General features: G+C 40.5%; 2 protein-coding genes across 4 annotated transcripts in view; one reads left to right on the top strand and one right to left on the bottom strand.

Annotated features, from left to right (window-relative positions):
* The first annotated feature begins 27,996 nt into the window (after window positions 1–27,996).
* Window positions 27,997–58,685, top strand: ZC3H12B (zinc finger CCCH-type containing 12B). Its single transcript, XM_068532620.1, has 5 exons — window positions 27,997–28,604; window positions 53,047–53,186; window positions 54,623–54,857; window positions 55,520–55,626; window positions 56,812–58,685. The coding sequence occupies exons 1-5, from the start codon at window positions 27,997–27,999 to the stop codon at window positions 58,230–58,232; spliced, it is 2,511 nt and encodes an 836-aa protein (XP_068388721.1). The 3' UTR covers window positions 58,233–58,685.
* An 8,775-nt stretch (window positions 58,686–67,460) lies between these two features.
* Window positions 67,461–72,089, bottom strand: part of LAS1L (LAS1 like ribosome biogenesis factor) — a 19,552-nt gene continuing 14,923 nt past the window's right edge. For all 3 annotated transcript variants that reach the window (XM_068533288.1, XM_068533290.1, XM_068533289.1), the window contains 2 exons: window positions 69,745–69,895; window positions 67,461–67,834 (listed from right to left, as the gene is read on the bottom strand). In XM_068533288.1, the coding sequence (XP_068389389.1) occupies window positions 67,702–67,834; window positions 69,745–69,895 (284 nt within the window). In that variant the 3' untranslated portion in view covers window positions 67,461–67,701. The remainder of the gene's footprint in view (window positions 67,835–69,744; window positions 69,896–72,089) is intronic.

Genomic DNA, 72,089 nt, shown 5'->3' on the forward strand with positions numbered 1-72,089 from the left:
TCGCCACTTTCTCCCCTTGGTGTCCATATGTTTCTTCTCTATATCTGTGTCTCTATTTCTGCCCTGCAAACTGGTTCATCTGTACCATTTTTCTAAGTTCCACATGTATGCGTTAATATGCAATATTTCTTTATCTCTTTCTGACTTGCTTCACTCTGTATGACAGTCTCTAGATCCATCCACGTCTCTACAAATGACCCCATTTCATTCCTTTTCATAGCTGAGTAATATTCCATTGTATATATGGACTACATCTTCTTTATCCATTCATCTGTCGATGAGCATTTAGGTTGCTTCCATGACCTGGCTATTGTAAATAGTGCTGCAATGAACATTGGGGTGCATGTGTCTTTTTTTTTTTAAGATTTATAAAGTGGCTTTTATTAAAAGTAAGAACATCTGTTTACCATATGGCACCAGTTAGTACATGAAAAATCAAGCCAAAGACTGGGAGAAGGTAGTATAAATGCAAATATCTGACAAAGGACTAAAACTGATAATACACAAAGAATTATTAAATATCAATTAAAAAGACAAACAACTTAATAAAAATATTGGCCACAATAGATGAAAGAAGTCCTTCTTTTTCTTTTTTCAATAATGCTGATGTTTATATAATCCATGTATTCACCTTTATTTTTCTATTTTTTTAACATCTTTATTGGGGTATAATTGCTTTACAATGGTGTGTAAGTTTCCGCCTTATAACAAAGTGAATCAGTTATACATATACATATGTTCCCATATCTCTTCCCTCTTGCATCTCCTTCCCTCCCACTCTCCCTATCACACCCCTCTAGGTGATCACAAACTACCGAGCTGATCTCCCTGTGCTATGCGGCTGCTTCCCCCTAGCTATCTATTTTACGTTTGGTAGTATATATAAGTCCATGCCACTCTCTCACTTTGTCACAGCTTACCCTTCCCCCTCCCCATATCCTCAAGTCCATTCTCTAGTAGGACTGTGTCTTGATTCCCATTTTACCACTAGGTTCTTCATGACTTTTTTTTTTCGCTTAAATTCCATATATATGTGTTAGCATACTGTATTTATTTTTCTCTTTGTGACTTACTTCACTCTGTATGACAGACTCTAACTCCATCCACCTCACTACAAATACCTCAATTTCGTTTCTTATTATGGCTGAGTAATATTCCATTGTATACATGAGCCACATCTTCTTTATCCATTCATCCAATGATGGACACTTACATTGCTTCCATGTCCCGGCTATTGTAAATAGAGCTGCAATGAATATTTTGGTACATGACTCTTTTTGAATTATAGTTTTCTCAGGGTATATGCCCAGTAGTGGGATTGCTGGGTCATATGGTAGTTCTATTTTTAGTTTTTAAGGACATCCATACTGTTCTCCATAGTGGATGTATCAATTTACATTCCCACCAACAGTGCAAGAGGGTTCCCTTTTCTCCACACCCTCTCCAGCATTTATTTTTTCTAGATTTTTTGATGATAGCCATTCGGACTGGTGTGAGATGATATCTCATTGTAGTTTTGATTTGCCTTTCTCTAATGATTAATGATGTTGAGCATTCTTTCATGTGTTTGTTGGCACTCTGTATATCTTCTTTGGAGAAAGGTCTATTTAGGTCTTCTGCCCATGTTTGGATTGGGTTGTTTGTTTTTTGTTATTGAGCTGCATGAGCTGCTTGTAAATTTTGGAGATTAATCCTTTGTCAGTTGCTTCATTTGAAAATATTTTCTCCCATTCTGAGGGTTGTCTTTTGGTCATGTTTATGCTTTCCTTTGCTGTGCAAAAGCTTTCAAGTTTCATTAGGTCTCATTTGTTTATTTTTTTTTTTTTATTTCCATTTCTCTAGGAGATGGGTCAAAAAGGATCTTGTGGTGATGTATTTCATAGAGTGTCCTGCCTATATTTTCCTGTAAGAGTTTGATAGTGTCTGGCCTTACATTTAGGTCTTTAATCCATTTTGAGTTTATTTTTGTGTATGGTGTTAGGGAGTGTTCTAATTTCATACTTTTACGTATACCTGTCCAGTTTTCCCAGCACCACTTATTAAAGAGGCTGTATTTTCTCCACTATATATGCTTGCCTCCTTTATCAAAGATAAGTTGACCATATGTGCGTGGGTTTATCTCTGGGCTTTCTACCCTGTTCCATTGATCTATATTTCTATTTTTGTGTCAGTACCATACTGTCTTGATTACTGTAGCTTTGTAGTATAGTCTGAAATCAGGGAACCTGATACCTCCAGCTCCATTTTTCGTTCTCAAGATTGCTTTGGCTATTCGGGGTCTTTTGTGTTTCCATACAAATTGTGAAATTTTTTGTTCTAGTTCTGTGAAAAATGCCATTTTTAGTTTGATAGGGATTGCATTGAATCAGTAGATTGCTTTGGGTAGTAGAGTCATTTTCACAATGTTGATTCTTCCAATCCAAGAACATGGTATATCTCTCCATCTATTTGTATCATCTTTAATTTCTTTCATCAGTGTCTTATAATTTCCTGCATACAGGTCTTTTGTCTCCTTAGGTAGTTTTATTCCTAGATATTTTATTCTTTTTGTTGCAATGGTAAATAGGAGTGTTTCCTTAATTTCATTTTCAGATTTTTCTTCATTAGTGTATAGGAATGCAAGAGATTTCTGTGCATTAATTTTGTATGCTGCATCTTTACCAAATTCATTGATTAGCTCTAGTAGTTTTCTGATAGCATCTTTAGGATTCTCTATGTAGAGTATCATGTCATCTGCAAACTGTGACAGCTTTATATCTTCTTTTCTGATTTGGATTCCATTTATTTCTTTTTCTTCTCTGATTGCTGTGGCTAAAACTTCCAAAACTATGTTGAGTAATAGTGGTGAGAGTGGGCAACCTTGTCTTGTTTCTGATCTTAGTGGAAATGGTTTCAGTTTTTCACCATTGAGGACAATGTTGGCTGTGGGTTTGTCATATATGGCCTTTATTATGTTGAGGAAAGTTCCCTCTATGCCTACTTTCTGCAGGGCTTTTATCATAAATGGGTGTTGAATTTTGTCAAAAGCTTTCTCTGAATCTATTGAGTTGATCATATGGTTTTTCTCCTTCAATTTGTTAATATGGTGTATCACGTTGATTGATTTGCATATATTGAAGAATCCTTGCATTCCTGGAATAAACCCCACTTGATCATGGTGTATAATCCTTTTAATGTGCTGTTGGATTCTGTTTGCTAGTATTTTGTTGAGGATTTTTGCATCTATGTTCATCAGTGATATTGGCCTGTAGTTTTCTTTCTTTGTGACATCTTTGTGTGGTTTTGGTATCAGGGTGATGGTGACTTCATAGAATGAGTGTCGGAGTGTTCCTCCCTCTGTTATACTTTGGAAGAGTTTGAGAAGGATAGGTGTTAGCTCTTCTCTAAATGTTTGATAGAGTTCGCCTGTGAAGCCATGTGGTCCTGGGCTTTTGTTTGTTGGAAGTTTTTTAATCAATTTCAATTTCAGTGCCTGTGATTGGTTTGGTCATATTTTCTATTTCTTCCTGGTTCAGTCTCGGTAGGTTGTGCCTTTCTAAGAATCTGTCCATTTCTTCCAGGTTGTCCATTTTATTGGCATAGAGTTGCTTGTAGTAATCTCTCATGATCGTTTGTATTTCTGCAGTGTCAGTGGTTACTTCTCCTTTTTCATTTCTAATTCAAGTGATTTGAGCCTTCTCCCGTTTTCTCTTGATGAGTCTGGCTAATGGTTTATCAATTTTGTTTATCTTCTCGAAGAACCAGCTTTTAGTTTCATTGACTTTTGCTATTGTTTCCTTCATTTCTTTTTCATTTATTTCTGATCTGATCTTTATGATTTCTTTCCTTCTGCTAGCTTTGGGGGTTTTTTGCTCTTCTTTCTCTAATTGGTTTAGGTGCAAGGTTAGGTTGTTTATTCGAGATGTTTCCTGTTTCTTGATGTAGGCTTGTATTGCTATAAACTTCCCTCTTAGCACTGCTTTTGCTGCGTCCCATAGGTTTTGGGTCGTCGTATCTCCATTGTCATTTGTTTCTAGGTATTTTTTGATTTCCCCTTTGATTTCTTCAGTGACCACTTCGTTATTAAGTAGTGTATTGTGTAGCCTCCATGTGTTTGTATTTTTTACAGATCTTTTCCTGTAATTGATATCTAGTCTCATAGCATTGTGGTCGGAAAAGATACTTGATACGATTTCAATTTTCTTAAATTTACCAAGGCTTGATTTGTGACCCAAGATATGATCTATCCTGGAGAACGTTCCATGAGGACTTGAGAAAAATGTGTATTCTGTTGTTTTTGGGTGGAATGTCCTATAAATATCAATTAAGTCCATCTTGTTTAATGTATCATTTAAAGCTTGTGTTTCCTTATTTATTTTCATTTTGGATGATCTGTCCATTGGTGAAAGTGGGGTGTTAAAGTCCCCTACTATGATTGTGTTGCTGTCGATTTCCCCTTTTATGGCTGTTAGTATTTGCCTTATGTATTGAGGTGCTCCTATGTTGGGTGCATAAATATTTACAATTGTTATATCTTCCTCTTGGATCGATCCCTTGATCATTATATAGTGTCCTTTTTTTTCTCTTGTAATAGTCTTTATTTTAAAGTCTATTTTGTCTGATATGAGAATTGCTACCCCAGCTTTCTTTTGATTTCCATTTGCATGGAATATCTTTTTCCATCCCCTCACTTTCAGTCTGTATGTGTCTCTAGGTCTGAAGTGGGTCTCTTGTAGACAGCATACATATGGGTCTTGTTTTTGTATCCATTCAGCCAATCTGTGTCTTTTGGTGGGAGCATTTAATCCATTTTCATTTAAGGTAATTATTGATATGTATGTTCCTATTCCCATTTTCTTAAATGTTTTGGGTTTGTTGTTGTAGGTGTTTTCCTTCTCTTGTGTTTCTTGCCTAGAGAAGTTCCTTTAGCATTTGTTGTAAAGCTGGTTTAGTGGTGCTGAACTCTCTCAGCTTTTTCTTGTCTGTAAAGGTTTTAATTTCTCCATCAAATCTGAATGAGATCCTTGATGGGTAGAGTAATCTTGGTTGTAGGCTTTTCTCCTTCATCACTTTAAATATGTCCTGACACTCCCTTCTGGCTAACAGAGTTTCTGCTGAAAGATCAGCTGTTAACCTTATGGGGATTCCCTTGTGTGTTATTTGTTGTTTTTCCCTTCCTGCTTTTAATGTTTTCCTATTATTTAATTTTTGATAGTTTGATTAATTTGTGTCTTGGCGTGTTTCTCCTTGGATTTATCCTGTATGGGACTCCCTGTGCTTCCTCGACTTGATTAACTATTTCCTTTCCCATATTAGGGAAGTTTTCAACTAGTATCTCTTCAAATATTGTCTCAGTCCCTTTCTTTTTCTCTTCTTCTTCTGGGACACCTATAATTCAAATGTTGGTGCGTTTAACGTTGTCCCAGAGGTCTCTGAGACTGTCCTCAGTTCTTTTCATTCTTTTTTCTTTATTCTGCTCTGCAGTAATTTCTACTACTTTGTCTTCCAGGTCACTTATCCGTTCTTCTGCCTCAGTTATTCTGCTATTGATCCCTTCTAGAGTATTTTTTATTTCATTTATTGTGTTGTTCTTCATTGTTTGTTTTCTCTTTAGTTCTTCTAGGTCCTTGTTAAATTTTTCTTGCATTTTGTCTATTCTATTTCCAAGATTTTGGATCATCTTTACTATCATTATTCTGAATTCTTTTTCAGGTAGACTGCCTATTTCCTCTTCATTTGTTATGTCTAGTGGGTTTTTACCTTGCTCCTTCATCTGCTGTGTGATTTTCTGCCTTCTCATTTTAATTATCTTACTGTGTTTGTGGTCTGCTTTACGCAGGCTGCAGGTTTGTAGTTCCCGTTGTTTTTTTTGTCTGTCCCCAGTTGCTAATTTTGGCTCAGTGGGTTGTGTAGGCTTCCTGGTGGAGGGGACTAGTGCCTGTGTTCTGGTGGATGAGGCTAGATCTTGTTTTTCTGGTGGACAGGTCTACATCTGGTGGTGTGTTTTGAGGTGTCTGTGGCCTTATGATTTTAGGCAGCCTCTCTGCTAATGGATGGGGCTGTGTTCCTGTCTTTCTAGTTGTTTGGCATAGGGTGTCCAGCACTATAGCTTGCTGGTCGTTGAGAGAAGCTGGGTCTTGGTGTTGAGATGGAGCTCTCCTGGAGATTTTCGCCATTTGACATTACATGGAGCTGGGAGGTCTCTTGTGGACCAGTGTCCTGAAGTTAGCTCTTCCACCTCAGAGGCACAGCCCTGATGCCTGGCTAGAGCACCAAGAGCCTTTCATCCACCTGGCTCAGAATAAAGGGGAGAAAAAATGAAAGAAAGAAAGAAAGAAAGAAAGAAAGAAAGAAAGAAAGAAAGAAAGAAAGAGAGAGAAAGAAAGAAAGAAAGAAGATAAAATAAAATAAGGGAAGATAAAATAAAATAAAGTTATTAAAATAAAAAATAAAAAATAATTATTAAGGAAAAAATATTTTTTCAAAAAGTAATAAAAACACAAAACAAAACAAAACAAAAAAAAACGGACAGAGAGAACCCTAGGATACATGGTGAAAGCAAAGCTATACATACAAAATCTCACACAGAAGCATACACATGCACACTCACAAAAAGAGGAAAAGGGGAAAAAATAATATATCTTGCTCCCCACGTCCACCTCCTCAATTTGGGATGATTTGTTGTCTGTTCAGGTATTCCACAGATGCAGGGTACATCAAGTTGATTGTGGAGCTTTAATCCGCTGCTTCTGAGGCTGCTGGGAGAAATTTCCCTTACTCTTCTCTGTTCACACAGCTCCCGGGGTTCAGCTTTGGATTTGGACCCGCCTCTGTGTGTAAGTCGCCTGAGGGCGTCTGTTTTTCGCTCAGACAGGACGGGGTTAAAGGAGCAGCTGATTTGGGGGCTCTGGCTCACTCAGGCCGGGGGGAGGGAGGGGTATGGAGTGCGGGGCAAGCTTGGGGCAGCAGAGGCCGGCGTGACGTTGCACCAGCCTGAGGCGTGCCTTGTGTTCTCCCGGGGAAATTGTCCCTGGATCACGGGACCCTGACAGTGGCGGGCTGCACAGGATCCCGGGAGGTGGGGTGTGGATAGTGACTGTGCTCGCACACAGGCTATTTGGTGGCTGCAGCAGCAGACTTAGGGTCTCATGCCCGTCTCTGGGGTCCACACTGATAGTCGTGGCTTCCGCCCGTCTCTGGAGCTCCTTTAAGCCGCGCTCTTAATCCCCTGTCCTTGCGCACCAGGAAACAAAGAGGGAAGAAAAAGTCTCTTTCCTCTTTGGCAGGTCCAGACTTTTTCCCGGACTCCTTCCCGGCTAGCCGTGGTGCACTAACCCCTTCAGGCTCTGTTCACACCACCAACCCCAGCTCTCTCCCTGCGATCCTACTGAAGCCCGACCCTCAGCTCCCAGCCCCCACCCTCCCCGGCTGGTCAGCAGACAAGCCTCTCGGGCTGGTAAGTGCTGGCCAGCACCAATCCTCTGTGCGGGAACCTCTCCACTTTGCCCTCTGCACCCCTGTTGCTGCGTTCTCCTCCATGACTCCAAAGCTTCCACCCTCTACCACCCACAGTCTCCGCCCACAAAGGGGCTTCCTAGTGTGTGGAAAACTTTCCTCCTTCTCAGCTCCCTCCCACTGGTGCAGGTCCCATCCCTATTCTTTTGTCCTCTTATTTCTTTTTTTTTTTGCCCTACCCAGGTACGTGGGGAGTTTCCTGCCTTTTGGGAGGTCTGAGGTCTTCTGCCAGCATTCAGTGGGTGTTCTCTTGGAGCATTTCCACATGTAGATGTATTTCTGATGTATCTGTGGGGAGGAAGGTGATCTCCACGTCTTACTCTTCTGCCATCTTCTCCTCTCTCTCCATGTGTCTTTTTGAATTATGGTTTCCTCTGCCAATATGCCCAGTAGCGGAATTGCTGGGTCATATGGTAGTTCTATGTTTAGATTTTTAAGGAACCTCCATATTGTTCTCCATAGTGGCTGTATCAATTTGCATTCCCACCAACAGTGCAAGAGGGTTCCCTTTTCTCCACACTCTCTCCAGCATTTGTTGTTTGCAGATTTTCTGATAATGTCCATTCTAACTGGTGTGAGGTGATACCTCATTGTAATTTTGATTTACATTTCTCTAATAATTAGTGATGTTGAGCAGCTTTTCATGTGCTTCTTTGTCACCTGTATGTCTTCTTTGGAGAAATGTCTAGTTAGGTCTTCTGCTCATTTTTTTTTATTGGGTTTATTGTTTTTTAATATTGAGCTGCATGAGCTTTTATATATTTTGGAGATTAATCCTTTGTCCGTTGATTCATATGCAAATATTTTCTCCCATTTTGAGAGTTGTTTATCGTCTTGTTTGTAGTTTGCTTTACAAAAGCTTTTAAGTTTCATTAGGTCCCATTTGTTTATTTTTGTTTTTATTTCCATTACTCTAGGAGGTGGATCAAAAAAGATCTTCCTGTTATTTATTTCAAAAGTTGTTCTTCCTATGTTTTCCTCTTAGAGTTCTATAGTGTCTGGTCTTACATTTAGATCTCTAATCCATTTTGAGTTTATTTTTGTGTATGGTGTTAGGGAGTGTTCTAATTTCATTCTTTTACATGTACCTGTCCAGTTCTCCCAGCACCACTTTTTGAAGTGGCTGTCTTTTCTCCATTGTATATTTTGCCTCCATTGTCATAGATTGCTTTACCATAGGTGCGTAGGTTTATCTCTGGGCTTTCTATCCTGTTCCATTGATCTATATTTCTGTTTTTGTGCTGATACCATATTGTTTTGATTACTGTATCTTCGTAGTATAATCTGAAGTCAGGGAGTCTGATTCCTCTAGCTTCGTTTTTTCCCTCAAGACTGCTTTGGCTATTTGGCATCTTTTGTGTATCCATACAAATTTTAACATTGTTTGTTCTAGTTCTATAAAAAATGCCATTTGTAATTTCATAGGGATTGCATTGAATCTGTAGATTGCTTTGGGTAGTATAGTCATTTACACAATATTGATTCTTCCAGTCCAAGAACATGGTATATCTCTCCATCTGTAATTTCTTCCATCAGTGTGTTATAATTTTCTGCATACAGGTCTTTTGTCTCCCTAGGTCGGTTTGTTCCTAGGTATTTTATTCTTTTCCTTGAAAGGGTAAATGGGAGTGTTTCCTTAATTTCTCTCAGATTTTTCATCATTACTGTATGAGAATGCAAGAGATTTCTGTGTGTTAATTTTGTATCCTTCAACTTTACCAATTTCATTGATTAGCTCTAATAGTTTTCTGGATGCATCCTTAGGATTCTCTAAATATAGTATCATGTCATCTTCAAACAGTGACAGTTTTACTTCTTCTTTTCCAATTTGTATTCCTTTTATTTCTTTTTCTTCTCTCATTGTGGTGGCTAAGACTTCCAAAACTATGTTGAATAATAGTGGCGAGAGTGCACATCCTTGTCTTGTTCCTGATCTTAGAGAAAATGCTTTCAGTTTTTCACCATTGAGAATGATGTTTGCTGTGGGTTTGTCATATATGGCCTTTATTATGTTGAGGTAAGTTCCCTCTATGCTTATTCTTTGGAGAGTTTTTATCATAAATGGGTGTTGTATTCTGTCAAAAGTTCTTTCTGCATCTATTGAGATGATCATATGGTTTTTATTTTTCAATTTGTTAATATGGTGTATCACATTGATTGATTTGCATGTATTGAAGAATCCTTACATCCCTGGGATAAATCCCAATTGATCATGGTGTATGACCCTTTTAATGCATTGTTGGTTTCTGTTTGCTAGTATTTTGTTGAGGATATTTGCATCTATATTCATCAGTGATACTGGTCTGTAATTTTCTTTTTTTTGTTGTATGTTTGTCTGGTTTTGGTATCGGGTGATAGTGGCCTCATAGAATGAGTTTGCGAGTGTTCCTTCCTCTGCAGTTTTTTGGAAGAGTTTGAGAAGGATGGGTGTTAGCTCTTCTCTAAATATTTATTAGAATTCTCCTGTGAAGCCATCTGGTTCTGGACTTTTGTTTATTGGAAGATTTGTAATCAACGTTTCGATTTCAGTACTTGTGTTTGGTCTCTTCATATTTTCTATTTCTTCCTGTTTCAGTCTTGGAAGGTTATACCTTTTTAAGAATTTGTCCATTTCTTCCATGTTGTCCATTTTATTGGCATATAGTTGCTTGTGGTAATCTCTTAGGATGCTTTGTATTTCTGTGGTGTCTGTTGTAACTTCTCCTTTTTTATTTCTAATTTTATTGATTTGAGTCATCTCCCTTTTCTTCTTGATGAATCTGGCTAATGATTTATCCATTTTTTTAATCTTCTCAAAGAACCAGCTGTTAGTTTTATTGATCTGTGTTATCATTTCCTTCATTACTTTTTCATTTATGTTTGATCTTATCTTTATGATTTCTTTCCTTCTGCTAACTTTGGGGGTGGGGTTTGTTCTTTCTCTAATTTCTTTAGGCGTAAGTTTAGGTTGTTTACTTTAGATTTTTCTTGTTTCTTGATGTAGGATTGTATTGATATAAACTTCCCTCTTAGAACTGCTTTTGCTGCATCCCATAGGTTTTCGGTTGTCTTGTTTTCATTGTCATTTGCTTCTAGGTATTTTTTTAATTTCCTCTTTGATTTCTTCAGTGATCTCTATGTTATTTAGTAGTGTATTTTTCAGCCTCCTTGTGTTTTTATTTTTTACAGGTTTTTTCCTGTAATTGATATCTAGTCTCTTATTGTTGTGGACGGAAAAGATTCTTGATGTGACTTCAATTTTCTTAAATTTACCAAGGCTTGATTTGTGACCCAAGATATTATCTATCCTGGAGAACATTCCATGAGCACTTGAGAAGAAAGTGTATTTTGTTTTTGGGCCGAATGTCCTATAAATATCAGTTAAATCCATCTTGTTTAATGTGTCATTTAACGCTTGTGTTTCCTTATTTATCTTCATTTTGGGTGATGTGTCCATTGATGAAAGTGGGGTGTTAAAGTCCCCTAATATGTTTGTGTTACTGTCGATATCTCCTTTTATGGCTGTTAGCATTTGCCTTACGTATTGAGGTGCTCCTGTGTTAGGTGCATAAATATTTACAATTGCTATATCTTCTTCTTGGATTGATCTCCTGATCATTATGTAGTGTCCTTCTTTGTCTCTTGTAATAGTCTTTATTTTAAAGTCTATTTTGTCTGATATGAGAATTTCTACTCCAGCTTTCTTTTGATTTCCATTTGCATGGAATATCTTTTTCTATCCCCTCACTTTCAGTTTGTATGTGTCCCTGGGTCTGTAGTGGGTCTCTTGTAGACAGTATATATATGGGTCTTGTTTTTGTATCCATTCAGCCAGTCAATGTCTTTTGGTTGGAGCGTTTAATCCATTTACATTTAATGTAATTATCGATATGTATGTTCCTATTACCATTTTCTTAATTGTTTTGGTTTTGTTATTGTAAGTCTTTTCCTTCTCTTGTGTTTCCTGCTTAGAGAAGTTCCTTTAGCATTTGTTGTAAAGCTGGTTTGGTTGTGCTGAAATCTCTTTACTTTTGCTTGTCTGTAAAGGTTTTATTTTCTCTGTCGAATCTCAGTGAGATCCTTGCTGGGTAGAGTAATCTTGGTTGTAGGATTTTCCCTTTCGTCACTTAAATATGTCCTGCCCCTCCCTTCTGGCTTGCAGTTTCTGCTGAAAGATCAACTGTTAACCTTATGGGGATTCCCTTGTATGTTATTTGTTGCTTTTCCCTTGCTGCTTTTAATATTTTTTCTTTGTATTTAATTTTTGATAGTTTGATTAATATGTGTCTTGGCATGTTTCTCCTGGGATTTATCCTGTATGGGACTTTCTGCGCTTCTTGGACTTGATTGGCTCTTTCCTTTCCCATATTAAGGAAGTTTTCAACTATAATCTCTTCAAATATTTTCTCAGTCCCTTTTTTTTCTCTTCTTCTTTGGGACCCCTACAATTCGAATTTTGGTGTGTTTAATGTTGTCCCAGATGTCTCTGAGAATGTCTTCAATCCTTTTCATTCTTTTTTCTTTATTGTTCTCTGTGGTAGTTATTTCCACTATTTTGTCTTCCAGGTCACTTATCTGTTCTTCTCCCTCAGTTATTCTGCTATTGATTCCTTCTAGAGAATTTTTAATTTCACTTATTGTGTTTTGTCGTCATTGTTTGTTCGCTCTTTAGTTCTTCTAGGTCCTTGTTAAAAGTTTCTTGTATTTTCTCCATTCTATTTCCAAGGTTTGGATCATCTTTACTATCATTACTCTGAATTCTTTTTCTGGTAAACTGCCTATTTCCTCTTCATTTGTTTCGTCTGGTGGTTTTTTACCTTGCTCCGTCATCTGCTGTGTATTTCTTTGTCTTCTCACTTTTCTTAACTACTGTGTTTGGGGACTCCTTTTTGCAGGCTGCAGGTTCGTAGTTCCTGTTGTTTTTAGTGTCTGCCCCCAGTGGGTAAGGTTTGTTCATTCGGTTGTGTAGGCTTCCTTGTGGAACGGACTGGTCCTGTGTTCTGGTGGATGAAGCTGGATCTTGTCTTTCTGGTGGGCAGTGCTCCATCCAGTGGTGTGTTTTGGTGTGTCTGTGAACTTACCATGATTTTAGGCAGCCTCTCTGCTAATGGGTGAGGTTGTGTTCCTATCTTGCTGGTTGTTTGGCATGGGGTGTCCAGCACTGAAGCTTGCTGGTCGTTGGGTGAAGCTGGGTCTTAGCATTGAGACGAAGATCTCTGGGAGAGCTCTCGCTGATTGATATTACGAGGGGCCAGGAAGTCTCTGTTTGTCCAATGTCCTGAACTCGGCTCTCCCACCAAAGATGCTCAGGCCTGACACCCAGCCAGAGCACCAATACCCTGTCAGCCACACCTCTCCAGGTACATGGAGAGTTTCTTGCTTTTTGGGAAGTCTGAAGTCTTCTGCCAACATTCAGTAGGTGTTCTATAGGAGTTGTTCCACATTTAGATGTATTTTTTGTGTATTTGTGGGGAGGAAGATGATCTCCACGTCTTACTCCTCCACCGTCTTGAAGGTTCTCCATCCACTGAATTTTCACTGTCTTGTGTCTGGACCAGAAAGCTCCCACAAAGGCACTTTTGTTCAGGGATGGCTGTCAAATTATTGTCACTGAGGAGGGATCCAAGCAGGGGACTTCCTATTCCATCATCTTGCTGATATCACTTGGGCCACACTTTCTTATTTCTTTGCATGTCTCATATTTTTTTTTTTGTTGAAAACTGGACATTTTAAATAATATAATGTGGTAACTTTGGAAATCAGATTTCATCCTCTTCCCAGGGTTTGTTATTGTAGTTGTTATTTAGTGACTTCTGGAGTAATTCTTTAAATTCTTCAACAGAATTCTTTGTTGTGTGTGATCATTGTGGTCTCTGCCTGAAATAGCTTAGTTGTCAGCTAATGGTTCAACAGAGCTCTTCTTAAATACCTTGAACCAATAAATGTCCCTCTCTTTGCAGAGGGACTTTGTGTGCATGTTGGCACACACTTTCAGCACTCTAGGAGGCATTTGATAACCTTGCCTTAGCCTACACTTCCTACTGCACAGAGCCTTAATGTCAGCCAGAGGTGAGAGCTAAGGGATTTTTCAAGTCTTTCCTGTGGACATGCACAGCCCTGCACACACATGTGTCCTTCCAGATCCCCAGGAATATGTGGGAGCTTTTCATTGTCCCCTATGGACATCTAGTTTCCAGTTTTTATATTTAAGAGTTTTAGTCAGCTTCTTGTTTGTCCCAAATGTTATTACAACTGAAGACAGCTGCAATGCTAAACAATAGCCTCTAATTATTTTTGATAAACCTCCCTGGGGAAAAATCTTTTCACCATGCCCAAGCACTAAGTCAGGCCAAATAAAGAAAAGCTCTATGAGTCAAGCATTCTAAGGAACTGCTAGACGTATCAGATAATGATGATTCTAAGAGGATGGTACTTTGGAGGAGCTCTAAATGCATTCTGATCCCTATATTGGCTTCTAAGTTGTTGTCTTTCATGACTAGTGTGATTGTGAGGCTGTTGGCTTTCAAGGCCACTATGGATCTGGGGAGAGGAGATGGGAACAGGGTAAATTAAAATGCCACAATTTCTGTTCTTACCATGGTTCAGCCAGTTGTTTTTTGTTGTTGTGTTTTGGTTTAGAACAAACACTCCCTAGATTACTGCAAGCCTTGGTTTAATTTCCAGAATTCTGGAAATGTTGACTTTAACAATTTTTGTTTGTGTTCTCATTGCTTTTATAGACAAGCAGTTTTTGGAGTTCCTGTCTCTACCATTCCTGTTGACATCACCCATAACTAAGCTAACACAATATTTTAAAGCAACTATACTCCAATAAAAAAAAATCTCATGACATAAAGGTAATTACATGGACTTTTATACATTTGGAGAGTTATGCTGTACATTGTTTTCACTATTTTAATCTCTATTCTGAAAAAATGTGCTTTCCAAACAATTAGTATTAATGTTTACTGCAATACAAAGTCAATTACAGGCAGCTTTTTAAGCAAATTGCCACTAGATAATAAGTGACTCACAAGAAATCATTTTAACCCAACTCACCATTATTAAGGTAAAAGTCAGGGCTGTATATAACTGATATAAAGTCAAATATTTTTTATAATTTTGATCAACTGAACTTGGCTGCAGGATGCTATGAGTATGTCAGAGGCTGCAACGTACAAAAATGAAGCATTTAATAAAGTATTTATTGAAAAATTACCATGTACATAGCAATATGCAATGTTGGGACTGGGAAAAGAGGAACTACAAACATGAATGTGAATCGTTCTTGCCTTTAGTGGAACTCATAGTCTAGTGGGGGAGAGAGACAGACTCCTAACAAAAGAAGGAGGGAGTGAAGTGGAAGAAGTAGAGAGGAGAGAATCCTGACTGTGAAGAGCATTACTCATTAGTCTTAACTCCACTGTGGTCTTTCATACCTCCATGCCCTTTCAATGTTACTCCATCTGCCCAGCATGTCTTCCACAATTCCCTTACCTTTTCCCTGATGAACCCTCAAAGCCAGCTCAAATTTCACTTCCCTTGCCTCAGGTAGCAGAATTACTTATTCCCTCCTTCGTATTCTCTTAGCACTTATAAACGACCTTATGAGAGTATATTATTCTGTGACAGTTTATATGTTTGTCTTACTTACTAGGATGTGAACATCTTATAGGGACTGTGTCATATTTGTTTTAGAACCCTCAGTACCTAGAGTAGTGCTGGGCACATAGTATGCAGAAAGAGTGAGAGAAAGGGAGAGAAAGAGATAAATTAGAACTTCCTATCTTCAAAGATCCAAATTGGAACAGTGATTTTATGATGTGGAAGGGCAGCTTTTGGACATCCTCCTACTGGCAATGTATGGATAAGAGAGGAATGTAAGCCCAAGATAAATACTACTTTGACATTATGTTTCAACAGTATAGTTGACGGTGAAGCAACCTACCAAGTCTGGAGATATGAAAATATGTTATATGGACAACTGGTATAGAAATTTACAGTTTATAAACAGCTTTCATATCTGTTTTTCATTTAATCTTTACAAAATCCTATGAAATAGGTGCTATCACCATTCTCACTTCACAGGTGAGAAAACTATGGCTCAGAGAGGTAATATAATTTGTCCAAGATCGCACAATTAGTCATGGCAGAGTTAGGACTAGCGTGTAAGTCTCCTGACTCTCATTCTACTACAGTTGTTGCTGCTTATTATTAAGTGGTTCACACCTCTCTCTTATAACCAACAGTAACAATATCTTACATTTATATTATTTTTTAATATACTTTCCCCATTTTCTTCTTTGATCCTCACACTGGTCCTCTCAGCAGAAAGATAAAAATATCCCCATTTTCCAGGTGAGAAAACAGACTAATAAGCGAGATGACTGCCTAAAGTCACACAGCTCTAGTAAATGGTAGAAGGCTGTTCCTGCTTCAGACGTTCAAGTACCGACAGCACCCTATGCTCATGGAGCAGCCAGGAAAGTGCCTATGTCATAACATGGTTGACACATTATTCACTATAGCATATATTGCATTATTAAGTATCCCCTATTCTGAAAGCCTCTAAAATATTTTTAAAACTCTTTCTTACGAACCTGAATGGCCACAGAAGTGCATCTTAGGCTGAGATAGAACAGAGTAGCTGTTGAAAAGAAAACAATATATAACTGTCTGAGAAAGGAAGTGAAAACAAATAGTGTGTTGGTTAAAATAAGGATAGTTAAGACTTATGAGAGTCTAGTAACCTCTACAAGCATTCCACTCCCCCTTTCCCTCCTACTCCCATTTTCCTCCAAATACATTTTGAATTTCCTCTTGGAGATCACTGGGGCTAACCAGAATTAAGCTGATGACCTCATGGCTGCAACACTGCAAGCTACCCCTCAGAATTGTCCTGATCATTGAGTGATTTCTTATGTTAGTCTAATGATTTGATTATGAAGAAAGAAAATAGGATATACTCTATTCTACTTATTTTTCAAAGCAATTGAATTGGAGAGAATCAAGAAAGATCAAGCTTGGTATTATTAACTGAATGGGATGCTCAAGATATGTTTATTGCTATTAAAGTCATAAAAGAGGCACTATTTTTTTTTCAATTTACTGTGAGCATAGGATGGCACAGGCACATTTCCCTACAGCTTTGACCAAAATAATTTTTGGGGTGGGAGTGTATGGCACAGAGAGAAAAAAGAGAATGGTGAAGGACAGAGAAGGGGAGAGGGGAGAAGAAAGCAAAAAAAAAAAAAAAGAGAGAGAAATAAGAAACTTCACCAATGAGTCTTGGAAGTGAGCATGTTCTCTGGAACATGTGGAACACACTAGTGACAGCTCTCACTAGTGGCCAGAGAACATACATGCACTGCACAGTTACTCTAACAGAGACCATCTCTTGTAGTGTGTGATGCAGCATCCCCACATGAATTTCAACCAATCTTTATCTAGACCTTCTTTATACAGAAAGAAGAAAATAGTAGGTATGTAACCTACAGCTTCCTTGTTTTTCTGGAAGGTTGAGCACTAGAAATGCTTTTTGTATGGGAGATTGAATCCAGTATAAATTAAGGTTACATTTACCAATGTGGTTTTAATTAGTTTGGACAGCAGAGTGTGTGTAGTACTTTGTTTTAGTTGTTCTGTTGACATAAAACTTTCCTAATGGGATGAGTGCAGTGAAAGGGAGCAGGAAAATGAGCCCCAGTTTAAAACCTAGAGATAATGGGTCTTGAAATTAAATCATTGTATGTCTATTATGTTTGAAATCCTAGAAGAATGAATGGATAATAAAAGTTAATGGAGTGTTACTTTCCTATAAACACTTTGTCTAAAATTTCAACATTTGATATGGGTACAGGGGACAAGAATTGAGGCCATTTAATCATGCAAAGATTTGAAATGAAATCCTTAATTTTGAATAACTTAGTTGTGTTTAGCTCCAGCCATGACAATTTTTGCTGTGACATGCATCTTATTGAGAATGCATTGAAGATTAAAAGTAAAAAAGGAAAGAAAGAAAAAGCCTATTTTGTTTTAGAGGGTAGTGTAAGGACAGGCTGACAAACACACTCTCTTTGCCTGAGGGAAATCCCATTTTTACAAACCACAGAAAATAAGCTATTTCTTATACTTATTTCTTTGCTAAGTGTTACCATCATTCAAGAGCACATGGACAAGTGGATACAGTTGGAGGCTGAGGAAGCAATAAAGCAAGTCTATCTCCTTTATGATATAATTGCTGTATGTAATTGATTTAATATAAACGAAAATGATAAGATTCAGATTTTGGGTTTTTTCAGATCACTCTCATGTGAACTTTTTCATTTTGAGAATCAATAAGTATTTCAAACTCCTTTGCCTCCCAAGCATTGAGAAAGCTTACACTTCATGTTTTTCCCTGGGATTTTTGTAACTTCTTTAGCTGATGTGCTGGACACAGGGAATTAAAGATGGACTATGTAAGTTATAACAACCCAAATCTGGGCTGTATAGGTAATGGCATGGCCTTGTTGATTGAGAGCGTGTATGTGAAAGCACTTAGGCAAGCTCTAATATGAAACGCAAATGTAAATGATTGTTCATATTTTATTACTATTACTAAAGTTTCATAATAGCTTTTATTTTCTTTGCCACTTTTAGAGTAAAATATGATGGGTTGATACAATACGGATTTGGATTTGTTCTCTTTAAAGTTAATTCTAAAAGCGGTGGTACAGTTCAAACAGTAGAAACCAAGAAAAGAGCTTAGTATTCTTATTATGACTGAACTGTAATCACTTCTCAGTTATCTGGGCCTCACAAAAACTATTACACAGTAGATAATTATTTTATTGAAGTATAGTTGATGTACAGTATTACATAAGTTACAGGTGTACAATATAGTGATTCACAATTTTTAAAGGTTATATTCCATTTATAGTTATTATAAAATATTTGCTATATCCCCCATATTGTACAATATATCCTTGTAGTTCATTTTATACATAATAGTTTTTACCTCTTTATCCCCTACACTTATATTGCCCCCATCCCCTTTCCTCTCCTAGTGGTAACCACTAGTTTGTTTTCTAAATATATCTGTGTGTCTGCTTCTTTTTTGTTATATTCACTAGTTTGTTGTATTTTTTAGATTGCACATATAAGTGATATCATACAGTGCTTGTCTTTCTCTATCTGACTTATTTCACTTAGCATAATAATCTCCAAGTCCATCCATGTTGCTGCAAATGGCAAAATTGCATTCTTTTTTATGGCTGAGCAGTATTCCATCATATATACATATATTTAAACCAGGTTTCTCTTTTTTTGTTTTTTTAATCTTGAGTTACATGAGCTGTTTATATATGTTGGATATCAACCCTTATCAGTCATATCATTTGCAAATATTTTCTCCCATTCAGTAAGTTGTCTTTTTGTTTGGTCAAGGTTTCCTTTGTTGTACAAAAGCTTTTAACTTTAATTAGGTCTCATTTATTTATTTTTGCTTTTTATTTCCTTTGCTTTAGGAGACAAATCCAAAAACATATTGCCATGATTTATGTCAAAGAGTGTTCTGCCTATGTTTTCCTCTAGAAGTTTTATGGTTTCTGGTCCCACATTTAGGTCTTTAATTCATTTTGAGCTTATGTTTGTATGTGGTGCTAGAAAATGTTGTAATTTCATTCATTTACATGTAGCTGTCCAGTTTTCTCAGCACCACTTATTGAAGGGACTGTCTTTTCTCTATTGTATACTCTTGCTTTGTTGTAGATTAATTGATCATAAGTGTGTGGGCTTTTTTTTTTTTTCTGGGCCATTTTGTTCCATTGAGTTATGTGTCTGTTTCTGAGCCAGTACTATACTGTTTTGATTATTGTAGCTTTGTAGTATAGTCTGAAGTCAGGGAGCATGATTCTTCCAGCTCTGTTATCTAGTTGTTTGGGCCATTCAGGATCTTCGGTGTTTCCATACAAATTTTTAAATTATTTGTTCTAGTTCTGTGAAAAATGCCCTTAGTATTTTGATAGGGATTGCATTGGGGATTGTATTGAATCTATAGATTGCCTTGGGTAGTATAGTCATTTTAACAATATTAATTCTTCCAATTCAAAAACAAGGTATATCTTTCCATCTGTGTCCTCTTCAGTTTCTTTCATTAGTGTCTTATAGTTTTCTGAGTACAAGACATTAACCTCTTTAGGTAGATTTATTCCTAGGTATTTTATTCTTTTTAATGTGATGGTAAATGGGATTGTTTCCTTAATTTCTCTTTCTGATAGTTTGTTGTTAGTGTAGAAATGCAACAGATTTCTTTATATTAATTTTGTATCCTGCAACCTTACTAAATTCGTTTATGAGCTCTAGTAGTTTTCTGGTGGCAGTTTTAGGGTTTTCTCTGTATAATGTCAGGTCATCTCCAAATAGTGACAGTTTTACTTCTTCTTTTCCAATTTGGATTCCTTTTATTTATTTTTCTTGTCTGATTGCTGTGGCTAGGACTTCCAATAATATGTTGAATAAAAGTGGTGAGAAGCAGGTAGGCACCCTTTTCTTGTTCCTGATCTTAAAGGAAATGCTTTCAGCTTTTCACTGTTGAGTATGATATTAGCTGTGGGTTTTTCATATATGGCTTTTATTATGTTGAGGTAGGTTCCATCTATTCCCACTTTCTGAAGAGTTTTTATCATAAATGGATATCAAATTTTAACAAAAGTATTTTCTGCATTTATTGAGATGATCATATGATTTTTATTCTTCAGTTTGTTAATGAGGTGTATCACATTGATTGCTTTTTGGATATTGAAAAATCTTTGCATCCCTGGTATAAATCCCACTTGATCATGGTGTATGATACTTTTAATGTATTGTTGGATTTGGTTTGCTAATATTTTGTTGAGGATTTTTGCATCTATGTTCATCAGTGATATTGATCTGTAATTTTATTTTTTTGTGATATCTTTGTCTGGTTTTGGTATCAGAGTGATGCTGACCTCTTAGAATGAGGTCAGACGTGTTCTTTCTTCTGTAAATTTTTGAATACTTTGAGAAAGATAGGAGTTAACTCTTCTCTAAATGTTTGATAGAATTCACCTGTGAAGCCATCTGGTCATGGACTTTTATTGGTTGGGAGTTTTTTAAATTATTGATTCAATTTCATTACTGGCAATTGGTCTGTTCATATTTTCTATTTCTTCCTGGTTCAGTCTTGGGAGATTGTACCTTTCTAAGAATTTGTCCATTTCTTCCAGATTGTCCATTTTATTGGCATATAGTTATTCATAGTAATCTCTTATGATCCTTTGTATTCCTGTGGGTATTTCTGTATTTGATATAGGTATTTTCTTTGAGGATACCTATTATGAAAAACCTGCTAGAAGGGAAAGGAATGGGCAGCTGTCTAATTAGGTATCCCTAAGTCTCTCTCGAAACATGCCTTCCCAGATCACAGCTTGAGATTTAACTGCTCCACAAATAAGAAAGTGGCTTAGTCACATGTAGATAATTGAGAATTAACTATTCTGTTCTTGATTTGGCTACTACTTGATGGCTCTGTTCTACATGGTTATTGGACTTTTTTGAACATTTCCTATGATTTTGGCTCAGTAGACATGGTCATATGTTTCTGTCTCCATACAGGGTGTTGTTTAGCAGATTTTGGAGAAGATGAAGTGGGGTTTGTAGTAGAACCTGAGTGATATTGGAAAATTACTCTGTGCAAATTCAAAATGAACGAATCATATTTTGTAATAAAAGGATGGGGGAGGGGTGGAGGAAGAACGTGGACTGAGCAGACTAAATGGTAAGGTGAAGACTCTTTTTCCCCTGGTGGAAATTCCTTGTCACTCTTGACAGCTTTTGCCTGCATTTGTTTCTCTGGGTTTTTTTAGATCCAAAGGCAAGTTTTCAATCATTTGTTTATTATATTCTTAAGCAAATTATAGGCAAGCTCTGTACCTATAACACATGGCCATCTGATGACAAAGCTCTCAACTTCTTAAAACAAATTACATCCAATCCTATAATTTCTTCTGACAATTGTGATTTTCCAAAATATGTCAGTATTTGTGATTTTTTAAATCAATAACAATGAAAGATAAAAACTCTTTACAACACCTGTCATAAGTAACAGCTAGAACATCGTCTTTGAAATTTTCCCCCCAGTCACCTTCCTTTTTCAGTAAAAGTAACTATTTTCCTTTAGCCATCTTCACCAGTAATATTAAGCATGAGGCATTAATTAAGGCACAATATCATATTAATCTTCATATATCTTTAACTTTAAAAATTCTTCCCTACCCAGTAAATTGTTACTCTTTCCTTTAAGACTCAACTCATATGTCCCTATACTTTTTAACAGTTAATCACTTGTCACAGATTATAATTATGAATTATATAAGTATTTCATTATTGTCTATCTCCACTCCCACCACCACCACTATAAGCACTATGAGATCAGAATCCTTGTCTGTTTTTACACCCTACCAGCTAACATGTCTCTTGGTACATAGCACTAAATAGATGTTAATTAATTAGTCAGAAAATTACTCCAAATATTATATCTTTCTTGAATTCTTCATAATCCCTTCAACCACCACCCTCATCTCCCACCCTGTGGATAGAATCGAACATTCCCTCTTCTGTATGTCAACGGAAATTTTCAAGTAACTTGAAGGACCAACCATACATCCATATTTGCCTGGGACTTCCCCACTTCATGCCTATTGTTCTGACGTAATTATTAGTAATGATCCTTCATTCTCAAAATTGTCCCAACTTGAACTAAAAATGATATGATCACCTTCTATAGAATTGTGTTTCAGCATTCCCTAGGGCCATTTCTAGCCATTTTTAAAATTAGTTTGAGAGTTCTTTGAGGACAGGATCAGTTCTGATCTCTCCTTCTAGACCCAGGGCTTATCACAGTCTCTGGCACTCAGTGATTGTTCTTTTGAATGAAAAGACTTTCCTGCTATTTTTGCCTCAAGAAGTTTGCATTGTAAAACAGCACAAAACAAACACAAAAAAACCCACATGATACTTACACACCTACGTAGGTTTTAGGACAGACAACCAGCATTTCTCTTAAAAACTTGCTTAAGGCTTTAAAGAGTAAATCAAAGTTTATGTCTGCCAAGTCATTTATTTCTCTTCTACCTTAGGTTATTGAGTAAGAAACGTTCACAGTAATAACTAGACATTTGGTCTGCTAGCTACGAGCAGTCAAACTTGTCTTTTACAGGTACCTGTCATTTGTCAGGAAAATATACATTTAGTCTTATAAACAGTTGTTGTTAAGTGACTTTGGAGCTTTGAATAAATGCAAGAGGAAAATTTTCAATTTCCTGTGTGCACTAGAAATTATTTTCAAGAGAATAAAATGTAGGTCAGTAGTAAATATGGAACTTATAAAGGAAAAAGGATTTAAAGTTTATATAACAAAGATTAATAGAGAAGTGACAGTGAAATGGGTGTCTATGTGTCTATTCATTAAGGGAAAAATTTGAAGTAACAAGTGGTGATATAATCATTAGAGAAGTCACTATATGCTGCCTGAATGTCAGGTCTGAGATGTCAATTCTGTGTGCATATGTTGTTTCCAAACATGACTCTCCTAAGATAAGTATGCAGTTATCTATATTATTCTTAGATAAAACTATTGATGAATTTTCTTCTTGTCTAAATGAATAGAATTAAAGTGTAACTGGAAAACCCTAGTACACTAGTTACATAGATAGTCTGGTTTTAGATTAGTGAGCACAGCTGCTATCTGAAGAGCTTATCAACGCTCACAGGTCTATAGTCTTGCCTCACTGTCAGTCTTCTCTTTTTTTGAACCAAACTCCTGGTGGTATCTGTTGTACCCTTTACATATATTGAGAACCTACTATGTTCTGTTCACTTTTCTAAGCACTTTCCTTACTCATTTTATGTAATCCTTGTTCTGTGAGGTAACTATCCATATCCTCATTTCATATATGAGGGAACCGAGGCTCAAAGTAAAGGAAACACCTTGGACAGGTTAGAACTCAAACCTGAGGGGACAGATGATGTAGGTGAAAAGAGTTTAGAAATAAAATCGCTCCTATTTCTCTTCTGTAATTAATGTTCTTTTAAAATATTCTAGTTTCTCATGCAAATTGAGTTGATTTTCTCCTTTTTACAATATAATAAGTACAATTACAATAGATAAAAGAGGCTGCAGATACAATTCATGAGTGTGCATACACCTTTTTTTCTTATCTGGAGCACACGTCTCTATTTGTGACCCTTATAGCCAGCTTCAATTGTTTTAAAGCAATTTTAATGGTTTACCAGTCTCCCCAGTAGATGGGGACCCTGATATTTTGCAAAAAGTAATGCTGGAGAAGTTGTCCTCTTCAGGAGTGGAGTTCAGCTTTAGCTAGAAGAATATGGTGTGGTATTCGGAGAATTTACCTGGCAGAAAGTAAAAAAGAGTTCTTAAAAGGTGTATATGTTTCTGCACCCTGTTGAAATGCCATGTTTCCCTTCCTTCGTTTTTGTGATAAGCAGTTAACTTTAGATATGATGTTTGTGTGTGTGTGGGGGGGGGGATTAAAGCACTATGGCCACCACTGAAAATTTTGTGTCTAGATTTAGTAGAGAATTCGAGACCCTTAGGTGGCTCTGTAGTGCAATGGATAGCACATTGGACTTCTCGAGACTCTATTTTTTTTAACGTAATGTGAGTCCAATCATTTTTTATTGAATTAGAGTTGATGTGCAATATTATGTTAGTTTCAGGTTTACAACGTAATGATTTGACATTTAAATACATTACAAAATTATCACCCCAAAAGTCTAATAACCATCTGTCACCATACAAAATTATTATGATATTATTGACTATATATTCCTTATGCTGTGTATTGGATCCCCGTGACATTTATTTTATTATTGGAAGTTTGTACTTCTTAATCCTCTTCACCTCTTTCACCCAACCCCTCACCCTCACCACCCAGCCCCAACAGGCAACCACGAGCTGGTTCTCTTTATCTATAAGCCTGTTTCTGTTTTGTTATGTTTATTCATTTGATTTGTTTTTTAGATCCCACATATAAGTGAAATTTACAGTATTTGTCTTTCTCTGTCTGACTTATTTCACTTAACATAATACCTTCTAGGGAATTCCCTGGAGGTCCAGTGGTTAGGACTCCATGTTTTCACTGCCAAGGACCCAGGTTTGATCCCTGGTCAGGGAACTAAAAACAAACAAATAAAAAACAACAACAACAAAAATAATACCTTCTAGGTCCATTCATGTTGTCTCAAAAGGCAAGATTTCATTCTTTTTTATAGCTGAATAATATTCTGTGTGTGTGTGTGTACACAAATATATCTCACAGCTTTTTTATCCATTCATCTATTGATAGACACTTAAGTTGCTTCCATAGCTTGGTTACTGTAAATAATGTTGCAATGAACATAGGGGTGCATATATCTTTTTGAATTGGTGTTTTTGCTTACTTTGTGTAAATATCCAGAAGTGGAAATGCTGGTAGTTCTATTTTTAATTTTTTGGGGAACCTCCATGCTATTTTCCATATTGGCTGTGACAATTTACATTCTCACCAACAGTGCAGGAGTATTCCCTTTTCTTCACATCCTCACCAGCACTAGTTATTTGTTGTTTTTTTGATGATAGCCATCCTGATAGGTGTGAGGTGATAGGTGTGAGATGATATTGTGGTTTTGATGCATTTTGTTGATGATTAATGAAGTTAGGAATCTTTTCATACCTCTGACATGTTTTTAATCAGAAAGTTTGGGGCTTTTGTTACTGAGTTGTATGAGTTCTTTATATATTTTGAATATTAAGCCCTTATCTAACATGTCATTTGCAAATATCTTCTTCTATCCAGTAGGTTGTTTTTCTTTTGTTGGTAGTGTGCAAGCACTTTTTAGTTTGATGTAGTCTCATTTGTTTATTTTTTCTTTTGTTGCCCTTGTCTGAGGACACAGATCCAAAAAAATGTTGCTAAGACTGATGTCAAAAAGCATACTGCTTGTGTTTTCTTCTAGGTGTTCTATGGTTTCAAGTCTTACACTTAAATCTTTAATCCATTTTGAATTTATTTTTGTATATGGTGTAAGAAATTAGTCCAGTTTGATTCTTTTACATGCAGCTGTTCAGTTTTCCCAACACCATTTATTGAAGACGCTGTCTTTTCCCTATTGTATATTCTTGTCTCCTTTGTCATAAATTAATTGACCCAATAGACTTCGGTTTATTCTTGGGCTCTCTATTCTCTCCCATTGATCTATGTGTCTGTTTTTGTACCAATACCATACTATTTTAATTACTATAGCTTTGTAGTAAAGTTTTAAGTCAAGGAGCATAATACATCCAGCTTTGTTCTTTTTTCTCAAAATTGCTTTGGCTATTCAGTGCCTTTTTTGGTTCCATATAAATTTTAGAATTATTTGTTGTAGTTCTGTGAAAACTGCCATTGATGTTTTGATAGGGATTGCATTGAATCTGTAGATTGCTTTGTGTAGTATGGACATTTTAACAATATTAATTCTTCCAATCCATGAGAAAGGTATATCTTTCATTTGTTTGTGTTGTTTTCAATTTCTTTCATCAGTATCTTATCCTGTTCAGAATGCAGGTCTTTCACTGCCCTGGTTAAATTTATTTCTAGGTATTTGATTCTTTTTGATGCAATTGTAAATGGGATTGTTTTGTTAATTTCTCTTTCTGATAGATGGTTTTTAGTGTATAGAAACACTAGAGATTTCTGTATATTAATTTTGTATCCTGCAACTTTATTGAACTCATTTGTCAGTTCTAATAGCTTTTTTGGTGGAGTCTTCAGGGTTTCTACATATAGTATAATGTCATCTGCAAGAGGTTTTACTTCTTTCTTTCCAATTTGGATTGCTTTTATTTCTTTTCCTTGTATGATTGCTGTGGCTAGAACTTCCAATACTGTGTTGAATAAAAGTGGTGAGAGTGGGCCAACTTGTCTTGTTCCTGATCTTAGAGGAAATGCTTTCTGGTTTTCACAATTGAGTATAATGTTGGTTGTTGGGGTATATATGGCCTTTATTATGTTGAGGTATCTTAACTCTATACCCACTTTCTGGAGACTTTTTAACATAAACAGATGTTAAATTTTGTCAAAAGCTTTTTCTGCATCAATTGAAATGATCATATGACTTTTATTCTTCAATTTGTTAATGTGGTATATCACATTGATTAATTTGCAGATATTGAAAACTCCTTGCATCCCTGGGATAAATCCCACTGGATCATGGTGTGTGAAACTTTTAACTTACTGTTGAATTTAGTTTGCTAATATTTTGTTGAGTGTTTTTGCATTTATGTTTATCAGTGATTTTGGCCTTTAATTTTCTTTTTTGTCTTTGTCTAGTTTTGTTATCAGGGTAATGCTGGCTTGGAAGCAGCATTGAAAGCATTCCCTCCTCTTCAACTTTTTGGAAAGTCTGAGAAGGAGAGGCAGTAACTCTTTTTAAAATGTTTACCTGTGAAGCCATCTTGTGCTGGACTTTTGTTTGTTGGGAGGTTTTTAATTACAGATTTAATTTCATTACTGGCGATTGGTCTGTTCATATTTTTATTTCTTCCTGATTCAGTCTTGAGAAACTGTGTTTCTAGGAATTTATCCATTTCTTTTAGGTTGTCCACTTTTGGGCATATAATTGTTTGTAGTAATTTCTTATAATTCTTTGTATTTCTGTGCTGTCAGTTGTAACATCTTTTTCATTTCTGATTTTATTTATTTAGACCCTCTCTGTCTCCTTTGTTTGATGAGTCTGGCTAAAGTTTTATCAATTTTGTATATCTTTTCAAAGAACCAGCTCTTACTTTCATTGATTTTTCTATTGCTTTTTAGTCTGTATTTCATTTATTTCTGCTCTAATCTTTATTATTCATTTCTTTCTACTAACTCTGGGTTTTGTTTCTTCTTCTTCTTTTTCTAGTTCCTTTAGGTTAGATTATTTATTTGAGATTTTTCTTGTTTCCTGAGGCAGACTTGCATCACTATAAACTTCCCTCTTAGAACTGCTTTGCTTCAGTCCCATAGATATTTGTATCATTGTATTTACATTTTTAATTTTCTGTTTGATTTCTTCAATGACTTATTGGTCATTTAGTAACATGCTGTTTAGACTCCATGTGTTTGAGTGTTTTCTTTTAGTTGTTTATGTTGTAGTTGATTTTATAGTTTCATATCATTGTGGTCTGAAAAGATGCTTGGTATTATTTCAAGAGTCCAATCATTTTAAGCAGAAAAATATAATGTCAGACAACCTGTAGTTTCTTAGGAAGAAAACACTGTATTCTAAAATACATTTTCATAAGTTTACTAAACATGATTATGGTATGTGTGTTTATTTGTAGGAACTGGTAACATCTAAACATAACAAACCAAACAGACAAACCATTGTGCCACCACTACCACCCCATTTTACACAAAGGGAAGCCAATGTACATGGATTCCAAGAAGGCTAAAAAGAAAAAGAGCTGATTAGACCTCAGATTGCCCACTGAACGGGATGACGGCCACCGCTGCAGTGGAAACACCAAAAATGAAGAAGAATGCCTCCAAGGAAGAGAAGCAGCAGCCTAAGCAAGAGAACACAGAGCAGGGTAATGCTGATTCTGAAGAGCTGTTGAGCTCTGAGAGTGACCCTGAACAGTTGAGCCTTAAAAGCAGCAGTAATGACAACAGCTGCCAACCTGGAGATGTTCAGTTGAAGAAAAAGGAGATTCCCTCTAAGCCACACCGCCAGCTTTGTAGATCACCCTGCCTAGATCATCCAAGCTTCTCCCAGAGTAGCATTCTACAGGATGGGAAGCTTGACTTGGAAAAAGAATACCAAACCAAGATGGATTTTGCTTTAAAGCTGGGCTATGCAGAGGAACAGATTCAGTTAGTGCTGAACAAGCTGGGTCCAGAATCGCTTATTAATGATGTACTGGCAGAGCTTGTCAGACTTGGAAACAAAGGTGATTTGGAAGGGCAACTCAACTTGAGTTTGTTAGTGCCTCGGGGTCCCAGCTCCAGAGAAGTTGCAAGCCCTGAACTGTCTCTTGAAGATGAAATAGACAACAGTGACAATTTGAGGCCAGTTGTCATAGATGGAAGTAATGTGGCAATGAGGTAAGACTGGTATATTTTCTTTCTCTTTCTTTAAAACTGCCCTGTATGCAGGAATTGCTTAGCAGGCTATCTGGAGGCACATTTTAATATATAGTTCTATATAATCTTCATAGCAACTTTATTTTACAGATGAGAAAACTAGAGCTCAGCAAGGTTAAATGACTTCCTTGAGAACACTTGATATAGGTAATATGTAGCAAAGTGAGGATTTAAATTTAAGCTTTCTGGCTTCAGATGAATGAAATGAAACTAACATTTATAATCTATTTTGTGCCAAATACTTTGTGTATATGATTTAACTTGCAGGTGAGTGAACTCAAGTTCAGAGGATGAGTAACGGCCAAGGTTACACAAGTAATAAATGGCAGTTTGTATTAAAACCTGAATCTGACTCCAATGCTCCTTCTGCAATATCATGCAACAGTATGTGGCTATTAGTGTTATTAAGAATATTTGACATAGTTCTATTTGTTTTTAACATCTTTATTGGAGTATAATTGCTTTACAATGGTGTGTTAGTTTCTGCTTTATAACAAAGTGAATCAGTTATACATATACATATGTTCCCATATCTCTTCCCTCTTGCGTCTCCCTCCCTCCCACCCTCCCTATCCCACCCCTCTAGGTGGTCACAAAGCACTGAGCTGATCTCCCTGTGCTATGCGGCTGCTTCCCACTAGCTATCTATTTTACGTTTGGTAGTGTATATATGTCCATGCCACTCTCTCACTTTGTCACAGCTTACCCATCCCACTCCCCATATCGTCAAGTCCATTCTCTAGTAAGTCTGTGTCTTTATTCCCGTCTTGCCCCTAGGTTCTTCATAACCTTTTTTTTTTTAGATTCCATGTATATGTGTTAGCATACGGTATTTGATTTTCTATTTCTGACTTACTTCACTCTGTATGACAGACTCTAACTCCATCCACGTCACTACAAATAACTCAGTTTCGTTTCTTTTTATGGCTCAGTAATATTCCATTGTATATATGTGCCACATCTTCTTTATCCTTTCATCTGTTGATGGACACTTAGGTTGCTTCCATGCCCTGGCTATTGTAAATAGAGCTGCAATGAATATTTTGGTACATGACTCTTTTTGAATTACGGTTTTCGCAGGGTATATGCCTACTAGTGGGATTGCTGGGTCGTATGGTAGTTCTATTTTTAGTTTTTCAAGGAACCTCCATACTGTTCTCCATAGTGGCTGTATCAATTACATTCCCACCAACAGTGCAAGAGTGTTCGCTTTTCTCCACACCATCTCCAGCATTAATTGTTTCTATATTTTTTGATGATGGCCATTCTGACCGGTGTGAGGTGATATCTCATTGTAGTTTTGATTTGCATTTCTCTAATGATTAATGATGTTGAGCATTCTTTCATGTGTTTGTTGGCAATCTGTATATTTTCTTTGGAGAAATGTCTTTTTAGGTCTTCTGCCCATTTTTGGATTAGATTTTTTTTTTTTATAGAGCTTCATGAGCTGCTTGTAAATTTTGGAGATTAATCCTTTGTCAGTTGCTTCATTTGAAAATATTTTCTCCCATTCTGAGGGTTGTCTTTTCCTCTTGTTTATGGTTTCCTTTGCTGTGCAAAAGCTTTTAAGTTTCACTAGGTCCCATTTGTTTATTTTTGTTTTTATTTCCATTTCTCTAGGAGCTGGGTCAAAAAAGATCTTGATGTGATTTATGTCATAGAGTGTTCTGCCTATGCTTTCCTCTAAGAGTTTGATAGTGTCTGGCCTTACATTTAGGTCTTTAATCCATTTTGAGTTTATTTTTTGTATGGGGTTAGGGAGTGTTCTAATTTCATACTTTTACATGTACCTGCCTAGTTTTCCCAGCACCACTTATTGAAGAGGCTGTCTTTTCTCCACTGTATATTCTTGCCTCCTTTTTCAAAGATAAGGTGACCATATGTGCATGGGTTATCTGTGGGCTTTCTATCCTGTTCCATTGATCTATATTTCTGTTTTTGTGCCAGTCCCATACTGTCTTGATTACTGTAGCTTTGTAGTATAGTCTGAAGTCAGGGAGCCTGATTCCTCCAGCTCCATTTTTCGTTCTCAAGATTGCTTTGGCTATTCGGGGTCTTTTGTGTTTCCATACAAATTGTGAAATTTTTTGTTCTAGTTCTGTGAAAAATGCCAGTGGTAGTTTGATAGGGATTGCATTGAATCTGTAGATTGCTTTGGGTAGTACAGTCATTTTCACAATGTTGATTCTTCCAATCCAAGAACATGGTATATCTCTCCATTTATTTGTATCATCTTTAATTTCTTTCATCTGGGTCTTATAATTTTCTGCATACAGGTTTTTTGTCTCCTTAGGTAGGTTTATTCCTAGATATTTTATTCTTTTTGTTGCAATGGTAAATGGGAGTGTTTTCTTAATTTCTCTTTCAGATTTTTCATCATTAGTGTATAGGAATGCCAAAGATTTCTGTGCAATAATTTTGTATCCTGCTACTTTACCAAATTCATTGATTAGTTCTAGTAGTTTTCTGGTAGCATCTTTAGGATTCTCTATGTATAGTATCATGTCATCTGCAAACAGTGACAGCTTTACTTCTTCTTTTCCGATTTGGATTCCTTTTATTTCTTTTTCTTCTCTGATTGTTGTGGCTAAAACGTCCAAAACTATGTTGAATAATAGTGGTGAGAGTGGGCAACCTTGTCTTGTTCCTGATCTTAGTGGAAATGGTTTCAGTTTTTCACCATTGAGGACAATGTTGGCTGTGGGTTTGTCATATATGGCCTTTATTATGTTGAGGAAAGTTCCCTCTATGCCTACTTTCTGCAGGGTTTTTATCATAAATGGGTGTTGAATTTTGTCAAAAGCTTTCTCTGAATCTATTGAGATGATCATATGGCTTTTCCTCTTCAATTTGTTAAAATGGTGTATATCATTGATTGATTTGCATATATTGAAGAATCCTTGCATTCCTGGAATAAACCCCACTTGATCATGGTGTATGATCCTTTTAATGTGCTGTTGGATTCTTCTTGCTAGTATTTCGTTGAGGATTTTTGCATCTATGTTCATCAGTGATATTGGCCTGTAGTTTTCTTTCATTGTGACATCTTTGTCTGGTTTTGGTATCAGGGTGATGGTGGCCTCGTAGAATGAGTTTGGGGGTGTTCCTTCCTCTGCTATATTTTTGAAGAGTTTGAGAAGGACAGGTGTTAGATTTTCTCTAAATGTTTGATGGAATTCGCCTGTGAAGCCATCTGGTCCTGGGTTTTTGTTTGTTGGAAGATTTTAATCACAGTTTCAATTTCAGTGCTTGTGATTGGTCTGTTCGTATTTTCTATTTCTTCCTGGTTCCATCTCGGCAGGTTTTGCATTTCTAAGAATTTGTCCATTTCTTGCAGGTTGTCCATTTTATTGGCATAGAGTTGCTTGTAGTAAACTCTCATGATCGTTTGTATTTCTGCCGTGTCAGTTGTTACTTCTCATTTTTCATTTCTAATTCTGTTGATTTGAGTCTTCTCCCTTTTTTTCTTGATGAGTCTGGCTAATGGTTTATCAATTTTGTTTATCTTCTTAAAGAACCAGCTTTTAGTTTTATTGATCTTTGCTATCGTTTCCTTCATTACTTTTTCATTTATTCCTGATCTGATCTTTTTTATTACTTTCCTTCTGCTAACTTTGGGTTTTTTTTTGTTCTTCTTTCTCTAATTGCTTTTGGTGCAAGGTTAGGTTGTTTACTTGAGATGTTTCCTGTTTCTTAAGGTAGGATTGTATTGCTATAAACTTCCCTGTTAGAACTCTTTTGCTGCATCCCATAGGTTTTGGGTTGTCGTGTCTCCATTGTCATTTGTTTTAGGTATTTTTTGATTTCCTCTTTGATTTCTTCAGTGATCACTTGGTTATTAAGTAGTGTATTGTTTAACCTCCATGTGTTTGTATTTTTTACAGCTCTTTTCCTGTAATTGATATCTAGTCTCATAGCATTGTGGTTGGAAAAGATATTTGATATGATTTCAATTTTCTTAAATTTACCAAGGCTTGATTTGTGACCCAAGATATGATCTATCCTGGAGAATGTTCCATGACACTTGAGAAAAATGTGTATTCTATTGTTTTTGGATGGAATGTCCTATAAATATCAATTAAGTCAATTTTGTTTAATGTATCATTTAAAGCGTGTGTTTCCTTACTTATTTTCATTTTAGATGATTTGTCCATTGGTGAAAGTGGGGTGTTAAAGTCCCCTACTATGATTGTGTTACTGTTGATTTCCCCTTTTTGGCTGTTAGCATTTGCCTTATGTATTGAGGTGCTGTTATGTTGGGTGCATAAATACTTACAATTGTTATATCTTCTTCTTGGATTGATCCCTTGATCATTATGTAGAGTCCTTCTTTGTCTCTTGTAATAGTCTTTATTTTAAAGTCTATTTTGTCTGATATGAGAATTGCTACTCCAGCTTTCTTTTGATTTCCATTTGCATGGAATATCTTTTTCCATCCCCTCACTTTCAGTCTCTATGTGTCCCTAGGTCTGAAGTGGGTCTCTTGTAGACCGCATATATACGGGTCTTCTTTTTCTATCCATTCAGTCAGTCTCTGTCTTTTCTTGGGAGCATTTAATCCATTTATCTTTAAACTAATTAACGATATGTATGTTCCTATTCTCATTTACATTAATGTTTTGGGTTTGTTATTGTAGGTGTTTTCCTTCTCTTGTGTTTCTTGCCTAGAGAAGTTCCTTTAGCATTTGTTGTAAAGCTGGTTTAGTGGTGCTGAACTCTCTCAGCTTTTGCTTGCCTGTAAAGGTTTTAATTTCTCCATCAAATCTGAATGAGATCCTTGCTGGGTAGAGTAATCTTGGTTGTAGGTTTTTCTCCTTCATCACTTTAAATATGTCCTGCCACTCCCTTCTGGCTTGCAGAGTTTCTGCTGAAAGATCAGCTGTTAACCTTATGGGGATTCCCTTGTGTGTTATTTGTTGTTTTTCCCCTTCCTGCTTTTAATATGTTTTCTTTGTATTTAATTTTTGGTAGTTTGCATAATATGTGTCTTGGCACGTTTCTCCTTGGATTTATCCTGTATGGGACTCTCTGTGCTTCCTGGACTTGATGAATTATTTCCTTTCCCATATTAGGGAAGTTTTCAACTATAATCTCTTCAAATATTTTCTCATTCCTTTCTGTTTCTCTTCTTCTTCAGAGACCCCTATGATTCGAATGTTGGTGTGTTTAATATTGTCCCAGAGGTCTCTGAGAATGTCCTCAGTTCTTTTCATTCTTTTTTCTTTATTCTGCTCTGCAGTAGTTATTTCCACTATTTTGTCTTCCAGGTCACTTATTCGTTCTTCTGCCTCAGTTATTCTGCTATTCATCACTTCTAGAGTATTTTTAATTTCATTTATTGTGTTTTTCATCATTGCTTGTTTCCTCTTTAGTTCTCCTAGGTCCTTGTTAAATGTTTCTTGCATTTTTTCTATTCTATTTCCAAGATATTGGATCATCTTTACTATCATTATTCTGAATTATTTTTCAGGTAGACTGCCTATTTTCTCTTCATTTGTTAGGTCTAGTGTGTTTTTACCTTGCTCCTTCATCTGCTGTGTGTTTTTCTGTCTTCTCATTTTGCTTATCTTACTGTGTTTGGGGGTCTCCTTTTCGCAGGCTGCAGGTTCGTATTTCCCGTTGTTTTTAGTGTCTGTCCCCAGTGGCTAAGGTTGGTTCATTGTGTTGTGTAGGCTTCCTGGTGGAGGGGACTAGTGCCTGTGTTCTGGTGGATGAGGCTAGATCTTGTCTTTCTGGTGGGCAGGTCCACGTCTGGTGGTGTGTTTTGGGGTGTCTGTGGCCTTATTATGATTTTAGGCAGCCTCTCTGCTAATGGATAGAGCTGTGTTCCTGTCTTGCTGTTTGGCATAGGGTGTCCAGCACTGTAGCTTGCTGGTCGTTGAATGAAGCTGGGTCTTGGTGTTGAGATGGAGATCTCTGGGAGATTTTCGCCATTTGATATTACTTGGAGCTGGGAGGTCTCTTGTGGACCAGTGTCCTGGAGTTGGCTCTCCCAACTCAGAGGCACAGCACTGACTACTGGCTGGAGGATCAAGAGCCTTTCATCCACACAGCTCAAAATAAAAGGGAGAAAAAATAGAAAGAAAGAAAGAAAGAGGATAAAATAAAATGAAGTAAAGATAAAATAAAATAAAGTTTTTAAAATAAAAATAATTATTAAGAAAAAAATTTTTAAAGGAGAAAAAAAGGAAAAAAACAACAGACGGACAGATCCCTAGGACAAATGGTGAAAGCAAAGTTATGCAGACAAAATCTCACACAGAAGCATACACATACACACTCACAAAAACAGGAAAAGGGGAAATAATAATATATCTTGCTCCCCATGTCCACCTCCTCAATTTGGGATGATTCGTTGTCTATTCAGGTATTCCACAGATGCAGGGTACATCAAGTTGATTGTGGAGCTTTAATCCGCTGCTTCTGAGGCTGCTGGGAGAAATTTCCCTCTCTCTTCTCTGTTCACACAGCTCCCGGGGTTCAGCTTTGGATTTGGACCCGCCTCTGCACGTAGGTCGCCTGAGTGCGTCTGTTCTTCACTCAGACAGGACGGGGTTAAAGGAGCAGCTGATTTGGGGGCTCTGGCTCTCTCAGGCTGGGGGGAGGGAGGGGTATGGATGCGGGGCGAGCCTGCCATGGCAGAGGACGGTGTGACGTTGCACCAGCATGATGCGTGCCGTGTGTTCTCCCGGGGAAGTTGTCCCTGGATCACGGGACCCTGGCAGTGGCGGGCTGCACAGGGTCCTGGGAGGGATGTGTGGGTAGTGACCTGTGCTCGCACACAGGCTTCTTGGTGGCTGCAGCAGCAGCCTGAGCGTCCCATGCCCGTCTCTGGGGTCCGTGCTGATAGCCGCAACTCGCTCCCGTCTCTGGAGCTCCTTTAAGAAGTGCTCTTAATCCCCTCTCCTCGTGCACCAGGAAACAAAGAGTGAAGAAAAGTCTCTTGCCTCTTCGGCAGGTCCAGACTTTTTCCTGGACTCCCTCCCGGCTAGCCGTGGCGCACTAGCCCCCTTCAGGCTGTGTTCACGCCGCCAACCCCAGTCCTCTCCCTGCGATCCAACCAAAGCCAGAGTCTCAGCTTCCACCCCCTGCCTGCCCCAATGGGTGAGCAGGCAAGACTCTTGAGCTGGTGAGTGCTGGTCGGCACTGATCCTCCATGTGGGAGTCTCTCCGCTTTGCCCTCCGCTCCCCTGTGGCTGCGCTCTCCTCCGTGGCTCCAAAGCTTCCCCCCTCCACCACCCCCAGTCTCCGCCCACAAAGGGGCTTCTAGTGTGTGGAAACCTTTCCTCCTTCACAGCTCCCTCCCACTGGTGCAGGTCCCATCCCTATTCTTTTGTCTCCTCTGTTTTTTCTTTTTTCTTTTGCCCTACCCAGGTACGTGGGGAGTTTCTTGCCTTTTGGGAGGTCTGAGGTCTTTTTCCAGTGTTCAATGGGTGTTCTATAGGAGCAGTTCCACATGTAGATGTATTTCTGATGTATCTGTGGGAAGGAAGTTGATCTCCGCGTCTTACTCTTCCGCCATCTTCTCAAATCCATCTGACATAGTTTCTAGTAGCAGGGAATACATTTGCAGAATTCTTTTTTCAAATATTATATTTTTATTTTTTAGTAAAGTACAGTTATTTACAATACTATATTAGTTTTAGGTGTACAACATAGTGATTCAGTATTGTATAGTATTGAATCAGTGTAGTAAAATTCAATATTTTACTACATTTATAGTCATTATAAAATATTGACTGTTTCTCTATGATGACTCTTCTCTGTGCTGTACAATAAATCCTTGTATCTTATTTATTTTAGACATAGTACTTGGTACCTCTTAATCTCCTACCCCTATATTGTCCCTCCCCCATCCTTCTTCCCAGTGATAACCACTAGTGTGTTCTCTATATCTGTGAGTCTGTTTCTGTTTTGCTATATTCATTCATTTGTTTTATTTTTTAGATTCCACATATAAGTGGTAGCATACAGTAATTGCCTTTCTCTATCTGACTTTTTCACTAAGCATAATACGCTCTAGGTCCATCCAAGTTGTTGCAAATGATGAAATTTCATTCTTTTTTAAGGCTGAATAATATTTCATTGTATATATACCACAGCTTCTGTATCCAATCATCTGTTTATGGACACTAAGTTTGCTTCCATATCTTGACTATTGTAAATAATGCTGCTATGAACATTGGGGTGCATATATTTTTTCCATATCAGTGATTTTGTTCTCTTCAGATATATACACAGGGATGGAATGGCTGGATCATATGGTAGTGCTATTTTTAGTTTTTTGAAGAATCTCCTTAGTATTTTTATAATGGCTACACCAGTGTACATTCCCACCAACAGTACAGTAGGGCTCCCTTTTCTCCACATCCTCACCAACACTTGTTATTTTTTGTGGTCCTTTTAACAATAGCCATTCTGACAGGTGTGAGGTGATGTCTCACTTTAGTTTTTATTTGGATTTCAGAGATGATTAGCAATGTTGAGCATCTTTTCATGTGCCTGTTGGCCATCTGTATGTCTTCTTTGGAAAAATGTCTATTCAGGTCTTCTGCCCATTTTTTAATTGAGTTGTTTGGCTTTTTTATGTTGAGTTGTATGTGCTGTTTATATATTTTGGACATTAACCCCATATCAGTCGTATCACTAACAAATATTTTCTCCCATTCAGTAGGTTGCCTTTTCATTTTGTCAAAGGTTTCCTTTGCTGTGCAGTAGCTTTTAAGTCTAATTAGGTGCCATTTGTTTATTTTTACTTTTATTTCCTTTGCTTTGGGAAACAGATCCAAAAACATATCACTCTGATTTATGTCAAAGAGTGTTCTGCCCATGTTTTCCTTTAGGAGTTTTATGGTTTACGGTCTTACATTTAGGTCTTTAATTCATTTTGAATTTATTTTTTATGTGATGTTAGAGAATGTTCTAATTTCATTCTCTTATATGTAGCTGTCCAGTTTTCCCAGCACCACTTATTGAAGAGACTGTCTTTTCTCCATTGTATATTCTTGCCTCCTTTGTTGTACATTAATTGACCATAAGTGTGTGTTTTTTCCTAGGCTCTCTATTCTTTTCTATTGAGTTATGTGTCTGTTTTTGAGCCAATACCATACTGTTCTGATTACTGTAGCTTTGTAGTATAGTCTGAATTCAGGGAGTGTTATTTCTCCAGCTCTGTTCTTCTTTCTCAAGTTGTTTTGGCTATTAGGGGTCTTTTGTGTTTCCATACAAATTTTTAAGTTATTTGTTGTAGTTCTGTGAAAAATGCCCTTGATACTTTGTTAGGGATTGCATTGAATCTGTAGGTTGCTTTGGGTAATATAGTCATTTTAACAGTATTAATTCTTCCAATTTAAAAACAGGGTATATCTTTCAATCTGTTTGTGTCCTCCTCAATTTCTCTCATCAGTGTCTTACAGTTTTCTGAGTACATGCCTTTTACGTCCATAAGTAGCTTTATTTCTAGCTATTTTATTATTTTTGATGTGATGGTGGACGGGATTGTTTCCTGAATTTCTCTTTCCAACAGTTCATTTTTAGTGTATAGAAATGCAACAGATTTCTTTACATTAATTTTGTATCCTGCAACCTTACTGAATTCATTTATTAATTCTAGTAGTTTTTTGTGGAGATTTTAGGGTTTTGTATATATAGTATCTTTTGATTTGGAGCATTAATCCATTGACTTTTAAAGTGATTATTGATAATTATGTACTTATTGCCATTTTGTTACTTGTTTTCTGTAGTTCTTCTCTATTCTTTTCTTCCTCTTGTGGTTTGATGGTTTTTTAGTGGTATGCTTGTGTTTCTTTCTCTCCAGTTTTTGTGTATCTATCATAGGTTTTTGTTGTTGTTGTTTATAAATTTATTTATTTATTTTTGGCTGCGTTTGGTCTTCGTTGCTGCATGCGGGCTTTCTCTAGTTGCGGCGAGCGGGGGCTACTCTTCGTTGCGGTGTGCGGGCTTCTCATTGTGGTGGTTTCTCTTGTTGTGGAGCATGGGCTCTAGGCACGTGGGCTTCAGTAGTTGTGGCACACGGGCTCAGTAGTTGTGGCTCATGGGCTTTAGAGCACAGGCTCAGTAGTTGTGGCACCTGGGCTTAGCTGCTCTGCAGCATGTGGGATCTTCCTGGACCAGGGCTCAAACCCATGTCCCCTGCATTAGCAGGTGGATTCTTAACCACTGTACCACCAGGGTAGTCCCTATCATAGGTTTTTGACTTGAGGTTACCATGGGGTTTGTATATGTTGACCTATAACTAAATGTATAGGTCATGTTTTAAACTGATAGTCATTTAAGTTCAAACACATTCTAAAAATTCTACATTTTATACTCCCCTCCCACACAGTTTGTGTTTTTTATGTCATATTTTATATCTTCATGTCTACCTCTTAACTCTCTATTGTAATTATAGTTTATTTTACAACTGTTGTCTTTTAATCTCATACTTGCTTATGTAAATTGTTGATCCACCACATCTACTATATATTTGCTTTTACTAGCAGGACTATTTCTTTCCTATAAATTCTACTTCTTGTTGTAACCTTTTATTTTCTACTTAGAAAATACCTTTTAAAACTTCTTGTAGGGTCAGTTTAATATTGATGAACTTTTTTAGTTTTTGTTTGTCTCAGAAGTGCTTTTTCTCTCCTTCCATTCTGAACACCTTTTCTGGGTATAGTATCCTAGGTTGTAGGTTTTTCGCTTTCAGCACTTTAAATATATCATGCCACTCCATTCTGGCCTGCAAAGTTTCTGCAGAAACATCAGCTGATAGCTTTGGGGGAGTTCCCTTGTATGTGACTCTTGATTTTCTATTGCTGCCTTTAAAATTCTTTCTTTGTCTTTAACTTTTGCCATTTTAATTATGATATGCCTTGGTATGTGTCTCTTTGGGTTCGTGTTGTTTGGGACTCTCTGTGCTCCCTGTGAGTGGAAATCTCTTCTTCTTCTGGAATTTTTCAACCATAACTTCATCAACTACATTCTTTACCTCTTACTCTCTCTCCTCTCCTTCTGGGACCCTTATGTTAATGTTACTATGCTTGATGTTGTCCCATAGATCCCTTAAACTATCCTCATTTTTTTAAATTTTGCTTTTCTATTTACTGTTCTGATTGGGTGGTTTCCATTAGACTGTCTTCCAGATCACTTATGCCGTCTTCTGTATCACTTAGTCTGCTGTTAATAATTCCCTCCAATGTGTTTTTCATTTCAGTTATTGTATCCTTCAGCTCTGACCAGTTCTTTTTTATATTTTCTAGTTCCTTGTTAAAATTCTCATTTTGCTTGTCTATTCTTTTCCCAAGTTCAGTTAGCCTTCTTATTACTAATGGTTTGTACTCTTTATTTAGTAAATTATTTACCTCTGTTTCATTAGGGGTTTTTTTTCAGAGGCAGGTTCTTTTTCATTCATTTGAAACACATTCCTTTGTCTTCTCATTTTGTTTGACTTTCTCTGTCTCTACAGAATTAAGTGAAACAGTTACTTATCCTGATCTTGAAGGGGTGTCCTTCTGTGAGAGTGTCCTTATGCAGTCTGTGTGTGCCCAGTGACTTTGGTGGGAGAGCTGGATCTGAAATGAGCACAGGTCACATCTTCCCCTGGGGTGTGCTGACAGCTACCACCCTAGTTGATGGTAGGGCTGGATATGGAGGAGCTAGAGCTAGAAACAGATGTGAGCTGGGGCTTTTCCTATGATCAATGGTTGTCACCACCCTATTGGGCATGGGGCTGGGGTCCAAGATGCTGGAGTAGAAGCCCTAAGGGTTGGGTCCAAGCTGGTCCCATTCCCTCTAAGTGTGCACTCTCCCCCAGCAACAGCACCTCCACCCTAGTGGAGAGCAGAGCCAGAGAAAGTGGAGTTGGAACAGTAGCCCAGTGAGGGCTGGAGTGGACGCTGGGGCAGTTGTGAGAAACCAGCCAGAGCCCCAGGCTGTTTTCAATATGCTTTCTTTGCCTTGTTCCTGGGAGTAAGGAAGCTAAGGGGACTCATCTTCCCAGTGTGAGACCCCAGTGCTGGAATGCCAAATATGTGACTAGAACCATATATTTGGCATCCACTCGCTTCCTAGGGAGTATCTCCAAGCCTATGATATACCCCTCTTCTTCTATGTCCCCCGCTAGTAGCGCAGGTCTCAACCTGATCATTTCTCCTCTCTGCCTGACTCCTTGCGGATCTTTCTTTATAGCTTTGGTTGTAGAAGAGCCTTTCTGCCAGCCTCCAGTTAGTTTTCAATGAGAGTTGCTACACATGTAGATGCATTTTTGATGTGTTTGTGGGGTAAGGTGAGCTCCCACAAACGTCCTCCTACTCTGCCATCTTGATTCCCCCTTTTTAAAATGTGTTTAAAAACCACAGCATCATAATAGGCTGTGTAAAGGAGGCTAGACATCTCCCCTGTTTTAATGAGGGGAAACTAGAAGCATAGTAACAAGAAAGTTAATGACCTGTACACAATATTCCAGGAATCAGAATGATGCAGTGGGTGGTGAAAAGCAGAGAGTGATTTCTGTGTCCAAAGGACCAAAGGTAACTTTGCCCCCCTCTCTAATAGGCATAAACTAGAGTGATTCTTGAAGGGAAGAGGTATGGATCTGCTAAAATCAATTTTTTACCAGATCAGGCCACCCAAAACACTTTAGATTGGACCCATTTCCCAAGACCCACTCTCCTTTAAGTGTTTTGTGTTTTGGAGGTAGTGATAAGAACCCAGGACTTCTTTGAGAACTTTGAATTCATGGTGATATAAGATCTTCCTTGTCTTTGGAGTTCTGTTCAAGGATTGCTGATTATGAAGGACACTTTTTGGTTCTTTTGCTTTGTAAGGAATAATGAAGAGATTAATTACCAAGGTAATTAGTTTCAACATATCTAGTCTTTGCCAATAGTAAACTCTCATGCTGATAGGAAGATAAACTTTTGTCTTTTATAGTAGTTGATTTACTATATTAAAGATACCTCACACAATTTAAAGAAAGCAAAAAAAATCAGCACTCAACCTTATTTTTAGGAGCATGTAAAAATAGTGCATAATGGACAACATGATCTTTTTTTTAATTGCCAACTGTGTCCTTGTTAGCATCTACTCCTTGTCTGACTAGGAAAGTTACTGATGAGTCCCATTTATTCTGCAATCACATTTCACATGGTCAAAAGTTCAGTGCCATAGTCTGCTCATGATTTTTTAAGTGCCATTAATCTGAATTCATTTTGTTTTCCCCATTCTCATATAACTTTATCATGAGATTGGTACTTAAACAAACTACATATTGATGTCTCTTGTTCCTCAGTGTGTTGGATGAGACTGCATTGAAATCATGATGCTTTGTCATTAATAGCATTTGTTTAACATTTGCAATAGTGGTGTACCTGTAATTCACATACTGATGTATGGTAAAATCCTAAAGGGTTTGTTAATTCAGAGAGCTGTTTCCTTGGGTGTTGGGGGAGGGGGTCCATTTCAGTGGAGTTAAGGCTTTCAAATGTAAACGCCACCATTTTTTTTTTTCTTAGCTGCGTTGGGTCTTCATTGCTGTGCATGGGCTTTCTTTAATTGTGGTGAGTGGGGGCTACTCTTCATTGTGGTGCACAGGTTTCTCATTGTGGTGGCTTCTCTTGTTGTAGAGCATGGGTTCTAAGCATTCAGCCTTCAGTAGTTGTAGCACTCAGGCTCAGTAGTTGTGGTGCACGGGCTTAGTTGCTCTGCGGCATGCGGGATCTTCCCAGACCAGGGCTTGAACCTGTGCCCCCTGCATTGGCAGGTGGATTCTTAACCACTGGGCCACCAGGGAAGCCGCCCCACCATATTCTTTTTTAAGTCTAGGAGAAGCCCAAATATTTGAATCCTACAAAAAAAAAAAGTCAGAGAGAGAGGCCAGTGACCCATCTGCTAGACAGAATTTGGCTTGGAACCTAGGTCGTGAGACATATCTAAGCCACTTGACAGAACAAAGTGAGTTGTAGTGTCACTAAAACATTCTGTAACTTTCAAGTCCTAGGTTTTATATTGCTTTTAAGATAGGATTTTAGGTCCTAGCTTTTTAAATTTGCAAAAGGACATTTTGCAAGTTCAGGCTAAAACAGGTCATCTTGCAGGATTTGTTTATTTTCCATTTTTTTCATTCATTTATTCCTTAAATATTTATTGATCTCTAAACTTTGCATACTGAGCCCTTATATAGTGTTACTAGGTTGGCGTGCATTGTGTCAAATAGCTTCAACCAAGGAGGTCAATGGGAGACCCAGACCAGCAATCTCTGTCCTTGTGATAGCAAGCAAAGAATTGCAGGCTACCACTTTGGGCTTAAGTGCAAAGCAAAGTTTATTAAAGCATAGTTACACTCTCAGAGAGAGAGTGAGCTATTTCTGTGAAGTGAAACCAGCACTCCTGTACAGGCTTAAGAGTGTTTGTAAGGAGCGTTCTGTGAGGAGGTGGGTCGTGATCATGGGTGAGTGACAGGGGATCATTATTTGATTGACAGTCCCGAACTATGTAACAAGTTCATTATTCTGCATGCCCTTACCCTTAATTCACTAAGAAAAGCCTACCCAGAGTGGGGGGGGGTGGAGCAAAACCACACACAGATTTTATTATAATGATGGTATAATGAGTTTGGGTTTACTATAGGTTATATGCCTGTCTGGTCTGGGCATGTGCAGCCCAGAGAAGTTCCCTCATGTTATTGGGTTCCCTCTTTATCTGTATCAGGATATGTTGCCCATCACCTGACCATGGTTTCACCCATTCTGGGTGGGGTGTAACTTGACTATTCCCCCCTTGTCTTTTTACCACTGTCACCTCCTTGCTGCTAATGTCAGGGCAGGGTCCTCAGATGGTTGAGGTGTGACTCGACTACTCCCTTCTTGTCTTTTTGCTACTGTTGCCTCCTTGCTCCTAATGTCAGGGCAGGGTGCCCAGAGGGTTGGGGTGGGACTTGATTGTTTCCTTCTTGTCTTTTCACCACTGTCACCTCCTTGCTGTTAATGTCTGACTAACTACCTAACAGTCCCCCCTCAAGAGTATGGGACCCAATTCTTTGGGACATGGGCGATGACTGCTCTGGCTGCTTCCTGCTGTTAAGGGGCGGAGTCTTGATTGGGTCCCTCCTCTTGCTCTCCTTCAGCTAGGAGGTAGGCTGGAGTGATGACCATCAAGGGGTCCCATGTAGATCTTGGTCTCAGGGTCAGGCTGAATGGGCTGGTAGCTACCTCGCAGAACCATTTGGAATCGAACAGCCTGTATGCGTTCTGAAATGAGTCGAACAAGTAGCTTTATGATACAAGGGCCTAATAACAAAACAAAGGCTGTCAGGACTAATGGTCCCAACAAGGGCAACAGCCATGTCCATACCTGGGTCTCCATAGAGGAGAGGAGGGTAGAAAGCCAGCTAGGGCCCTGTCCTGCTCTCTCTTTCAGATCTTCTATTATTTTGATGTTTTTCTTTAAAACCAGAAGGTTTTCTTCAACCTGGCTGGAGGTATTAACATAGAAGCAGCATGTTTCATTTAGCAGGGCACAGACACCCCTGGCCTCAGCTGTTATAACAGGGGTCCCCAACTCCCTAGCTGCATATCGGTACCGGTCTGTAGCATGTTAAGAACCACGCCACACAGCAGGAGGTGAGTGGCGGACAAGCGACTGGAGCTTCATCTGCTGCTCCCCATCACTCACATTACTGCCTGAACCATCCCTGCCCCCCACCCAGTCTGTGGAAAAATTGTCTTCCATGAAACTAGTCCCTGATGCCAAAAATGTTGGGAACCGCTGTGTTATAACATTGAGGGCCCTCTTATTTTGTAAAACCACCTCAGCCAGAGAATCTAGGGCTGACTGTTGCTCCTCAATGGCTGCTACCGTAGCCTTCCAGGATTCCTGGACCATGATGGTAAGATTGAGAATGCTTCTCTCTAAGAGGCGTATACCCGCAAACCAAAAAAATTCCTCTAAAGACACTGGATCACTTCAGGCTGATCCAACTGGCGATCCCTGGTACTTTAACAGCTGTAGGAGAAGAGAGCAAGACTGGATAGGGTCCCTTCCAGGTCAGCTGAAGTTGAGAACCAGGAGAGCCATTCTTCCAAGTTTTGATGAATACTTGTGTTCCTGCAGAGTAGAGGCAAGGAGAAGACTCTGGGGAAGGAAGACTTTTTACCACATATTTCTGGAGGGCTTTTTGGAATTGTCCAAAGGAGGTGACAGAGTACATCAGTAGGTCCCCTCATAAGAAAGGCCTACCATACAGCATTTCATAAGAGCTAAGGTTAAGTAAGGCCTTTGGGGATGTTCTGACCCTTAAAAGAGCAATAGGGAAGGCTTCCTTCCAACTGAGGGAGGTCTCTTGGGTTATTTTTCTTAAGGTATTCTTTAAATGTTGGTTGGCTCTTTCTACATTTCCTGAGGATTGGGGTCTCCAGGAAGAATGAAAGTGGTACTCAATATCTAGAGCCTTGGATATCTGCTGAATAATTTGGTTAACAAAGGCAGGACCATTATCACTCTGAAGAGAGAGCAGGAGGCCAAATCTAGGGAAGATTTCAGTTAAAAGCTTCGGGGCTACCTCTGAAGCTTCTTCTGTCCTGGTGGGGAAAGCTTCCACCCAACCAGTAAAGGTGTCCACAAACACCAAAATGTACTTATATCCTCAGTAGGGAGGAACCATTGTAAAGTCCATTTGCCAGTCTTCCCCTGGATATGTTCTGTGTCTCTGAGCTAGAAGGGCCAACGGGGGTGGCTTATTTCCCTGAGGATTGTTAGTCAGACAAATAGGGCATGATGAGGTTACCTTATTAACTACATCGTAAAGTCCCTTCCCAGAGAAGATAGAAGAAACAATCTGGTATGAGGCATCTCTCCCAAGGTGACAGGCCTCATGCAAAAATTTAATAATTTTCCATTGGAGCGATTGGGGCAGGTGAGTTAAGTCCTCTCTCCAGTACCATCCATCTGGGTCAAGGTGGTACCCATGATTTATGGCCCATTTGATTTCCTTAGGCAGGTAAGACAGGGAAGGGAAAGAACTAAGGGAAGGAACTAAGGCACCATCTATCACAAAGGGCTGAAGGGCTGCTTGTCAGGCAGCCTGATCAGCTAGCCGATTTCCTTTTGTTATTTCATCGTCACCCTTCTGGTGACTTCTGCAATGAATCACTGCTACCTGGGAAGGCTTGAGGACTACCTCCAAGAGGGAGAGAATTTGAGGTCCATACTTAACTGGATTGTTTTGGACCATCAAGTAGCCACATTACTTCCAGATAACAGCATGAGCATGCAGAACCAAAAAAGCATATTTAGAGTCAGTATATATATTAAGGGCCTTATTTTCAGCCAGGGTTAAGGCTTGGGTTAAAACAATTATTTCTGCCAATTGGGCTGAGGTCCCTGGGGGAAGAGTCCGGGCCTCAATAACCTGTGTCAAGGAGACCACCACATACACTGCCCTTCTACATCCTTCAGAAACAAAATTACTTCCATCAGTAAACCAAACCTCCTCAGGTTTTGTAGTGGAATATCAGTTAGATCTTGTCGGGGCAACAAGGAATGATATATTGTCTTCACATTGGTGAACTGGTAGACCTTCTTCAGACAGGGGGAGCATGGTAGCTGGATTTAAAGAGGAGCAGACCATGACACGTAAGTCTGGATTCTCCAACAGTAATGCCTGATATTTGAGGATCCTGCTATCTGTGAGCCAGAAATGGCCTTTCTCTTCTGAGAGAGGTAACCTGATGGGAGGTATATACTGTCAGGGGAGGCTTCTTCCACTAATAAGGCCAAGGCAGCAACTACCCTAAGACAGTTGGGCCATCCAGTGGCCACCAGGTACAGTCTCATTGACAGATATGCTATAAGTCTCCAGATAGGGCCAAGTTCCTGAGTTAAGACTCCTAAAGCCATCCCTTGTTTTTCTGCCACAAATAGTTGGAAAGGTCTATCAGTTCTTGGGATTCCCAAGACTGGGGCCTGAGATAGTAATGTCTTTAGCTGTTAGAAATCTTGGGTTTGGCTAGGGCCCGAGAGCAGAGGTTTAGAGTCAGATTTTCCTTTCGAGGCCTCATAGAGGTTGTGCTTTTAGTCCGTAGTTAGGAATCCATAGTCTGTAACACCCCATGAGGCCTAAAAAGGCTCAGAGCTGCTTTCAGATAGTTGGTTCCAGCAGATCTAAATCCCTTGTATTCTATCTGGGGAGATACTTCGTTCCCCTGGGGAGAGGATTACTCCCAGATATTTGACTTCCTGCTGTGCCAATTGGACCTTAGACTTAGAAACTTTATAGCTTTTTTTGGCCAAAAAATTGAAGGTCTGGGTAGCATGAGTTAAGGCTCTCTCATGGTCTGGGGAGCAAATAAGAAGGTCATCCACATACTGGATGATAGTCCCTTCCGCCAGATGTAGATCTTGGAGGTCCTTGGCCAGGGCCTGGACAAAAAGGTGAGGGCTGTCTCAGAACCCTTGAAGTAGGACTGTCCAGGTGAGTTGTTGTCCTCTATTCCCTTCCTCATGCCACTCAAAATCAAAGAGGTAGTAGGACTGGGGATACAGAGGTATGGAAAAGAAAGCATCCTTTAAGTCTAACACAGTAAACCAGGAGGCTGTGCCTGGGATGGTCCCCAACAAGTTGTATGGGTTGGGGACTACCGGATGGAGTGGGACAACTGCCTCATTGATAGCTCTTAAGTCTTGGACTAGCCTGTATTCTCCGTTTGGCTTCTTAACAGGTAAGATAGGGGTGTTGCAAGGAGAACTGTAAGGAATAAGTAGCCCCTGTAGTAAAAATCTGGATATGAGAGGCTGCAGTCCCCTTTGGGCTTCTGGGCAAATTGGATATTGTTTCTGATTGGGGAAAGAGGTTGGGTCCTTTAAGGTGATAAGCACTGGGGAGGCTGTTATAGCTCTCCCCGGTATTCTATCAGCCCAGACCTGGGGGTCTACTGGCAACTTAGCTAAGGCTGGTGTGCCAGTTCTCAGAGGGGGCTGTGTCTCTAAGACTAAGAACTGGAGGGGTGTTACTGGGGTGGTTCCCCCAAGTACCAGTCTGGTTCCCAGCTTGTTCATGATGTCCCTACCTAACAGTGGGTGGGGGCATTCAGGTATGACCAGGAAGGAATGAGAGAAAGTATATCCTTCCCAGTAACAACACAAAGGGACGGTAAAGGGCCTAGTAGTAAGTTTACCTGAGACTCCTGTAACCTGACAGGAGTCACAGGAGAAGGGTCCAGAGAAGGCAAACTAGGACAGAGTAGGCGGCCCCTGTATCCAATAAGAAAGATATGGTCCTACCTGCCACATCCAGGTTCGCCCTTGGTTCCAACCCAGTAATACTGATGTTAAACAGGGGGGGCCATTTGGAGCAGAGGGTCCCGTCAATCCAGGGTCATCTGAGGGGCTGCCCCTGGTCCCTGAGCCCTTTGGCCCAAGGGGCAGTTGGCTCCCCAATGGCCACTTTTTTGGCATTTTGGACAAGGCATCTTAGGAGACTTGCCCTTGTGGAAGCATTCCCTCGCCCAGTAGCCAGGTTTTCTGCAGACCCAGCATCAGTCTTGGCTTCTGCTGGGACGGGTCAGGGTTTCTCTGGATGGGGGTTGCCCCTGTAGGGCTGCCAATAATTGGGCCTGCCTATTTTCTTTCCTCTTTTCCCTCTCTGGGTAAGGAACCTATCTTTTAAGAGGTTGGATTAAAGTTGGGTTTCTGGCAGATGGAACAAATCAAGCTCGCTTGTCTAGATGGCTAAACCCTTTTTACTAATATTTATGGAAAACAAGTCAAGTTCTAAATTACTTTACCCTCTTTTTCAAAATTTGCATTTTAAAACGATGGCATAGATAAGGGTTCCTGAGAAGACCAGATAGCACATTGGCATCTCAAAGATGCAGGCAAGTTTCTCTTAGGATGACTTTGTTTCCTCTTTGTTTAATACTTACAAGCCTCTTAAGATAAATAGGGAAGGTTTGGGAGTGGTAAAAAGATTGGTGGGTTTTGGATTATTTTTGGAGCCACACTCCTGGTCTTGTAAAGACTACATTTGTAAAACAAGGACAGTTTTGTTTTTCTTTTTTCAAAGAATTGTGTGGCTACCTCAATGATACTGAAGGACTAACATACCCATTTACCTATGTTGGAAAGTTTTACTTTTCCTCATTTAGCTTAGGGGAGAAGGCCTCTTCCAAAATTCCAATCAGGATCTGAATATCAGCTATGGTTAATTTAGTCAGACCAGTGGCCTCCTATTTTGGTAATCTATGTACAAACATTTTTGAGGATCTTCCCTAGGTTTAAGAAATTTGTGAGGGTGGTTCCCTTGCCCCTCAAGAAACATAGTGGCCCCTAACTTAGTTAATAAACCTCTTCCCATTAAAGGGATGGGACAATCAGGCACAAACAGAAAGGAATGTAAAAACAGCTGGCCATTGATGTTGCACAAAAGGGGTTCCAGGAAAGTGTGGCCCTGCCTTTTCCCTGACACCCCCATTACATACTCTTTATGGTTACTAAGTTTTCCAATCCTTTGGGTTAAGACCGGAAAGGTTGCACCAGTATCTATAAGCAAAATTCTATCAGGAGGCCTGCCACATCAATGACCACCCAAGGCTCAACATTTATTATGTAGATGGTATCTCTAGGCAGAGCCACTTTTGGCCTCGGGCTCCCTCAGTCTTCTGATTGTGAAACCCCGTCAATGGCCGAGGGGCCCCCATCACTCTCTGGTGTCTGGGGCATTCCTTCTTCCAATGCCCTGGCTGTTTGCAAAGAGCACATCGATCGCAACTCTCCTTCCAGTGCCCCTTTTGTCCACACAGGGCACATTGGTCCTGTCTGGGTATTCATGGGCCTAGTGGTCCAGGAAAAGCCGGCCTCGCAGTTGGTGGTCTCTGAGCAGACAAAACCACTGCAATCATTTGCACCTTTTGCATATTTCTCTCCGTGCGTTCAGCATTTTTGGCCATATACTTATTATTGAAAACCAAATAAGCCAATTGGAGCAAATCGTTCTTTGGAGTCTGAAGACCAGCAGTTGCTTTCTGAATTTTGCGCCTGATGGCTGGGGCAGACTGGGCCATGAAATGCATAGCCAGAAGGGCCTGTACCTTGGGGGAGGAGGGATCCAAGTTCATTCGGGATCCATGGCCCTGTATGGTGAGGTCCCCTAGTTGGCATTCTAGAGGTTGTAAGAACAAATGGTTTTGTACTTCTCCAGAAACTCCCGTGACCGGGATAGACTGAGATGTTTTCTGTGCCACTTTGGTGTTTACCACAGAATATGTGACACCGTATCTATTAGAAGGTCAATCAACTTATTCCTCACTGTCAATGTTACCTGGGGGCTCTTGTGGGAAAATTAGAATTGGGCGCCTCAAGTCCAAGGGAGTCCCCGGGCCTCTTAGAAGATATCGGAGCAAGGGAAATTGCCCTGCTGCGGAAACGGCTCCCGGTCCAAATTGGGTGCTCTGTCGGGTCTTAGATGGTGATACTAAACCAGGTTCCTGTGCTCCAGGGGTTAACATAGAAACTACTATTTGATCCCCATGGGTAAGGGAAATAGGAGGTGGTGAATATGTTGGCGGCATGGGTCGGAGGGCAGTTGGAACAACTGCCGGTGCAGCTTGCTCGGCCATTGGGGGAGCTGGATAGGCTAGAGGGAGGTTTAAGTTTTGAAATAACATACCCCCACTCTCATTTTCTCCCTCTTCCCCTTGTAGAATAGGCTCCCCCTTAGGTTTTCTTTCAGACCGCTGCACCATAAGGTGGCAGCCCTCTGACTCATTTGCCTCCTGATGCAATAGCATAAATGCTTCTACATATGGAATCTCATCTCTTTTCCCTGCTCTTTTGCAAAACATTTCTAACTGCGATATCATATAATAATTGAGTGAGCCATTCAGGGGCCATTGTTCTTCTGATCCTAGCATCTATTGGATCCGCACCCTATTACAATAGTATATCATATCTTTCTTAGTCATAGGCTCACAGCTATGTTTTGCCCATTTATCTAATATATGCCCCAAAGGGCTCTCCTTTGGGATAGATGGAGTATTTCCCATTTTTATAAGTTTGATAACACCAGAACACAAAAGACACATATTCCAACACAAAAAGCACAAATTCCAACATCAACACACACAAAACTAAAACCAAACCCAACAAACCGGTTCTCAAAATCAGGTAGAGTCCAACAACAATTCCCCTCTCCAACAGGGTACCCCAACCAAAAAAACTGGTTTGTCCCATAAAGGAAAAGCCCAAATTGAGGGGGGAATATGTTCTAATGTGCACGCCAGAGCGACTTACTCTCCAAAATCGAGTCTGTCGACTCATAGAAGTTTGTCTGTTCCTTGCTTCAACTGCCAAGAGCTGGGGTAGCCGGTGCTGCTTCAGGGAATTTTGAAGGGAAGATCTTCAGGACAAATGGTCCCCGCAGCTGCTAGGGCCTTGCCCCAATATTCCCTGACTGGCGCCGCCTAGCCATGAGTAGCAAGGCTCCTGGCTGGCTAAGCTAAATTTGTTACCGAGTCCAAGATCGCTCTGCTCGCTGCACAACAGGCCAATAAATTGGGAGACGAGGTGTTGAGACAAGGAATAGCGACTGTATTCGTAAAGCCGGCAGACTGAGAAGATGGCAGACTAGGGTCCCCCCAAAAACCCATCTTATCGGGGTCTGGATGCCAGTTTCTTTTATAGAATCAGAGAGGGAAATAAAGTAAAAAGTCAGAATAGAGAGGGAGAAGTGGGGAGGAAGTAAAGTAAAAAGGGCCATCAGTCTTGAAAAACATCTGGAATGGCCAGCCTTGGGGAGGGGATGTGTTAATTTCTTTTTTCTTGCAGCCATTCACAGGTGGGTAGGGTTCCCTGAGGCAGGCCGTTATGTATGATTATAATAACAAAAGCAACGAAAAGCAAAGGCTAAAGTCGAAGAAACAGATCCAACATGGAGTCAAAATTGGCTCTTCCTTGCTACAATATTTTTTCTAACTTTTTACAGTAGTCCCCTGTTATCCACGGGGGTTACGTTCCAAGAACCCCAGTGGTTGTCTGACACTAGGGATAATACCAAACCCTGTTTGGTATATACCCTGCTTTTTCCTATACATACATACCTATGATAAAGTTTAATTTATGAATTAGGCACAGTAAGAGATTAACAACAATAACTAATAATAAAATAGAACAATTATAACAGTATATTGTAATAAAGTTGTATGAGTGTGTCTCCCTCTTAAATATCTTATTGTACAAATTCAGTGTCTTTTCCATCTTAACTTTTGCAGTTTGAGGTACGACAGCAAAACTAGCATGAATTTCTTTTTCTTTCTTCACAATTTCATGGATAGAAGATTCGTTCTTACAGTAGACCTTAGCAACCTCAGCATATGATTTTTTTTCATTCCTTAAGTCAAGAACTTTCACTTTTTCACTTAAAGGAAGCATTTTATGGCCTCTCTTCAGTATATCCAAATTGCGAGCACCACTACTCTTGCACTTTGGAGCCATTATTAACTAAAATAAGAGTTACTTGAACACAAGCACTATGATACTGCAACAGTCAACCTGATAACAGAGATGCTACTAAGTGACTCACAGATGGGATATGCTGGACAAAGGGATGATTCACCTCCTGGGGCGGGATGGAATGGGATGGCACCAGATTTCATCACTCAGAATTGCACAACTTAAAACTTATGAATTATTTATTTCTGGAGTTTTCCATTTAATATTTTTGGACTGCAGTTGACCGTGGGTAAGTGGAACTGCACATAGTGAAACCGCGATAAGGAAAGGATACTGTACATAGACTTTCTTCTATAAAATTTGGATTACATTACATGTAGTCCAAATCCTTTCTTTTATCTTTTAGCATTACACTGTGAGCATTTCCCACATCTTAAAATTTTCAAGACTGTGACTTTTGTTGGCACATCATATTTAATTAAATGTGATAACTATTTTCAGTCAGCATTTATGTGTGTCTTTTTTCCTATCAGTTATTTTTTAAGCTTATTATATGTGCTTAAAATTCATCTCCAATTAATCCTCAATATAAACTTTATCTAAACCTCTGGTGACACCTCTTCTTTTTTCATCTGATAAATATCTGAATCTTTGAAAAGAAAGTGGTAATAGAAACAGAAAGAGATGAGAGAAAATGGAAATAATGATAGGCAATTGTCACTAAAGCTGCTATAAGTTGGGAGGTGTTACCTGTGGCTTTGAATGAATGTGTAATAATAACGGCAATATTTGTAATGATGGAATAAAAAAGAATTTGTTTTTTTTAAAAATACATTTTTGGCATCCTCAAGAAATAATATGTCTGTCATTAATGCCTTGGTGCTAAGAAAAAGCCTGTTTGGAGTGTTTCTTTGCTATCTGTTGTCAATCTTCTCTACTCTCATTCTCTATCTTCCTGAAGCCATGGGAATAAAGAAGAGTTCTCCTGCAGAGGAATACAACTTGCTGTGGAATGGTTTCTAGATAAAGGCCATAAAGACATTACTGTATTTGTGCCTGCGTGGAGAAAGGAGCAATCCCGCCCTGATGCACCAATTACAGGTACCATTTCAAATAAGTCATTTCTTCTCATCCAGAGGCAAAGCTGTCAAGATAGTTTGGGGAGACTTTGATGCTCCCAAATTAGATAATTACTTTTCTAAATTTATTAAGTATACTTAAAATGTTTCTTATTAAGTATATTTTAAAGCATATTTTTCCTGATCCAAATAAACCATTGTGCTGTGGCATACAGCAATTAAATAGAGACTTCAATTTCAGGCAAAGAATAAAGCACACAGTTGAAAAAAAGGAGTGTTTTTTCTATTTGACCATAGACTTCAGACTAAAGGGGGATGAATCTGAGTTTTCCAAAATACTAAAGAAACCATGGTAGACAATGGATCTTATTCTGTACCAGATAAGTGACTGTGGGATTTGCAAATTAGGGGGTAGAATAGAAAAAGAGAAAAGTCCCATGGCATTCAGAGCGAACTTATCCATGAGGCACAGTAGGCCCAGTGCCTAGGGCCCATGATAGATACTTTTAGGGTCCCATGTAAAAGTTTTAATTTTATTATTTTTTTAACATCAGAGGGGAAAATTGAATATAACAATGAATGTATAATAATGTACCTAACTGGATTATTTGTTTTTATACCAACCCAGTTGTAAAGTATAATTTTTAATATTTCTTTAATGGAAGAAGGGACCCATGAAGGCAAAAGTGCCTAAAGTCCACAAAAGTCATGATGTTGCCCTATTAGCAGGAGGATCACTACATTCACTTGTAGTAGTATATGAAGCTAGCTCTTTACAGCATTTGAGAGCATAAATGACCCAGTCCTCTGAGTATCAGCTCTTGCCTGTTGTGCAAAATGAGAAGGTTCAGTGAATGGCTGTCAGAACTGTGTCATGGAGCTATCTGCCAGCTGCTGAACAGGCTCTCAGCCTCAGTCTGAGAGTGGATCCTGGCTTCTTTCCTCAGTAATTAAGAAGCTAAAAGGAAAAGGGGTCAGTACTCACATGCTACCCCTTAAGTTTTTCCTTAGTCATGGCTTTCCCTCAGGCAGAAGGCAAAAATGTTGTCCCTAGGAGGGATGCTTTATTCTCCTTCTGGCTGACACATCCTCAGCATACTGCCCTGGTTTCTTCAGCAACCAAAAGCTGGTGCTTCAGCCAAAGGGCAAAACAAGCCTCAAGAATGCTAGGGTATCAGTGTTATTTCTCACTGTTCATGGTAGGTTTTAAAAACTTAGATGCCATTGAATCTATGTCCTTCATTTTATCAGAAAGAAAACTGGAATGCAAAGGGGAAGGTAACTTGCCTAAGGTCACAATCCAAATTGGTGCCATAGCCAGGAATAGAGGCCACTTTCTCTCTAAGGGCAAATAATATATTAATCTAGTACCAACTTTTGTATTTGTAATATGGGGATAATGCTGTTGATTTCCAAAGGTTATTTCTACCCTCTGGCGTATAATCCGTATTTCAACAGATCAAGATATCCTACGTAAACTGGAGAAGGAAAAGATTCTTGTCTTCACACCATCCAGAAGGGTCCAGGGCAGGAGAGTTGTTTGCTATGATGACCGGTTCATAGTCAAGCTGGCTTTTGATTCTGATGGCATCATTGTATCCAATGATAACTACCGAGACCTTCAAATTGAAAAGCCAGAATGGAAGAAGTTTATAGAGGAGCGGTTGCTGATGTATTCTTTTGTGAATGACAAGTATGTTTCTTTCCTGTAGGCTCTGAATAGCCTAAATCCGAGTTATTACTAGGGATAGATTTCATTTCATTTCAATAAACATTTGCTGGACACTTACTGTGTACAGTGCATTATGCTGGTCACCATGGGGATAAAAGGCTGAATGAGTAACAGGACTCACCCTTAAGAGGCTCAAAGTGTACTGGAGAAGAGAGAGAGATTCCCACAATGTGTCGTGATATGTGCTATGGTTAGAATTTTTTAAAATTGCTTTGTCTATGTGAAATGATAGGAAAAAGCCTCACAGAGGAGATAACATTTGAGATGAAGTTTACTGCAGAGGAAAGAGGGCTGCTGGGCATTTCAGGTAAAGAAGACATCATGAATAAAGCTACAAAGATGTGAAAGTGGGTTGCATGTTGGGGGAACCAGCAGGCATGCCAGTATGTCTGGAACTTATAATCCACAGAAGAATGACGCACGGGAAAAATCATTCCTTTTTTGTGTTCAAGTGGAAACAGAGGGAAGAACTGCTGGCTTAGCAGAAGATAGACTTGAGGCAGGAAGGGCCATTAGAAGGCTGTGACAACAGTATAGGCAAGAGGTAGTGATGGTCTGAACTCCTGATAAGGGATAGTGGGGACAGAATGGAAGACGTTTACCTGTTGCTTGCTTGCTTCCAGATTTATGCCTCCAGATGATCCTTTAGGACGCCATGGCCCAAGCCTTGAAAACTTCTTAAGAAAGAGACCCGTTGTTCCCGAACACAAGAAGCAACCATGCCCTTATGGTGAGTACCTATGTGCAGAACCAAGTTCTGTACTGAGAGAAACATAAGAACTCTGTGAATACTTTTCTCTTCAAGGTTTCCCTTTCAAAGGGAAAATCCTGGCTTGTCCACTTTCTTAGTTAAAGTCTGTGTCTTCATGTATTATCAGTTAGGCATTTAAAGAAACATCTTAGAAATTGCATGAGGAAAAGGTAACTAGAATCGAAGGAAAGAATAATTGTCACTAGTTAAAATGATGCATGTGTTCTAGCTGCCTCTGTCCTGAGCATGGTTGCTGGGTGTAAGGATGTGCAGAAACCCACTTGGCCTATGGAATCAGAAAGGGTAATGCCAAATTGGGTTTGGCCTGAAGAAGGACGTGTCTTTCAGGCAGGTGACTGCACACTCTGTCAACTAATAATACCCTTTTCTTCCAATCTGTACTTTCCAGTTTACTTACAAATTTTATTTTCATTTCCTTTTTTAAATATAGTTTTCTAGAGTGCTTTCATGATCTTACCCAAGTCCCTGGGATACAAAGTTTGTGAGCCTAATAGTATGACATGGGCTGCCTGGTCTGAGGCTACTTTGAATGTTCATTATTTTTGGATAGTCATTTATTTATAGGATGACTAGGTGTTTGTTCTCAACTATCATTTATTCATATCATAGAGTATTTCATGTTCATTATTTTCCTTTAGTCCTCACAATGACCCTATAATAAAGGCATTATTATGAACCTTGTTTACATAATAGGAAAATGAGGCACAGAAAGTAAAATCACTTACCAAGGTCATGGGGCTAGTAAGTGACATAGCTGGAATTCAAACTCAGGTCTGACCGGCCTCCAAGCCGGTGCTCTTTGCACTGAACCACCCTGCCTGCTGCTGCCCTACACTGCCTTAGCATGTGGGTTATGCCTAGGCAAAGTTATGAATTACAGGAAAATGAAGGCTGTTCAATGGCTCAACTCTTAGCTTTCGCATTGCAGTTTCCTCCCCAGGTTTCCACTTCTTCCCTCTCCCCTCACAGTGTGTGATGCCACCATGGTGTTGTCTGTCTCCCATCTTTATGAACAGTTAATTTTCTGCCTTAACCCCAAACAGTAAAACTCTAACCTGAGTGACCAGATTGTTACGACAGCTTCTGGCACAGAGAGTTGCACCACTCTGAGAGAGAGTCTTACCACAAGGCATTATTTTTCAGGCAAAAAATGCACCTACGGCCACAAGTGCAAATACTACCATCCGGAGCGGGCCAACCAACCGCAGCGTTCGGTGGCTGATGAGCTCCGCATCAGTGCCAAACTGTCCACAGTGAAAACCATGAGTGAAGGCACCCTGGCCAAGTGTGGTACAGGGTTGTCTAGTACCAAAGGTGACATAACCTCAGAAGTCAAACGTGTGGCCCCCAAGCGCCAATCGGATCCCAGCATCCGTTCCGTGGCTGTGGAGCCTGAGGAATGGCTGTCCATTGCCCGTAAGCCTGAGGCCAGCTCTGTCCCCTCACTTGTGACTGCTCTAAGTGTCCCCACAATCCCACCCCCCAAAAGCCATGCAGTGGGTGCACTCAACACCCGTTCAGCCAGCAGCCCGGTGCCAGGATCCTCTCATTTCTCCCACCAGAAGTCCTCACTGGAGCACATGACCAGCATGCAGTACCCCCCAATCCTGGTTACCAATAGCCATGGGACCCCTATTAGCTACGCTGAGCAATACCCAAAGTTTGAGTCCTTGGGGGACCACGGCTACTATTCAATGTTAGGCGACTTCTCCAAATTGAACATCAACAGCATGCATAATAGAGAGTACTACATGGCTGAAACAGACCGGGGGTTGTATGCCCGGAATCCCAACCTCTGTCCTGACAATCGTATGAGCCATAGCAGGAACGACAGCTATTCCTCTTACAACAACCTGTATTTGGCTGTAGCTGATACTCATCCTGAAGGTAGTTTGAAGCTGCATCGCTCAGCATCTCAGAACCATCTTCAGCCTTTTCCTCATGGTTACCATGAAGCCTTAACGCGAGTGCAGAGCTATGGCCCAGAGGACTCTAAGCAAGCCCCCAACAAGCAATCAGTCCCCCACTTAGTTCTGCATGCCCAGCACCCGACAACTGGAGCACACTCCAGCTGTCCTGGAGACTATCCCATGCCTCCCAATATCCATCCTGGGGCAACTCCCCAGCCAGGACGTGCCCTGGTGATGACTCGGATGGACAGCATTTCTGATTCCCGCCTGTATGAGAGCAACCCCATGAGGCAAAGACGCCCTCCTCTGTGCCGGGAACAACATGCCAGCTGGGACCCACTGCCCTGTGCAACTGACTCCTATGGCTACCACTCCTATCCCTTGAGTAACAGCCTCATGCAACCATGCTATGAGCCAGTCATGGTACGGAGCGTGCCTGAAAAGATGGAGCAGCTTTGGATGAATCCTTGGGTTGGAATGTGCAATGATTCCAGGGAGCATATGATCCCAGAGCACCAGTATCAGACCTACAAGAACCTCTGCAATATTTTCCCTTCAAACATCGTCCTTGCAGTGATGGAGAAGAATCCCCACACAGCAGATGCCCAGCAACTAGCAGCCTTGATTGTTTCTAAGCTTAGGGCTGCACGTTGACATGACATAGGACTTATTTCACTATACAAATATAAATATGAATACCAATAATGCACTAATACTATGATAATAGTAACTAATAATTTTGCGTTACACTTCACAAGTTACAGAGTGTTTATGTCATTGACGTGCATAACAACCCTGTGAGGTAAGTCTTACTAATGTCTTGCTTTCTAGACAAGGAAACTGAAGCTCAGTGAGATTAGGTGACTTGCCGAGGTCACACTGCTAGCAAGTGACCAAGTCAAGACTCACACCCAAGTCCTCTGACTCCAAGTCCTATGCCCTTTTGCACTGCACCATGCAGGTAATGGAGGACAAAACCCAGGGGAAAGGCCCAAATGCAAGAAACCCCAAGGGATTCCATTACCAACTGTGTTCTTAGTCACACATTCTATATTACAAAGTATCGATGATAATATCTAATTTAGAGAGCAAGAGCATCAGGATCAATCCATATGTTGAATTAACCTTTTAGGATTTTTAATAGGAATATTTAAAGCTATTTAAAAGTAAATGCATACTTTATTGCATGGATATCTGACCATTCAATACCTTTATTAACCGAGCTATAGGGTCACATCGAAGCTTCTAGAGCTATATTTCAAACTTATTGTTAGCAATTATATTGCATGTATGAATGTATGTGTTTGAGAGGTGTGTGTGTATATCTCTATATAACCTTTTATATAGTGATGATAAAAAGATAGGCTCTGCACAGCCCTTAGTCTACAGCTGTGTAGATCACAAATCAGACTTGATTTTATGTCACCTTTCATAGTTTCAACTAGTTTTGAAAGTGAAACTACATCCTAATATTTGAACATTGCTTTCTTAGGCACCAGAGCAAACTGGCTCTATTTCCTTTGCACTTTTTACTTGTCAACATTTATTGACAGTTCTTAGCTTTTAAGTCTCTTCACCTCAGTAAATTAGGGATCAGATTGCAGCCTTCTTCTGCAGAGGAGCTGATGGATAAGCTCAAGCTCCAAGCATAGTAGATGCGTGTGCTAGACAAGCACAGAAGAGTTTGACCAGGACCAAGGGATTTCCTACCAGAATCCGTTTCCCTTAATCCCAGGAGAGATGGCCAAACTCATTTGGCGTTAAATGATGAACACAAAAGCTGCATTCAAGGAGGGTCTAATGGATGCTCTTTGGACTTCTGACCTATGCAGTATTCAACACTACAGGATGAAATGTAATGCACAGCCATGTAATCCACTTTGTCCTGCCATCCACCCTTTGGGCAATAAGGTTGATCATTGGTGGAGCAGAATTTCTTTAGGAAACAAAATTAGGGGATTTTCTGGGTGGAAAAAAGGCAGCTTCCAAAAGGGGATGCTACATCTTTGCTAATAGCTGGCTCAGTTACACACTTCAAATGCACACAAAGAGTGTGCACTTGACCTTAGGTAATTCTTAAATGCATTACTAAAGAAGGCAGGACTTTGTGTTGACGGCACTATTTGCGCAACCTGTATCTTGCTCAGGGTGGGAACCTTTGTAGCTAAATGCCTCCAGAAGAGGCGTTTATTGTTTTTGGGTTTTTAACAGCTACAGTAAATGCACCCCTTTTTGAATCCATTGTATAGTGCAACATTTTGAACCATGACCAGCTCAGTATTTCTTGAGCTGGAACTTGCTAATTTCTATGGTCGTTTTTTCATGAAAGTTGAGAAGGCCTGGTCTTGGCCTTTTGTTTCTTCATGAGAAGGTGTGACACTGCCTATAAATGTTTCTTACTGTGAAACACTCCGAATGTGAGACTGTAGTCAGGGTTGTTTCTGGTGGTTTGATAATGGCTTGCATGCTGCTTTCTGGCTTTGTGTCTCTGTCCTAGTTGATCAAAACTTCATCTCAGTGTTTCTCTTCAGTTAACCACAGTTCACATTCATCTCCTACCCTCTGATCTTTCTATCCCCCAGCATACTGAGATGTAAAATTATTTTCTGTCAGGTAGGTCCATAGAGAGTGAAGTGCTTGCTATTTCACACAAACACCATTTTATACCTTCAGCTTCTTGGACCTTCTAAATCTGTCCCATGTCTAAATCAGGGTATTTGACAATCTTAGATGACTCTACTGCCTTTGTGCCAGTTAGTTCGTCTTCCTACCAAAACCATCAATGGCACCACTGTATCCACTAGCTGCACAATGTACAGGGAAGCACAAGATTAATCTTGTCAGCTGAAATTCATCTGGAACATGTTCATGTTTAGTACTCAAAAAAATTGTAAGCTCCTCCCAATACAGGAAATATTTTTAGGGCAGCGTATGTATTTCTTATTTCCAAAAACAATTGTCATTCTTCTCATAAAATGTGTATGAATCAAAGCGGCTAGGAGCAATGCCTCAAATAACCAGAAATGACCTTCTGTTGATACAAATTGTATCTCTTTTTTTCCTGATTGTATAGAAGCAAATGTACAAAACTCATCTTAAACTAGGTTTGGTATTGACTTTTCACTATGATGTTTGTGGCACTGTGTGTCACAAGGGAGTAGCCCAGGGGTCATGAGAGAGCTTTTATTTCCAAAGGGCAGCAGTTTATAGACAAAGACAATTTTTCAAGGCCTCTTTATTACTATGTCCAACAGCTATTGTGCATACAGTTTCAAGCATTATATTGCATAAGTTTCTCTTTAGCCTATTAAGTTTAATATATCCTTGCAAAAGAGACTTTGTGTAAAAAAGTGTCAGTGTTAGTGGGTCATCTGCAAGAATCTATAAATTAAGCTGGGGACTCCCCTGGTAGTCCAGGGGGTAAGACTCCACGCTCCCAATGCAGGGAGCCTGGGTTCAATCCCTGGTCAGGGAACTAGATCCCACATGCATGCCACAACTAAGAGTTCATATGCCACAAGTAAGAAGTCCGCATGCCACAAATGAGTCTGCATGCCACAACTAAGAAGTCCATGTGCCGCAACTAAAGATCCCGCATGCCACAATGAAGATCCTGTGTGCTGCAACTAAGACCTGGTGTAGCCAAAATAAATAAATAAATAAATAAATATTTAAAAAATATATATAAATGGAGCTGTACAATTATGAATGCATTGAGGTCTGCACACTTCTTGACTTCCATTTTGTCTGCAATTATAAAACAGCAAGTACAAAGAAACCCTGGAACCCCTTTGGCTCCCTTGATAATAAAATCAAGCTTCCTTCCTAGGGCTAAGTGTGTGTCCCTCAGGATACTTACCTCCAAGCACTAAGCAGGGGTTACTGCACAGTGTTTTGTGTGGTTTTCAAGAAGTATATTTTGCAAGAGGTGCTTTGTAATTTTAATTCTTTCACTGAGTTTCTGAACTCATAGCAAGTCTGTGCGTGTTCAGGCCTTAGATTTTGTAGATTTTGTGAATTTTTTTTTCTTTTTGTGGTTTTGTTGTCGTTGTTATTTTTATTTTGACCTGAAGAAGTGTGACTCTGGAGTGGCATGGTCAATCCAGGGCACAATTTCTGTAAAACAGCTCAAAGGAAAGTGAGCCTTTTCAAAGGTAACATACAGCCATTGCACTCTCTCTTGAGGTGCAAGAAATGGGAGGATGACAGATGCTTTATGGAAATGGTATATAAAACTTTTCTTCTATGTAATGAAAGAAATATATATATCTATATCTATATATCCTCTCTCTCTCTCTCTCTCTCTCTCTCTTTCTGCTAGTTTCCAGGAGAATACTTCTAAATCCATTTTTTTCTATTTTAGAATAAATTATCTTTATACAGTAATTCAGACACTGATATCCATTAACCTTTGGCACTGGGTTTTCTTCTAATATAGAAGAGTTCATTTTGAGAGGCGCTCAGTTACTGTTCTATCTATGCTTTAAGTATGGGACTTTGTATAAACACCCTTTTTGAGGGTCAACAATTTCAATACACTTTGTTTAACTCTGTGAACCAGGTCTGGAACTGCACAGGGAAAGTAATGTCAAGCTGTCCAAAGAGCCCTGCTCAGGTGTCCTCCCAAACCTTCTCTGCCTTCCCCTAGTTTGCTTCTCCTCAGGTCTGACACTGAGGTGTGCATAATCTTCAACTGAAAAGGCACTACACTTAGTTCTCATTGGAAACCAAACCAGTATATTTTGGGAACCTGCTTATCTAAATAGCTGATGCCAAAAGACTCAGCATATTCCATATCTATCATAGTGTAGCTAGCTATATACATAGGCAGATTGACTAATTTTAGTCCTGGTTTGTGTATAACTGAGCTATAGTAGTTTGCTTTATCCATTTGTGGGATTAAATGATACTGTATAATGGCTGTAAAGTTTTATAAAATCTCTTTGGGTTTTTTGTTTGACCCAAACATTATGTAAGTCTCAACGACAAAATACACAAAGCTAACCTGAGGTGAGTGAAAATATATCGTGTCCCCAGTTTTGTCTGCCCCTCCAATGCATGTGCAATGCTTTGCAATATGTTCTCACTAGCATGAATGTGCTACGACTACTTCATGAGGTTTTAATTTGTTTCACCTATCATCATGATGGAAAATGCTGTGTCACTGACAACAATGAACTGTAACCACACTTAATTACTGCATAAATGTTTTGTTTACTAACCACTAAGGGCTCTGTTTCTTTAAGAATATCACCAGCAAAAGCCATACCACACCTATAAATACACACACTCAGCTCCTAAAAAATTAGATTTCTGTCCTTGGGATTTGCATCTTGAGATAAGCTATAATGGGAGGGATCTCCACAAATGAGTTCATCTGAATTTCGTCACAGTAAACATATGCCCTCTAATTTTTGTATACTAACACATCTATAAGTGCTAATCAATCGGTGTTTCCCCCAGGGCTGGGCTGGACCAGGCCTCCACTGGTGGGTCAGAAACTGGTAGAGGGCTCAGGGCTCAGGCTTATTTCTGTAAAAAACCTACTGTTTCCCCCCTGAATAGCCTCAGGGCCACAGAGACATCATCTGCCGAGCCTTAGCCAGAATATCAGAGCTAGAAGCAGCCTGGCACCCTACAGTTCACAGAGAAGTCACATGGGGAGTGCTCAGTTGCATGGACTCAATCAAGTTATAGGTATGAGAACTGAGGCGCCAAGAACTGAAGAGATTCGACCAAGGCTTAACAGGGAGTTAATGGCAAAGCCAGGACTGGAACCCCAGGCCTCATTGCTCTCAGGCCAGTGAGCCCTTTATCACAGTGGTGTCTGCTCTTCCCTTAGGCTTCTCTGAAGCCAAATCCTCACCCCTGCACTCCTCCTCCCCTCCCCGACACAACAGGCCAGTCTCATTCTAAAGGCAGAGGTGGACACAGTGGCTGCAGGGGACCCCAGGCTAGGAGACTTCAGAAGGGGCTAGTATTCGTGAATCTTTTTTTCTTTTATCATCCTTCTTGGGACTAAGTGTGCTCATCTCTCCCCATCCTTTTCCTCTTCTGTCTGTTTACTCCTGCTGCCTCCTCTCACATTTCTCAGACATACATACATCAAATTCTTACTGAGTACCAAATAGGAGCTTGGCCTATACTGGGCTAGGGAGAGACTGAAGAGGAGGAAACAGTTCCTGTCTTCTGGAACTTGCACTGCAGTGAGGGAATGAAGCATGCTTAGAAAATAAATGAATTCCCTTTCTTAGAGGGCAGTAACAGTGTGAGGATAGGGGAAGTGATAAGAATAATTAGAATTCTAAGAAGGGACAATTCAATGTCCAATGCTTCTCCCTAATCACAGGCAGAAAATCAATTAGTCTGACCATATCCCTCTCTAGCTTAACCTCTCTGGCCTCAGGACCACCCATGTTCTTCGCTTAACCCATATTCCAATTATTCTGTACGCTTCACTGGTGCCCCAACATGCCATGGTCTTTCTTATAACCCTCCAGACTTTTACCTTCCTTCTACTCTTTGTTTTGACTAGTAAAGTCACCTCCTTATTAAGCTGTCCCACCTCCTTGTCCAGACATTGTTAGTCCTTTCCCCCTGGGGGCCTTGCAGGCATCTTGAACAATACGTCTATTTTATCACTTGCCACTCTGTTACAGTCATGTTGGCATGCAGATCCCATACAAAACATGAAGTTCCTTAGGGGCAGGAACCATGTTCTTCATTACTGATGAAATTAACTCCTATTAGAAGGGGTGTGTTGACTTAAAAAAAATACACAACCTGAGAGTTGCGAGTTAAGTCTTCTTTTTTTTTTTTAACATCTTTATTGGAGTATAATTGCTTTACAATGGTGTGTTAGTTTCTGCTTTATAACAAAGTGAATCAGTTATACATATACATATGTTCCCATATCTCTTCCCTCTTGCATCTCCCTCCCTCCCACCCTCCCTATCCCACCCCTCTAGGTGGTCACAAAGCACCGAGCTGATCTCCCTGTGCTATGCGGCTGCTTCCCACTGGCTATCTATCTATTTTACGTTTGGTAGTGTATATATGACCATGCCACTCTCTTATCTGGGGCAAAATGAGGACTGCAGCCCGGGGAAGACAGCGTTTCAGATAGCTCTGAGAAACTGCTCCGAGGAGGCGAGGGGAGGAGCCAGGATATAGAGGAGTTTTGCAACAAAGGGCAGGTAGTCGGGAATATCAAAAGATTACTGTTAATTAAAGAAAACCAGATACCTCAAGTTAAGGAATTTAGCGCTTTTCTGTGTATGGGAAGATGCAAGAGTCTGGGCTCACTGAAATCATTCCTTTGATATGCACCTCAACCATCTGTGTGGCCAGTATCCTGTATTTTCACATCCTGAGTTTCCTCAGGGTTCACCAGCTCACGTTGGAGGGTTGCAATCGTTGATGACTGTGACATCCTTTGTTTATTGATAAGGCAGGAAATATTCCATTTATAAATATTCCATTCCACTTATATTCCATTTATCAAGTGACTCTCATTATTGTTGTTGAATAGCAATATAATCAGTGCTCCCTTCCCTTGACCCCGAACCCTGCTCCTCGGTTAAATGTGTGCAGTTCAAAGACTTTTTCTAATCGGTCTCCGGCCTCTAGTCAGAAGGAAAAGGTGCAAGGGCACTGGGTTAAGGTTGCTTCCTGGCCTGTCCTCCCCTACGCCCCCCTCCCTCACTTCCTACCCCCAGCCCCCGCCATCTAAAGCAGCCCTTCCCAGGGACCTGGCTTCACAAATCCCAGGTTTCAGGAGGACTCCAGCCAACAATAACGCTTGGTTCTTACTCTCCCTGGACCTGGACTAAAAATGGCTCATAGCCTACTTCTCATCTTTAGGTCAGTCTTTGAGGGCCAGGGGAGAGCTCTTTGTCCTAGGTTATATGGAGACCTGAGTCCTGAGTTCAAGGCCTGTGAACCCTGGCATGAATCCACACCACTCACACATACAAAGCATGAAAAGCTTTAGAAAGCAATTGCACATCTATTTTCTTATTTGATCCTTACAAGCCCATGAGGCAAATATCCTTCTACATATGAAGAAACTGTGACATGATTTGCCCAAGGCTGTTCTCATTAAGTGGTGGAGCTTGCCTGGAATCTAGGTCTTTGGGTAGCTTTTTCCTCTATACCAGAGCATCTCAAACTTTAGTGTGCATCAGAATCATCTGAAGGGCTTGTTAAACCAGATTGCTGGCCACCCTCAACCTTTCTGATCCAGGCCAGGAGTGGGGTTCAATAATTTGCATGTCTAACAAGTACCCAGGTGATGCTGATACTACAAGAAACTCGTTCTACACCAAGCTGTTAACTTGTTCTGTGTCCTTAGGCAAATTCCTTCCCTTTTTCTCTGCCTTAGTGTCTCAATGTATAAAATGAGGGGGCTAGACTAGAACTATGATTTCTAAACATTTTTTTAGCAGCAAAGCCCACTTTGAAAAAGAAAATCTTATATACAATACCAATACATACACAATAGATAAAAATCCAGGCTGCTTTAGAGAAGTGCTGGACAGGAACCAAGAGCTTGCAGCACCCATCTCCCCACAGGGCAGATGCTGAGGCTATGTCCCAGAATACACATTTGCAAATCCCTTTAGATATGGCCTAGATACTCCTTGAGGGCTCCGTTAGATCTGACATTCCTGGATGCTAAGACTTAGCATTTGGCAGGAGAGGGAAGAGTTGGAGGGAAACTGACTTTGCATTAACCTGTGCAGGAGACTGCTCGGCCCATGCCTGGTGCTTGGGTCCACACAGGATAGGAAATTGTAACCTTTTCAGCTGTTGGGCTCATGGACCCCTTTGATAATCTGATTAAACCTGTGAACTAGCTCTAGAAAAATGATTACATACACATACCCACAAAGATATTCAGGATATCTTTTAAGAGGTGTTGGGGACTCCCTAGAGTCTTAACTAGTTTAAACCCTTGACTGGGCTCTGGCAGGACACTTCCACTCAATTCCTCCTTGGCATTTTATAGCATATGCCCTCTCCTTCCTTTCATCATTCCTTGGCTCAGCCACTTCTAGAGCCAGCTTCTTGGCTGGAATGTGGCCTGGTTCTGTCCCTTGTTTCTCCTTGTCTGGGCCCAAACGGGCCCCACAGATGCCCACTCTCTCACCCAGCTATCACTCTCCCAAGTTGGGGTGGGAGATACTGTAGCCAATCTTAACCTCAGTCAACCACCACCCTGGAAATATCACCCTGAGAAAAACAAAGAACTTGTGTACACTGGGGCTTTCTTAAGACACTTAGCAAAGGCATCAGGTTATCATAATTGGTGAACTTTGTCCTTTTTCACCCGGCAGAGGGCTCTGACGGGTGGGACATATTTTATTCATCCCTGTCTCTTGGCAGCTCAGGGCTGACAGGGTAAGGCACTCTGAGTGTCTGAAGGAGTTGGGTGACCATAGAAGAACTCTGGTTCAGTCCCTTAGACATTTCTCTGCTCCAGTGCATACCACAGGGAAGTCCACTTCATCTTTTCTAGGCAAAAAGGTGACAAAGAAAGGTTTCTCTTTGACTTTCAACTGCTGTTTGGTGCCCAGTGAGGGCAGGCAGGTAAATGAGTCAGAAGCCTGCTGAATAGCAACAGGAAGACCCGGGTCTTCCAGCTGTCAGGGAGGTTCTGAGCAGATTCACCTGATGCTGGCTGGGCTTTATGGCCAACAATGCCTCTTCTGGGGCCTGATGCTTCCTAGTGAGCTGGCCCCACACTACATTCCAATGAGGGGAGTGCAAATGGTTTGAGTCAGAAAAAAGGCATAAAAGGGGCAGTGGACCCAGATCCTGCTCTGTTATGATCCCACCTTTTCCGGAGCCCCCAGAATAAAGGAAGAAGCACACAACCCCTCATCTCACAAACACCAAAACAGTTGCCTGTTTATTGTTTTTCAAAACAAAAAACAAAATGAAACAAAGCAAAACAAAACAAAACATATTCAAAATCCTATGTGATGGAAAGCTGAGCTGATATGGCTGATGCAGGCTGTCTCCCAGCTTGTTTTATGGAGCACTAGGTGCACTGGGGGAGTGGGGGGGAGTGGGCTGTTGCCCCAGTAGCACTGGATGAACACCTGCAACAGGGCTGGCATCAGAAGAGCTGTAGGCCACTTTTGAGCCCATGCAGTTGGCCCTGGCTCCAGAGAAGGCCGTCCAAGTTGCCACTGTCATTGCTGCTGCTGCTGCAGTTGCCACTGCCAATGCTGCAGCTCAGGCCCAGGGTGCTGCAAAGAGACGGGAGAGGGGAGGTCAGTCAGGGAAGGAGGCAGCTTTAGGCTCTGGAGGGGCTAAGGGTGCTTGATGTGTGTGTCTCTGGGAAGGGCCCACGCTCTTGCCTGGCTTTACAAAGAGACTGGAACACATCTGAGAAACCACTTCAAGATGGGCCCCAAGGGTGGCTCTGCCCTGCCCTCAGTTGAGGGAGGAGGGAGAAAAGGAGTGGAACTTTTCAAATGAAACTTTATATAGAACCCCAGTACATAAACCAGATTAAAGCAGAGCTATTTGGGTTGAGGTAGGAAAGGGAGACCTGCACCACCCTACGCCCAGGAAGGTATTGAAAGTGGCTGCCTTAATAGGCTTTCTTCTAAGGCCTTAGATCTTGGGGGCCCAGAGGACCCTGGGCTGGATCCCTCCCACTCCAACAGCAGGTTAAGGGGCCCAAGGCCAGGCTCAGGCTGCAGGGCTAGGCCCAGCTCCCATCTCAGGATTGCAAAACTGCCCTAGGGAGAAGACTGCCCTCCTCTTCCCTGGCCCTGCTCAGAACACTCTTGCTTCCCCTGCTTCCTGCAGGTCAGAAGTTCTTCCAGGTAGATGAGGGTGACAGCTGAAAGCAAAGTCATCATCTTTCCTCTCAGGGAGATCCACGGTTACACTAATGCAGCTGAAAAAACCCTTACAGATGATCTAGCCCCATCCCCTCCCATCACTCACCATCTCACAGACAAGGGAACTGAGGCTCAGAGATGAAAAGGGACTTGCTCAAGGCCACACAGCCAAGTCGGGGTGGAGCTGAGACAAGGAGCAGGGGTGGGCATGCTGGCTCCAGCTGAGGAAGTCTCCCTACTACAGGGGGTGTGGGACTGGGCCTCCTTCTGGATATAACAGCTCTACCTGCCCAAACTTCACCCTTGATACCTTGATGTTCATCAAGACAGCCCTACCCAAGGGAGAAGAAGTCTCTCTCTCAGACATGTGGGCCCCACTCCCAACTACAGACCACCTGGCTTCCCCCACTGCCTCCTCTCCTCTCCAAGAGGCCTGCTGCCCCGGCTTACAACAGAGAGTCCATGACACTGCCTTGGGCCTGGCCTGCTGCTGGGGTCCCTGGGTTCCATAGCCCTCTCTCTGAATGTCTAGAAGAAGAGAGGGGCTCATCTCCCATGAAGTGGGCAGGCAGCACAGGGACAGACTGTTTCAGGGGCCCACAGAGGTCTCTCTCTCGTACTCACAGGATTGTCCTGGTCACAATGGCCCCGCATTCTGGAATGTACAGGCCCTCTGGACAGGCTCCTTTGTGTTACCAGCAGAGCCCCTCAGCAAGGGCTGCTTGGTTCCTGGCTCCCTGATGACCCAAGGGCTCCTACGCCTGTGATCCAGAGGTGAGTTTCGAGGGACAGCATGGAGCCCTGCGTAGGCCTTGCTACCAAGATGCCTGGACAGTGCAGGGAGGCCTACTGATTACTCTGTGCACCTTTGGACAAATCCTTTCCCCTTTCTGGGCCTCAGTTTTCTCCTCAGGAACATGAAGAAGTTAATTAGAGCACCCGTTCTTGACTTTTTAGGAGTGGTGGATCCTTTAGAGAATCTGTTGAAAGCTATGGACCTCTCCCTTCCCAATACACACACACACACATACACACACACACACACATGCACGCATGCACAAACCAGATGCAATCTGAGAGGGATGCCAAGCCAGTTCTGTGTGGCTGCCTCACTGGTCCCCCACACTAGGGGCTGGGACTCCTGGCAAGGGCCCAGCCAGGGACTGGAGCTTATGTTTCACTCATTTAGGCCCTGACTGGGGACAGTTACCTCCCCCATCCACCCCACTCTATGTTCTTCCCTTCCTCCCTCCCTCCTGCGGGAGGCAGAGAAAGGGGTGAGAAATCCTGCTGCCATGGGCACTCACCCAGTCTTGCATGCTGGGGGTTCCAGCCGCTGGTCTAGTACAGGCTGGTCCAAAAGATACATGGTGTCATAATTCTCCAGCATAAGCTCTGATGGGTCCTCGGTCTGACCTGGCATTCGGCCTAAGGGGAAAGTGTCCCATCGTACATCTTCTGTGGAGCAAAGGGAGGAGGCAAGAGAGGGCTGAGGAGCTAGTTCTCAGATGGGTGCACAAGCCCACCTACTCTGTCCATCCACCCACCTTACTTAGCCTGCTCAGCACAGGCTATGTATCTTCATCCTCACTCCTCTCTGCATCATTTCTCATCATTTCTCCTCTCCACCTTAGCACTCCCCGTCCCTTCCATACTCCCCCATACACTCTTCATGGTCCTTCTATGTGTTCACATGCAGCACCCCCACCACAGCCACCCCCAACCCCCGCATACCATGCACACAACTATCACAACTATAGACATTTTTGTTCCTCTCTACTCTTCTTCTCCCACTTCCCCAAACATGTCCCTACACAGACACAGATGACACCTTCTTCAGACCTGGCTGTATCACTGCCTCAATCGCTCACCCTCACCCCTATTTTCACACACGCATATATATATATCCTGGAGAGTCTGGATGCCCCAGAATTCCCACCGCACCTCCTCCCCAAACTGAAAGATACCTCTGCATATCTGAATGACCTAGATATCCTACACATCTATGCACAACCACCCTCCCAACGTGTCTGAGTGCCACATCATTTCTTAGTAGCCTTGCCTTGAGAGATATACATACAGGCCCACATACCACCTCAGGGTGAACACTCTCTCAGCGGTTATCATGCTCTCCCTGCCCCCTGCAAGGTCTTGTTGCCCCAGATGTGCACACAAAGAACATCCCTTCTCTAGGGAAGGGCTGTCTCATTGCATATCCCACCCCTTATAGATGCCTCAATATACGTACATAAGCACACAGACCAAACCCTCCACTCAACAAATGTTTCCAGTTTTACTCCCTGCCTCTCATACTTCTCATGCACAGGCACACAAACCAGAAATCTTAACATTCCTGCATCTCCACATATGTGTATACACATACAGAGGAAGTAACAACAAGGGGGAGAGGGAAAGGTTTCAATGCCCTAGCCTTTCCACGTTCACAACCCCTCCCCACCCGTCATACTCCACTTCGGAATGGACCATGTCAGGCACTCCCCACCCACTCTGTCCTATCCACTTAAGTACCCTCCACACAGTATTATATTAAATCCCTTCCCCATCCTTACACTAGTGTATCCAGTGTTTTCAAGTGAAGCCTTCACTGGTGAGCTCCTCCAAGTAGATCCAGTTTCTGGCCTCCTGCATCTCCCTGGTACCCAAAGAATTCTCCCTGTCATTATGCCCCTGGCATTCTGGAAAGTATCAACCCTGGACTAGAGTTTTATTTTACTCAAAGAACCCCCACAGGAAGGGCTGTACCTCTGCCTTCCCATCTCCCCATCCCTGGCTCTCTTACATGAAGGAAGTTGTGACTCTCTTAACACCCTGAATTGCCCTATGCATACAAAGACACCTTTGTACAAGGGACCATTCCCCCATGTCTGTCACTGACCTGACCATCCTCCCTACTCCCAACCCTGTCTATATCACTGCCCTTGGCTCTCTAGCCTGATACCTTTGTACATGTCCCCTCAGTGATAGCACAGACCACACAGGCCATCCCAAGATGGCTGTTTCACTGCCTGTTCTCAGGCCTTTCCATATCCCCCCACCTCTTATTGTTTCCACTTCTCTCCCTCATACAGATGCCTCCTGGTCCCCATAGGTCTTAGCAACCCTGCCTCCTCTTCCAAAAACATATATGACCATGTGTGCATGTATGCACAGATGCACATACAGCCCACTTCACACTTTCTCTTTTCACAACCCTTACTCTCTCTCTCTCTCACACACACACACACACACACAATTCTGCCTGAGTCACTGCCCTTCCCTTTGAATATTTACAAACACAGCCCTCCCTGCTCTAAGAGATTTCTCTGTTGCTGTGCCTTGGTTTGTCCAGCACATGCAAGCACATACCCATTCACACACACACACACACACACACACACATAAATATGTTCCCCCATCCGTAGCACTCAGGGCCTTTATGTCCCAGCCCTTCCACACACACGTCCATATAAGGGCAAAGACTTCACTTTCCCCCTAAGCTCCTTCACTGCTTCCCCTCTCTCTCCCTATTGTTCCCCACCATGCCTACCCCACACCATACCCAGTCCCAGCCCCAGGCTCCATCACATGGGCTGTGCCCCACGTCTACCCCTGCCTCCAGCGTGTACACATACACACATGCTCATGTGCACAC

The sequence above is a fragment of the Eschrichtius robustus genome, chromosome X (assembly GCF_028021215.1).
Source record: "Eschrichtius robustus isolate mEscRob2 chromosome X, mEscRob2.pri, whole genome shotgun sequence".
NCBI classification, from domain to species: domain Eukaryota; kingdom Metazoa; phylum Chordata; class Mammalia; order Artiodactyla; family Eschrichtiidae; genus Eschrichtius; species Eschrichtius robustus.

Excerpts from the sequence above, each read along its gene's own strand:
- ZC3H12B (XM_068532620.1), top strand. The coding sequence starts at position 27,997 with ATGACGGCCACCGCTGCAGTGGAAACACCAAAAATGAAGAAGAATGCC. Across the intron at positions 53,187-54,622 it reads CCCTGATGCACCAATTACAG|ATCAAGATATCCTACGTAAA; the intron begins GTACCATTTCAA and ends GTATTTCAACAG. Across the intron at positions 54,858-55,519 it reads TATTCTTTTGTGAATGACAA|ATTTATGCCTCCAGATGATC; the intron begins GTATGTTTCTTT and ends GCTTGCTTCCAG.